At 42.3% G+C, this 72089-nt stretch overlaps 1 protein-coding gene across 2 annotated transcripts; it reads right to left on the bottom strand.

Moving 5' to 3' along the window:
* Nucleotides 1-15812: 15812 nt before the first annotated feature.
* HS3ST1 (heparan sulfate-glucosamine 3-sulfotransferase 1) lies at nt 15813-51948 on the bottom strand. 2 transcript variants are annotated; one of them, XM_032272633.1, is made up of 3 exons: nt 51778-51948; nt 21350-22415; nt 15813-19720 (listed from the first exon to the last, which is right to left on the bottom strand). In XM_032272633.1, the coding sequence occupies exon 2, from the start codon at nt 22305-22307 to the stop codon at nt 21384-21386; it is 924 nt and encodes a 307-aa protein (XP_032128524.1). In that variant the 5' UTR covers nt 22308-22415; nt 51778-51948; the 3' UTR covers nt 15813-19720; nt 21350-21383. The 2 variants fall into 2 exon arrangements, with proteins under 2 accessions (XP_032128524.1, XP_032128518.1); XM_032272627.1 differs by lacking the exon at nt 15813-19720 and having other exon boundaries at nt 20068-22406; nt 51778-51849.
* Between the last annotated feature and the right edge of the window lie 20141 nt (nt 51949-72089).

Below are 72089 nucleotides of genomic sequence, written 5' to 3' on the forward strand. Positions count from 1 at the left end.
GCAATGATAATGAAATGCATCACATGGTATAATTATACATATAGTAAAATGATGCATGTACAGGCACAGAGTCCAGAACAGACCAAAATGGAAAAAAGTCAGTATCGTGCGCACCAAAGAACACTGGCTTTGGTGTGAGACAATCCTGGCCTCAAACCTCAGCCTCCATTTTTTTCTAAGGAATCATTGCTAAGCTTCAAGAAGACAGAATACACCAAAGACATTACTTCTGTCCAAGCAAGGTTACATTGACATTAGTCCAAATGGATAGTGACAATGAGCTCGCCTAGCTTGATGGCAGAGTGTCCTTTCCACTCATCAGCATCTTCCAATTCTTTCTTTCATTTGCAAAAGAAGAATACCATGTGCCTACAATTAGCTCACTCATTGCCCTTGTCCTTTGGCTGTGTTACAACAGCAGCACCCCTAAATCCCAAAGGGTTTACACACAAAAGTGTGTTTCCAGCTTACACAAAATCCTTTGAGAGTCCAGGCAACCTTGGCACAATTATCCCTCATGCCACTTGCCCCTACTGTCTGTGTGTCTGACGAAGTGGGGGGCTGGGATGCAGACACTAGCCCTGACCCATTTGGAGCTGCTTTTTCACTGGACCCCAGAGAAGTCTTTCTCTAGTCAGAACTTCACAACAGCTCTCATGAAATTAGTCTTCATCTTCTCTTTCATTTGTGTTTCCTCCTGTATGTAAATATCAGTAAACAAACTTTCAAAAACCATCTCCAGCTGGGTGTGGTAATGTATGCCTATGGTTCCAGATACTCAGGAGGCTGAAATAGGAGGATTGTTTGATCCCAAGAGTTTGAGGCTGCAGTGATCTACAATCATACTACTGTACTACAACCTGGGTGACAGAGTTAGACACTGTCTTAAAAAATAAAATAAAAACCTATCTATTTCTACAATGATAAGGTATAGTCCAGAGAACACATTTTAAATCAATTTCACCACTTTTTGCCAGGCTCCAGCTCTAGGCCAAGGCAAGGTTAACTCACTGACATAGCAACTCCTACCACCAAAATGACTGGCAAGTGTAGCGTGGAAAATGGAAAATAGGTTCCCATGAGCAAGCCCATCACTGAATTCCTCTATGGCATTTCAAGAAATGAGATTTGTAAATAATGAACAGATAACATGGTGGCTGCAAAAGAGTCCTCAAGTTTCGTCATGTAAGGAGTGTAATAAAATGTCTACAGATTTTTAGAGAATACATTTCTGGCTTCTACCCAGGACAACTTCAAAATTTCAGGGTACTAATTTCATCCAGAGCACGCTGTGACTTACTTAAAATGTTGATATATTAGAGAGAGAGAGAGAGAGGGGAAAATGAAGGAAGGAAGGGAAGAAGGAAGGGAGGGAAGGAAGAAAGGAAGGAAGGAAGGGAGGAAGGAAGGAAGGGAGGAAGGAAGGAGAAGGAAGGAAGGAGAAAAGGAAGGAGGGAGGGAGAGAAGGGAGGGAGGAAAGAAGAAAGAAACAAAACCTCGCCATTTTCTTAAACTTTCCTCTTTCATACCTAGGAGAAATTATGTTTTGAAATTTTCCAGAAATTTCAAGATAATCGAGTTCTATGAGCTTCTTCAGAGAAGGAAATCTGTAGCTCAGGGAGGTGAGGCTCACTGCCACTAATCACAACGTCAGCAATTGAATGGACTAAGCCTTTGTGCAGCACTTTCCACAACCCCTTTTGTGTTGTCTAGCTAAACAACAGTTTGGATGAGAGGAAGACCTTGCTGGGTAAGCATCCCTCCCAGATCCCAGCCAGAGAATGCAGCCTTCTGTTTGTATCAAGGCACTTGGTTTCCGTGTTTCTGTGCTGAGAGAACAGTGCTTGTTTGAGCCCCTGGCCACTGGCCAGAGAAGCCGGGCTCTGGAAGCCGTTCAGCGAGACTGTAGTGAATGGGAGGGAAGCTCCCAGTTGAGAGGAGGCTCTTGGCTATCCACTGAGGAGAGGCTAGTAATCCTTCACAATAAACGATTGAGAAATCCCTACAGGAAAGTAAACAACTTCAAGTGTGCAATTGGTGGCCAAAGATGAAAGACTGATGTGAGCAAAAGGCCAATTAAATGTCCACCTGGTTACTCATTTTTTCTCTTCTCTTCTGCTCCCTTCCTCCCTCCTCCTCCCCTTCCTGCTCCTTCTCCTCCTCCTCCTCCTCCTGCTGCTGCTTCTTCCTTCCTTTTGCCATAAATCACTAAAATGATTTATTTTTTCAGGTATCTAAACCCTAGATGTTTAAAATCGCCAACATCTATTTTAGATGAAGTGTGGGGTGATGCACACAGCCTAGAGAAGCTCCTTATGTAACGGAGGTGTTTGCCAGCCCTTCACTACTTCTCATTACTGGCCTGTAACTCAGCGCTCTTCTGCATGAACACAGTAGGTGAAGTGCAGAGCTGGTGGTCAAATAGACCTGGGTAGAATCCTGACTCTGTTTCCATCTAGCTGTGTGTCCTTGTGGAATTCGTTTGATGTCTCAGAGTCTCACTTTCCACACTAAGAATAGACATAAAGTACAGACCATGCAGAATCATAAGGAGGAAATCTCAGATGCATTCCATTACCCAGTTCTCCGTGTGTTAAAGTGCTTCAAGATTTGCTCCTCTTTTCTTCCCAGGTGACAATTTCTATGTGCCAGGTAAAAATATTATTCATTCACTCGTTTGTTTGTTCACTAAGTGTTGACTTTTTAGGATAGTCACTGTTCTAGTTTCTGAGTTTTCAACAATGAATCAAAAACACAAAGTCCCTACCCTCATGGGGACACGTTCCCAGTAGCGAAGGTCAATAAGTCAACACCAGAAATAAAAGTGAAGGAAATTTTATCTTTTAGTTACTGTTATATTTCCAATCCCATGAATAGTTCCTAGCATATCAAAAATTAAAACAAAGGAGACAACATTTAAAGTAATATTTAATTGTTAAGTATATATTATTACTATATCTAGTAATGATCAGTTCTATGAAGACAAATCAAATACAATGAAAATAGGAAGTTAGCAGAAGTTATAAGGTGGTAGTGGAAGCCTTTATAGTGAGGTGGTATTTGAGTAGAGAGCTAAGTTAAAGTGAGGCAACAACCATAATGAATATTTACTAATCATGTAATCACGGAAGAACAGTTCTTAAGAGTTTTCTGGCCACGCGTGGGGACTCACACCTGTAATCCCAGCACTTTGGAAGGCTGAGGCAGGTGGATCATGAGGTCAGGAGATCAAGACCATCTTGCCAACATGGTGAAACCCTGTCTCTACTAAAAATACAAAAATTAGCCAGGTGTGGCGGTGTGTGCCTGTAGTCCCAGCTACTCAGGAGGCTGAGGCAGAAGAATCACTTGAACCCAGGAGGAAGAGGCCGCAGGGAGCCGAGATCATGCCACTATACTCTAGCCTGGGCGACAGAGCCAGACTCTGTCTCAAAAAAAAAAAAAGAAAAGAGTTTTCCATACATTAGATTATTCTTCCGCCCTCCATAATCCAGCGAGGGATTGCAATTATCATCACCATTCTAACACTGATGGAATGAAGCACTGGGAGTCAAATTACTTGTCCAGGGTCAAACTCTCTTCAGTCTATCTAGAGATATTTCTGCTCTAGATAGACAGAACGGAGGTTGAGATTTGAACCCATCAGCCTGACTGTAGGTTTGTGGGTTCGACCTTTATGTGACACTGCCTTAATTCCATCAGGTTAGGCTACATTCTCAAGCCTTAGACCACTCAGATCCAAATTATAGAATAACGGTTCAATCATCTTGTGTGCTTCAGAATAACCTGTGCTTGAAGTGTTAGTAGCAGATGGAAATGTTTGTAGCCTACATAGACAAACAGTAGCACAGGCTTTAGGATTTTGGAGCAAGCTCTGCTGTCATATGCAGAAAATCCTCTCCTTTTGAAAGATGGCTCTCTGCCAGCTATTAGGCCTCAGTAGAAAATGAATGCTTGACTATGGGCCACTAAGTATCCATGCTATCTGAGCTGCCTATCATGAACTGGGTGTTACCTGACCTATCAAGCCATGAGGTTAGGCATGCAGTACAATACTTTATCACCAAAGGAAGTTCTGTATACTGGTTCAGGCCCAAGAAGGCCCCAAAGGCAAAAATTAATTAGATGAAGATGTGATCCAAATGCCCATGGTCCCTGCTGCTGCTACACTGCCTTCTCTCTTCCAGCCTGCATCTGTGGCTTCATGGGTAGTACCCTATGATCAGTTGACAGAGGAAGAGAACAGTTGAACCTGGTTTCAGACGGTTTTGCATTATATGCAGACACCACCAAATTAGACAGCTGCAGCACCACAGCCTCTTTCCAGGACATCCATGAAGGACAGCAGCAAAGGGAAAACCTCCCAGTGGGCAGCACATTGGGCAGTGCACCTTGTTGTGAACTTTACTTGGAAGGAGAAATGGCTAGACATGCTTTTATGTGTCAATCCATGGGCTGCAGAACCAATGATCTGGCTAGATGCTCAGGGTCCTGGAAGGAAATGTCGTCTCCATTTACATTTATGTCTTTCCCACTGGGTCATGGGCTCCATCAGAACAATGACTGCATCTGAGTCACCTGTCATTTATTGGGACTTCAGGGTGCAGAAAGACTCTAACTTTGAAAAGAGAGCACAGAACAGTATGGTCTGAACAGGGAGAAACCTGGGAAAGATAAGACTGATTTTATTGGCTCCATCTCTCAAACTGCCCCAGGGCTTAGGAGTCAGAACACTTCCCTGAGCTAGAAGAAATTGAATTGTTGAAACCATAAATCACATTCTCAATACCTGTATGTTTGAAAATAGCTATACCTGCTTCCAGAGGTCACTCAGTGCAGTTAAGGGGCTGCCTTGAAGGGAGTCCATTGATCTTCCTTTTATCTGTGTCCTGAACCTGAGGCTCCTCACAGACCTGGAGTCTGTGTCTTCCCCAGCACCCAGTGGGAGGCTGAATAATGTCCCCACAGATGTCCACATTCTGATCCCTAGAACCTGTGAATATGTTGCCTTCCATGGCAGAGTGACTTTGCATGTGTGATGAAGGTAAGAATCATGCAATGGGGAGATAACTTATCTAGGTGAACCCAATGTGATCACAAGAATCCTGAGGGAAGCAGAGGTGATTCAAGAGTATGAAGGAAGGTGATTTGATGTGAGGCCACTAGCCAAGAAATGAGAATGGACTCTAAAATCTAGAAAAGACTGTGTGAAACATTCTCCCCATTGCCTCCAGAAGAAACAGATCCGTGACAACACTTTGATTTTGGCTCACCAAGACCGAGTTTGGACATCCAAGTTTCAGAACGGTAAGATAATAAATTTGTCTTGTGTAAGCCACTAAGTTGCGGTAATGCGTTTCTGTGGCAATAGAAAACTAATACAAGCCATTTGATGGATCTTCTGAGTTGACAGCAGTCCACTTGAAGATGAAGAACCCATCCCTAAGTAAGGCAGACATTGTAGTTCCTTATGGTGATCTAAGTGAGCCAAAGAAGGCCTTTATGTGTTGGCTACTGGGTTGCTTATTTCTTTAGAGAAGGCTGAGACCCCTGAGCTCAAAAGCCCACTGGCTCCAAAGTCAAATATTTTGCATACCCAATTATTTAAAATAGAACCCAAACAAGCCATTTGAAGCCTGCTTGTTTTGCATACTCTGGGAAACTCCACCAGACAATTGTTACCTATTGCTAAGATAGGGCCTTGTAAATACAAAGCCAGAAGAAGCAGCTGCTTCCCTTGGGAGCTTTCTGACCCAGCCTTGCTGTTTAACAACATCACCAGAATGTTGTGAAAACCACTGGATGGTCTCGTGCTCTAAGGACCTTTCCTGATATGCAACCCTGTCCAAATACTGTCCCATAAAGCTTGTTGTATGTTACAGCCTTTCAGGATCATATATCATTTCCTGATCAGCCCCCAAATCCCTTGAACTTCCAATATTTACTGTTCTCTAGTAGGAGAAAGCCCAGTTGCCCAGGACTTATTTTAAATAACTAAACTATTATTGAAGGAATCAAATCAAAGTCTAAGGTGTCAAATTTTCTCTATGTGATGTTAAATGTAGTCAGTATTACTTCCAATTATATAAAATTTTTTCACTTGCAATCTAGCAGGAAATTGGCATTTGAGACAAAGTAATACCTGCTCAATTTAGCCTGTGTGCCTGATGCAGATAAACAAAACAAAAAGAATTTTAAAGTACACTCATTCCTTGTTGATGTATTCTTTTGGTTAATTTTATTACAGCTCAAGTATACTATCTGTTTTTTACTATTAAGGAGCTCATCTATTTAGTACTTACTCCAGTTTGATCAGCTATGTTCAACCCATGATCAGGAATTTTTGTGAAACAGAGCTGAGAGGGCAAGGGGTTAATTTCCACCCTGGAAATTGCTGACTGATGATGCATTCACAGTGAGGTTGTGCTGCTGAACGTTTCACAGGTAGATTGGGAACAACATGATTTAGAGAGGCAATAATATACATCTCAGGATAGGAGAAATTGAAAAATCTGTATGCAGTAGTTTAACTTATAAGTGTAAATGATTTATTTGGTTTAAAGCTAAGTCATAAGTTAGGCACGTAAAAAGTGGGTGTAATTAGGCCTGCTTCACATTAAGTACCATGTTTATTTCCCATCTATGAACTGATAAATAATGCAGCAATTGGAAACTGAAATTGTCATGCAACAGTGATGCATAGATTTACCATTTTTATAGAAGATTTTATGCATATCCTACAAATGAATCAAGAACATAGTTGACTTGCTTGCAATTAAATACAAAGTTCACATAGAACCTAAGATTAATGCTTTCCCCTGTGTTGGGACACACAGAGACACACACACACACACACGCACACTCACATGGTGGTAAAATATGCATAACGTATTTGCCATTTTAACCTCATGTGTATGATTATATGATTCAGAGCCATTAATTGCTTTCAAAATGTTGTGCATCCATCACCATTATTTCTAAAACGTTTTCACAACCTAAACAGAAAATGTATACCTGTTAAGCAATAACACTTCATTGTCCAACCTCCCTCCCCACCTCCCCCTGGCAGCCCCTCGTATCTGCTAATCTACTTTCTAGCTCTGTGGATTTTCCCATTATAGATATTTCATATAAGTGGAATCATACAAGATTTATTCTTTTGTGTTTGGTTTATTTCACTTAGCATAATAGTTTCAAGGCTCACCCTTGCTGCAATGTGTATCAGAACTTCATATATTTTCTTTTTTTTTATTTTTATTTTTTTTTATTTTTATTTATTTATTTTTTTAAAGACAGGGTTTCACCATGTTAGTCAGGCTGGTCTCGAACCCCCGACCTCAGGTGACCCACCAGCCTTGGCCTCCAAAGTAGAACTTCATATATTTTCTTGCCTAAATAATATTCTACTGTGCACTAATGTCACATTTCATTTATTCATTAATCAGTTACGGGACATGGGTTGTTTCTACATTTTGACAATTGTGAATAAGGGTGAGATTGGATTTTAATAAATAGATGGGCAAGGCTGAGATATCTCTTGACCTTTACAATTCTTTGTGCCTTTTTCAATCTTGCCATCCTCTGCCTCTCTAGAAAAAAAAATAATAAGTAGGGCTATTTGCATTGAGAGAGAGAAAAAAAATGAATTTTAAAAGAACTACCTTGGTAAAATGAAAAAATTTGATAGATAACTGAAAATAGTCATTTCACATTCTTGGAAAACAGTTAACAATCATCTTTAGAAAAAGAAGTAAATTTCTCAACTAGTTAGTATAACTTTTTTAAGAAAATTACCTTTCATCTGCATCTGTTTTGTGTAGGAAGAAAGGATGAGAAAATCGTCTGCCCTTTTCTTCTTCATTATTGGAATATTTCAGAAAAACAAAATCATCTTTATAATCCTGATAATTATCTTAAAAATGTTGTTTGTTTGTTGTACAGGATAAAACAAATTGTTTTTCTTTACACTCACTCAACTTCCACATCACTATTCCACATATGGTCATCCAATGTGTGTTTTTCTCTTCCTCACACCAAGATAATTTTAAATTCTTGGCAGACAACAGCTGAGTGTCCTATGATTTAACTCAATTCTGATACTGTCCTGAGATTGTATCAGACCCCATAGGCTAAGGCCTCAGTCCCACAAGACTGCCCCTACTTCAAAAGTCAATAACACGTTCTAAGGTGTCATTAGTGATTCTGACTCGGTAAGTACATATTCAGGGGTTCCAATAACCCCTTTCTCAGGTTTAATAATTTTCCATAATAGCTTATAGAACTCAGCAAAGTGCTTTACATACTGTTACAAGTGTATTACAAAAGATACAACTCAGAAACTGACAAATGGGAGATACTTGCAAGAGTTTGAACGTATCTCAAAAAATTCATATTTTGAAAACTCAATACCCAGTGCTTGTGGTTGGGGCCTAAAAAGAGGTGATTAGCTCATGAAGTCTTTGCCCTCATAATTAGATGAATGTCATTGTCAATGGGGTGAGTTAGTTATCACAGAAGTAAGTTTATTAGAAAAGTGAGTTTGTCCCCCTCATGCTCTCTCACTCCCATCCTCATCTACATGCCTTCTTCCCTGGGATGACGCAGCATGAAGCCTCTCAAATGCTCTTGGACTCCCCAGTCTTCAGAACCATAAGCCAAATAAATTTTTGTTTGTTATAAATTACCCAGTTTGTGGTATTCTGCTATACCAAAATAAAATAGATTCAGACAGAAAATTGGTACTGAACAAGCGGCGTTGTTGCTGTTACAAATACCTGAAAATGGGAAAGCAGCTTTGGACCTGGGGAATGTGCACGGGTTAGAACAATTTAGAAGTGCAGGCTATGAAAAGCCTAGATGGCCATAAACAGAGCACTAAGGGCTGTTGTGGGAAGGACTCAGAAGAGAATAGCTGTAAGAAAAGTCTGAAACTTCTTAAAGGTTACTTAAATGGTCATGATCAAAATGTTGGTAGAAATACAGACAGTAAAAGTCATTCCGATGAAGTCTGAGACAGAAACAAGGAATAATGCATTGGAAATGTAAATGAAGGCTGTCTTTGTTATAGATTGACAAAGGATTTGGTTGAACTGTGTCCTTTCTCAAGGGCTCTGTGGAAGGTGCAATTTAAGTAAGGGTGATGAACTCTTAGATTGGTGCAAACATAATTGCGGTTTTGCCATTATATCCAATAGCAAAAACCACTACTACATCTGCACCAATCTCGTAAGATATCTGGTGGAAGAAGTTTCTAAGCCAAATATTGAAGGACCTGCCTGGCTACTTTTAACTGCTTCTAGTGAAGTGATAGAAGTCAAAAACGATTTAAAGATGAAATTTATCGTTAAAACAGAAGCAGAATAAAAATATTTGGAAAATGCTCAGATTGTCATGTCAGGAATAGAAAAAAATGCTTGAGAGAGAACGCTAATAGAGTGGCTAAGTGACCATTTGCTAAAATGATTAATATGGATAGAAGGAAGCCAGGTTCCATTTAGCAAGATAGTGAGAGAATGTTCTTGGAAGCATTTCAGAGATATTCCAGGCAAGCCAGAAACTTAAGGGCAAGGCTTTCAAAGAAGTGGCCATGGAATGTCAGAATCTGCTGCCCTGTGACATCTAAAATTTAGGAATCCCTGAATTCTGGTCCAGCACCTCCTGACCACCCCAGCTTGGCTCAGGTGAGTCCAGGTGTGAGTTTACCCACTGCTCCAAAAATTACAAGCCATAAACTTTGGAAGAACTCATGTGATTCTAATTCTGCAGACACACAAAATATAAGAGCTATGTGGCCAAGATGGCCTCCTTCTAAATTTCAAAGAATGTGTTGGACAGTCTGGGGGCATAGACTTGTTACAGGAGAAGACACCACAGACAGCACCCACTAGTGCAAAGCCTATTGGTACTGTGAGAGTGGAACAGCCCCTATAATTCCAGAACCGTAAAGCCACCAGAGTGCAGCTCTAGGAACCCTGAAGTTGCAAGTACAATACCTTAAGCCATGACAGCTTCTGGATGTATTGAGCCCAGGAAAGCCATAGGCGTGGGGCTGCCTGAGACTTTGGGGGCCCAATTCCCACCCGCTGTGTGCTCAGGATTCAAGACATGGAGTCAACATAAATTATTCTCCAGATTTAAGATTGAATGTTGTTTTCCATGTTGGGTTTTGGACTTACTTGGGACCAGCTACTCCTTTCCTTTTGTCTATTTCTCCCTTTTAAAGTGGGAATGTCTATTCTGTGCCTGTTTCACTATTGTATTTTGGAACCATGTAATTTGTTAATTTCACAGGCTCACAGATAGAAAATAATTTGCCTCAGATGAATTGTGCCTTTAGTGTCACTTACATTTGATTTAAATGAGACTCTGGACTTTTGATGCTGGAACAAGTTAAGACTTTTGAGACTATTGGGATAGAGTGAATGTATGTTGCATTGTAAGAACACACATTTAGGGGACCAAGAATGGAATGCTATAGTTTGAATATGTCCTTAAATTTATATGTTGAAAACGTAATCTCCAATGCAACACTGTTGAGAGGTGGGACCTCGGAAGAGGTGATTATGTCATGAGGGCTCGGCCTGAAGGAATGGATTGATGTCATTATCGAGGGAGTGGAATAGCTGTCACAAGAGTGGATTTGTTTTAAAAGTGAGTTTCAGCATATTTTACTCGCTTGCTCTCATGTTCCCTTGCCCTTCCACCTTCTGCCACAGGATGATGCAGGATGAAGGAGTGCAGCACTTCCTTGGCCTCTCTGGGCTTGCTGCCCTCCTGGCACCCCGAAACCTTCATCAACGTGGAAACTCTAAACTCTGTCCTTTGGGTTTTTGTGGTCACATCCTTAAGCAGGTATGGCTGATTAAATCATTGACTGCTGGTGATAAACTCAATCTTCAGCCCCTCTTCACCTGCTTCCTGGGGATGCTGTAGCATCTCCATCATTCAAAAATTCAAAAATTAATTTTAGTTCAATGCTTCTAACATATTTCAGTCCCAGTGTGCTTTCAGCTGTATATGGTAGTGGTGGGTACTCATAAAATCATTCTGTTTTTTACTTTCAGTTCAATATTCAATAAATGATCAGAAGTTGGGGAGTGTGGGAGCAAGGGCTGAAAGTTCAGACCTTTTAGTCACATGGCTGGTTTCCCTGGCAACCACTTCCCATCCTGTGGTTATCTAGGAGTTTGACAAAAGTCATCTCATCAATGTTAACTCAGGTGTGGTTGAAAGAGACTTGTTCTGAATAACAAAAGGCTCCTTTCTATGCTTTATTGCTTTTATCCCTTAGGAAATTCCAAGGGTTTTAGAAGCTCTATGTCAAGAACAAGATGAAGACCAACATACAGTTGATTCTCAACTTACAATGATTTGGCTTACTATTTTTTGACTTTTTTGCAGAAGCAATACAAATTTAGTAGAAACCATATTTCAGATTTTGAATTTTGATATCTTCTTGGTCTAGTCATATGCAGCAAGATACTCTCTAGCAAGGCTAAGCAGTGGTAACGAGCAGTAGCTCCCATTCAGCCATGTGCTCCCTGGGGCAAACCGACACTTGGTATTGTCTTGAAGAACACTGTTGCTGCCGATCCATAAACAAGTGTCCTTGTTCCAGTGCCTTCTATCAGCTCTTCTTAAGCTTCACTGGAAGAGAGATAAATTGATGACCCTGTTGCCATAGCACCCCTATCATTCAAAAATTAATTTCAGTTCAATGCTTCAAGCCTATTTCAGGCCCAGTGGGCTTTCAGCTGTATACGCTAGTGGTAGGTATGCATAAAAACGTTCTGTTTTTCACCTTCAGTACAATATTCAGTAAATGACATGAGCTATTCAACATTTCATTCTACAATAGGCTTCATGGTAGATGATTTTGCTTAACTTTGAGTAAGTGTTCTACGCATGTTTAAGTTAGGCTAGGCTTATCTGTGATGTTCAATAGATTAGGTGTATTAAATCCATTTCTGACTTACAATACTTTGAACTTATCAAGATATTTCAATACATCAGACTTATTGGGATATAACTCCACTGTAAGTCATGGAGCATTTGTACATAGTTCATACTTTATCACTAGATCACATTTTCCCATGGCTTGGACTTATGTAAATGGTTACCATTAGAGGCACAATAAAATTTCGTTGATTTTTAGATGTATTGGCTTTGACTTTCATGGTGGTGCAATGATGTCTGAATGGCTGTTTGTTTACCACGAGCGAATTCCTATTTACAGACGCTTTGAATCCACCAACAAAATGTGTATTGGAAGATCAATGAATATGTATGTGTTCAATATCTACTGCATGCCTGACTGTGCTCAAAGCCTTCAAGAGCCACAACAATTCCTGAAACAAAATCATATTCCCATTTACCATATCAGCCAACTGACCCTCTGAAATAGTTAATCAAATTTGCCTGGCATTACCCAGATATTAAGTGATGATGCCAAAATTTGAAACTTAGTTTTCTGACTGAGAGGAAAACAAACAGATAAACAGAGAAGAAAATGTAAATCACAGCCAAATTGGATACTTGAAGTGCAAATCAGAACTAGGTACAGTCTTTAATTGTGTGGAAAATGTAAATTGCTACTAAAGATAGAACTTCCAAATTAAAGAAAGTGAAAATAGAGTGTGCCATATATTGTCTTTTGAGCGCTGTGCACAGCTCTTAATATCCAGTGTTAAATGTCTCAGCAATAGTCTTTTATGTCTGACAAATTGTCTAAGAGTTTTTGCAGGTCTGTCAAGTTTGTGATTTCATATAACGCAAAGTTTTCCAAGCTAACTCCAGCCTGTAATTTGTTCAAGTATATGATTTCTTCACATGGTTTGGTTGAGCCATAGGAAAATTCAGGGGAAGCAACACAGTGTGCACGCCTGTATTCTACTTGCAGAATAAATTGATTTATGCAAAATCACTTAATCACCATCACACAAGATCAAAAAAGGAGTGAACCGGTCACATCCCTTAGGTCAAAGTAGTTGAAATTACATAGCGAGCCCAAGGAATTACAATAATGATAACTTACATTTGTATAATGGATGCTAATATCCTGAAATCTTATATCTATATTAATCTTTCTTTTTAAGTATGACTACATAACCATTAAGCAGGTGTTCTGTCCATTTTATTTTCAAGGAACAACCAGGTATGGAAGCTAGTCTCCACAGAGGGCCCCCCTGTGAACCACGCCTCGTAATATTCTGCCTCTTATGCGGTCCTTTCCCACGCTGAAGTTGGACTGGCCTTGTTGAAACAATAAAAGGTGGGAATGGTTTCACTATGTAACATTTGCAACTTTTGCCTTGGCTTCTTGGAACATTCTAGAGAAAGCCAGCTACCATATAAAAAGTTCCACCAATAACTCTTAAGTCTGCCATACTGTGAGGAAACCCAAGTTGGCCACATCGAGGTGGTGTAGTCATCCCAAATGTGATTAATGAAGCCATCTTGGCCATCCAGATGAGGTTACTGTTTAGATGACTACAGTCTTGGCCACCATCTGAGTACAACCAGGTAACCCCCCAAGCAAAACTTTCCCAGATATTTCCAATTTATCCACAGAACCATAAGTGGTAGTAGATTGTTTCTTTATACACAAAATTTGGGAGTGGTTTGTTATATAGCCTTAAATAACTGCAATACCCAGTCTGTTTAGCTATTACTGTTTTTCCTGTTGCACTAAAAACACTACTAAATGAGGAGCATGACTTAAATCAACTCTCAGCTGGGTATTTGCTTTATAAAGAGAACTGTGTGGCACAGTGGTCTCCACAGAAAGCAGCAGACCTTCACTTGGAGAGCAAGTGATTAGATAACAGAAACACAGTGTGATAGACATTACAAAGTAGTTCTGAGTTCTCCCTTGGATTCTGCCACTACCTACATTATTTACTCCTCCAGGCCTCAAATCCCTCGGTAAAACAAGAAGTTTGGCTAAAAAGACCTGTAAGTTTCCTTTCAACCCTATCAACTGATGGAGCTGCTGTTGTGTATACGTATTTTTTTTATCTCAAGGAATACAAATAAAAATGTTGACAATTTTTATCTCTCAGTTATCTTGCTAAAAGGCTCTGGTTATTATTCAATGGGCACGCATCCCTTGGGCAAGAAAAGTCTATACATTTTCTTTGTTTTCAAGGGAGCGTACAGAAAAGTAAGCATAAGGCAAGATGAATAGATAATAGAGTTATTCTTTAGATTAATTACCTATTACTTAACAAATTGCTACAAACGTAGCAGCTTAAACCAATATACACCTATAATCTCCACTTCCCTGGGCCAGGAGTTCAAGCACATCCTATATCTTCTGTAGCCTTCCCAAGCAGCAATCAAGATTTCAGACAGACAACTTTCTTATCCGGAGTTGGGGCCCTCTTCCAAGCTCACGTGTTGTTGGAAAAATTTAGTCTTTGAAACTGGAGGATTGAGATCTTTGCTTTCTTGGTGGATATTGGCTGGGGACACTCTCAACTACTACTGGTCATTGCAGTCCCTTGCTACATGGCCTTCTGAAAGGCCTCTCATAACATGGCGGGTGATGCCTTCAAAGTCAGTAGAAGAATCTTTCCAGTGTGCTAAGTTGGAGTCTTACATAACACAATGTCATTGTAGCCCATCACCTTTGCCATTTAAAGTACTCTAACCAAGAGAGCAAATTAGTCATCTTATTTATAATTTCTGCTCATATTCAAGGCAAGGGGCTCTATGCAAGGCTTGTATACCAGTGGGTCGAAATCTTGGGGGCCATTCTAGAATTCTGCCTGCCGCAGTTTTTTCACTGATATTTACATTAAGCTCCCAATATCTATTGTTGCCTTTTTTGTTTTCTAACTCTTTCTATGAAGAGACATGTTGGAAAAGATATTCTCTTTTGCATTGAAAGGCATTATAGCCTAGAGGCAAATCATTCTATTTATGAAGAGAATATGCAGGGAACAAATCTGGCTATACCATTTACTAGCCATGTGACCTTGGGCAAATTACTTAATGTCTCTGTGCCTTGGTTCCCTATCCATATATAAAATAAGTAAAATAGTAGCATTTGTCTCATAGGTTGACATGAAGTTTAAATGAGATACTACCTAGATTTTAATAAACACGTGGCTATTAATCCTTTACTTTCTGTAGATGACACCAGCCATGAGAGCTAACTAGGAATTAGAAAGACTTACTTTTACATATTTGGAGAGTTTCTGAAATTGTGATCTTTCGTATTTGTCCATTGTTCATTTTCCATAAAATCCTCATAGAATCTCTGTGAAGAAAGTATTGTTATCCCTATTTTAAAGAAACGTACTGCAGGTTCAGAGAAATTCAGGAAATTTCCCAAGGTCACATAGCAGTGAAAAAGGCTGAGAAATAAACTACTAAACTCAGGACTTCAGAGTCCAAGGTCAGAGCTCTTTTCAGTACGCCAAAAGAAGAGCTTAGAATTAGGGTGATTTGTTCAATTAGCAAGTATTTATAGCTCTTATGTCAAGTATTGTTCCTATTTGATTGTTACTATTCTAATGGTAAACAAACACAGGAAGCTTGTATTGATTATTTCCTCTGGGGTTTGTGAAGATTAAATAAAACAGCATATTGCAAAGTACCTACCAGTGTCTGGGCCAGAGGGTACTTCCAGGAGGCAGGCCAGATCACGAGGTTGGGATGTGGTAGGCGGGGCTTTCGCATAAAACTGACAACTATTCTAGAGTTACCCTTCAATCTACAAACAGGTATTAATACTTCTGACTTACCATGTGCCTGGCACTGTGTTAAGTGCAAGAAGGTTGCAATCAAAGGAAGAGATATCCATGTACTAGTTCTAAGTGGAATATTTATCAAGCAATAGAAATGTAAGACATCGCTACATAAGTTGAAGCAATATATTCATATTTGTTGGGCTCAGAATTGTTTTATAGAAGTGGAGTTTAAGTTTGATATTGATGCATTATACCATGTTGGTAGTCGGGTGGGCCAAAAAAAGAGCATACTACTGGTAACAATTTCATCCATGATTGTATTTAACACTTTGCTATTTGCTGGCCAATAAAATAGTCTCATTCTCTGCTATCTCTCATTTAATTGGAAGAATCCTAATAACCCGTGGGTTGATCATATTATACATTTAAAATACAGAGAGAAGAAAACATACATGCAAGGTTAAGATCTTAGAGTGGATGTTCCAGATGCAAAGCCTGAGGAGGGGATTCCTGTATTCTTGAAAAACACATTTACTGAGAATAGGGTAGCAGAACAAATGGGGAAGGTAATGGGGAAAAGGATGAAGTTTGTGAAGAAATAAGCAAAAGTAGCATTTCAGGGGAAGTCTAGCCTCAGCCTGATCTCACAAGGAGCTCTGAGCATGAGTTGCACCAGAGGTTGTCCTGCCCAGAGGCGATGAGAGTGGACTATTACCCTAATACCCCCATGCTCCATCCCACATTGGTCAGCCAATCATCAGTCATGCCCTAAGCTTAGGAAAGCAGGGGAGTGGGTTGGCAACACTTCCCAGGCATCTTCAGGTGAGGAAACTCCTGCCAACGAAGGGAAATCCTTCAGAAAATAGTACAGGGTGAGCCACCAGAAGCCAACCTTTGTAGCAGCTGGGGCTAAGAGCACTTCCCTGGTAAGTGAGGTCTGGATGGAGTGTGAACAGCAATAGGTGTAGTCACATAGCTGGGAAGTAAGTAAAGGAGGGAAAAAGGCAGTGCATGTCTGTGGAATGGTTCAAAAGCAGTTTTATTCTGTCTCCTAAACTCCCAAAGGTTTTTAAACACTAAGTAACATATGCACTGAGTTTATACTTTTTACCTACTTTATCTCACTGAATTTGAGTTTTCCCCAAAACAGAGTAAAGTACATTCTCTGCCCATTTTTATTGAGAAGGAAATTGAGTTTCTCAGAATCTGAATCTAAGATCCCATGACCAGAGATTGGTAGAGTAAGGATGCACACCCATGTCCTCTGGCTCTCTCTCTCTCCTGTGATCTATCTGGGACATTGGGCAAAATGGAGTAAAGGTCCTGATGTCAGGGAGAACTAAAGCACCAAGGTAATTTCCTACATCAAAACAGTTTAGTGAGACAACTGAATCGGATGATGTCCTTAGCTTTGGCCTTCTTTCCTAGTGTGCTGTTCAGAAAACTCTGCACGTTGCTCTGGCCTTAGCTCAGGTTGAGTCTTCCTCAATCAGCTGCTTCCAGTTAGAAGCATGTTTTATCACGTCTCTGTTACATCAAACCCCAGCCACTGCTTTTCTTGAAGGTGATCTTGGCATCACCCTAACTGTCCCAACCCAAAACCTAGATGCCCATCATTTCCTTTACAGGCTCTGCCTAATAGACAGACACATATGCTTTATGTCTTATGTCTTCCTCCACAAATAGATGGACTGGAAAAAAAGCAGAGTAAAGACATTGGAGACAAAATTTCCTTTGTAAGAAGAATGTCTCTATCAACATGGGCAAGCCCTGTAATTTCTGAGTTTTCTTTTCTTTAAAATTAGTAACCTATTTCCTAACTCTCAGAGTTGTTGTGTTGGTTATAAGCAACATATTTGAAATACCAAGCACACGGCAGGTGTGCAATAAAGGATAGTTATTTTTATGCGACAGATACAGCTGCCAGGAGCCAAAGACACATGGGTGCCTGCTAAGTAAGTGTCCAGCACTCCAGCCTTGGAAAGCAGCAGCCTCTCATCGAGTTTAACACATTTGGCATGCCACTTAGACACATCTCTTGCCTTCCTCTACCTTCTACCCCCGGCCCTTCCCCATGACCACTGTCTTGATGTCTAAAGCTTCCCTTGTTTGGAATGCCCTGCTCTGGTGACACCATTGCCATCCATGCCACAGCTTTATGGAAATCCCACCATGAAGCCTTCCCATAGGAAGGTCAGGGTCCCTGTGGCCCACAAATTAAGTGACCTGCCCTGCTGTGTGACCTCTAGGAAGATTCTCCATCTCTTAGCATTTCTGACAAATGACATTCTGGAGAGAGTCTCTGATATTTTCACCTACTCTTGTGATATGTGTTATCAACATTTCCCATTTCTGGGCTATTTCCCTGGCGTGAGCAAGAATCCTTTCTTCTGAAAAAAATGATTTGAGACCAGGGCCACTTTTAAATCTCGGTTACCTCTTCTCTATAAGGGGGCTAGCTGATTTCTCCCAGGGATGTTGCTGAACTGAATGCCAAACCATGAAACACATCTCCCCACCCACACCATACACAGCCACATGTCTTTTCCCTTGCACTGCAAGACCCTGTGTATTTTTATTAAAACCCAGAACAAATAGTTAGTGACTGCTAGTTCCTGTTATATTTCCTTTTTATATTCTTGAGGGCTTAATACCACGTTGAGCATGTGGTAGTAGCTCAAGAAAGTACAATTTTAATAAATAATGGTGACCTGTGACCCCACCCCTGCAATCAGCAGGCACGCTGGGCATCGGCCTCCCCTGCCTGCAACTCCTTTCAGGTGGGTAAGCCTCCCAGGACAGGAGTAAAGCGCCCTGTGCTCAGAGGCACATTACTTTTCCTAAGCTCGCTAACTTTCAGGCTGTGAGCTGGTAACCAGAGGGTGTCAAAAGGATTTCAACCCTGTCTTATTCCAGGAGGGGCTGTTCTGACTCTGCAATGCCATGCGTGTGAATATGCTGAATCTAATAGCTGAAGTTTGGCTCGGTTGCTCTCAGCTGCCTCTCTGGAAGGACTCACCTATATCAGGCTGGCGCCTGTCTCTGTTAATGGAATTGGTAGGAGGCATGTTTGGGAGGGATCTGTGCCTAGTAGGTGCCCAAGTCACTGCATTTTGGCTCTATCAGGACAGGTCAGGGTCTACTTCAGGGCCTTCTTTGAATTTCACAGTGATTGGTGAGATCTATTAATAAATACCTTGGGTAAGTCTGGAGTGATGGCTTCTTACCTTTTCAAGGACTGGCTGGGGTTGTACCAAAAATGAATAAACAGACATTGCTGCTAGGATCCCCGATTCCTTGCTCATGGTAGACTCATTTGAACATTCCTTTAGTCACGACTCTGCACCCCCAAATAAAAACATATCAAATTTACATCCACTGATCATTTTACGCTGGACTACACCCTCCATTGACGATGCCAGCCCCAGTAGCTAGATTATGTTCCATGTGCTGGTCCTGTCTTCCTCCACTCCTACCCCCAGCTCTTGCACCAACAGGTCATGCTTCAACTAGACCATCCCTGTTAGGGCACAGGACTTACAGGCAGTTTGCAAAGAACATCTTCTTCAGAGTCAGAGACTCTCACTGCACTTTCCTTTCAGTCACCCATATTCCTGAACAGGTTTGGAAACTTGACTTAACCTTTCTGGGCCCTCTTATTTCTTCAGCTCTTCGACAAGTGTGATAAAAGCAAGATCCAATGACGCACTGCAGAGGGAGGCTCTCTGGCTATTGAAAAGTACCATGTCCACCAGAAGCCTGCTGTAAATATTTTTGCTACTTCCTCTGGGGAGATGATGGTTTAATGACAACTTTAATGGATTCTAAAGAGGAGGGCATCCTCTCTGCTCTCTGTGCATGATATAGGGTGGGGCACAGGCCATGCTAAGGTCAGGTCGGACTGGAGCTGCTGAAACATACCAAGGTGACTCACTTCCCTGATAACACTGCTGAGAAAAATGCAGGCTTCTTCTTGCCCTTCCTGTAGCTGGGACATACCTCTTAGGATGGAAGATATTTGGCACCTGGGAAGAAATGTCAAGTCAGGTCAGGAAGCACTGGCTCTGAGTCTGGGCTTTCCTTTTGAGTTCAGAAAAGTTTGGGTAAAAAATAAATACATAAATAACCTGTGCTTTGGCTGTAAGTGGCCTCTAAGCCTGAGCTTATAGTCAGTGTGACCTTGGGCAAGTTTCTCATGTTCTCTGAGCCTATTTCCTCCTCCTTGAAATTTCCTTCATGATAGCTGCATCCTGGGGTTGCTTGGAGAAATTTCAATGAGTTCTTAAGTGTAGGAGATGATTAATTATGTCCATTTCTGTCATTTTCCTTAGGCATAAACTATGTCTGGAAACCAGATTATTTTGGTTGTTTGTATTTTCTAACTATAATGAATGTTTTATTTTTATTAAAATGTCCGATGTGTTTAATTCTGCAAAATCTGAGCTGTGTGAAGATGCATGAAAAAACTGAGCCTTAGAAGGGTCTATGTGACCATCTCCAACAACCTGGCTATTAAAACTGAATACGGGCAGAGGTAAAACTGAACTCCAGCCTCTTCTCTGGGGACAACTGCAGTGGCTCTCTTACATGCTACCCTCAACTCTGCCCTTTTCTCTTTTTAGCTTCAACCCTTGGGAGCTTAAATTTTGTTTCACATTCAGGACTCCAAATTTAGAGTTGACTTTGAAACATACACATATTTATGTCTCAATGCATATGGAATATATGTCTATAATGCCAGTGGATCTTTCGGGAAATAAGCAGACTTTCAGACTAAGCAAAAGATTACTACCCTTCTAGTCAGCTTTTCAAAGAACCTGCAGTAGGAAGACACACATAGATTTTGCAGTTCCTCTTTTCTATTCTAATTGGCTTTCTGGAGGCCAGCTGCCACCTGGGGCAAAGTACCCAGGCCCAAGATCATTCTGAAGGCCAAGGGTTTAATCCTCTTTATCGTAGGTTGCCACCATTGCTGAGATCAGAAGCGCATGCAAATATACTTTGAGGCCAAGGTGGATCCCAGGGGACCTCTAGCCAGTTACTAGCCGCTTCACCATCCTGAATATTGCTTTGTTCACTTGAAGTTTACGTGTGGCTGAAATCCACATTCAGCTACCCGCTGAGTCAGGAATGGGTAAAACTGTGACCTCCAAAAATGACAAGGAATCTCCGAGGAGATAAATCTTACAATCTAAGTAATAATAAATCTGATGATCACAAGGATACATTAAAAATTAAAAAGAGCAATGCAGAAAAGAGAGGGGGGAGAGAGGATTATAACAGCCATGAAAAACATGTTTCTTTTTAAGTAACAAAGAATCTAGATTTTGCAATGAGTGTAACACAGACAGCTATTTTGAGTTGGGGGCAAGTTAATTATATTCAAAAAAAGATAGCGTCTCCAGAAAAATCTTTTTTTTTTTTCAGTGAAATAGTTTAGTTCCTTCATATAGAGACATATTACACAATGTTAACAACCATGAAAAACAATACAAAATGCCCTCCATTTAACAAGTAGAAAAATATAACTAGTATATATGGCAATTGTGAATCTAATACTGTACAGAGTACTTTATGGATTTTTACAAATAAATTATACCTTAAATGCTTTCTTAAAATTCTCCCCCCCCACCCAGATGTACACCAGAACTTACAGTAGGAAAGTTTCTGAGCTTAACTTATTGCAAATCAGTGCCAGTCAAATGTCCTGCCAACAAGCTCGAAGAATTTCTTATTTGGCTCATGAAAATATTCGTGCAGTTTATTGAGTAGTTTGGGATCCACCTGGGGGTGCGCCCGACCTTTGGACTCATGTAAGCAGCGGTCCCGGCCGCTGTCCCGCAGGCAGTAAAAGCCCTTGGTTTTGTTAAAGTAGAAGTTCGAGGCATTGATCTGCGGCGACAGCTTCAGGAACCTCTCGACCTTTTGGATCTCGGGGAAAGGGTCCCTGATGAGGCGGTCGCCGTCCACGATGTGGATGTGGCGCACCGGGAAGAAGCGCAGCCAGTTCTGCATGTGCACGTGGTAGAGGCTGCGGTTGAGGGCCTTGTAGTCCACGTTGAGCCGGCCGTCGCGCACCAGGAACTCCTCAATGGACGGGTAGGGCTTGCGCTTCTGCATGTGGTTGTAGAACACTTGGGTGTAGTCGGAGAGCACGCGCTCTGACGGGTCTCGCAGGATGAGCAGCAGCCGGATGGACGGGTTCATGCTGTGCACTCGCTCAGGCACTTTGGGCGACGTGAAGTACGCGGGGGTCTTTTCCACCGTGAGCTGGTGAGGCCAGGAGAAGGGCATCTGGCTGAGGTACCAGCCCAGGCCGTGGTTGTAATGCTCCTCCCAGTCGAAGAAGTGGACCTCGTTCTCCGCGGCCGCCACGTCGGGGTGCAGGCTGAGCATCTCCAGCAGCGCGCGCGTGCCGCCCTTGCGCACGCCGATGATGATGGTCTGCGGCAGCTGCTGGGCAGAGCCGTTCGGGGCCGTGCCTTCGCGGACGTCATCCTGGAGGGTCCCCGCTTTCCGCAGAAGCTCCTGCTGGCCCAGCTCCGCGGGGCGGGAAGGCACTAGCTGGGGCTGGGCCAGCAGCAGCACCGCGCCCAGGAGCAGCGCGGCCATGCTGGACACCACGGCGGCTTCACTGGGCCGCGCGCCGCTGGGTCATGAAGCGCCGCAGCAGGGAAGCCTCCCAGTCAGTGGCACATTGGTGCCTCAGGCCTTCAATTACTAGGGGACAAAAAGGGAAGATATTAACATATAACAAATGCGGGCTCATTCAACTAGCAACTCTGTAGCCACTCTGCAGCGAGGGCTATATTCACCTCCCCAGGACTCTCAGTTTCTTGTCCTAAACGGGAGCGGAGGGCAAACATTTTCTGCAAAAGGCCAGAGCGACAATACTTTAGGCTTTAAGGGACATGCTTTATGCCAACTCCAACTCCAACCGTGCTATTATAGATGGAATGCAGCCACAGACAACACACAAGGGAATGGGTGTGGCTGTATTCCAAGAACACTCTATTTATGGCCACTGAGTGAATTTCATGTAATTTCCATGTGTCATTAAATATTATTCTCCTTTTTACTATTGTTATTTTTTGCAAGCATTTATATGTTTAGCTGTTTGTCTGTAAAAAGCAGCGGTCCCCGCTGCTGTCCCACAGGCAGTAAAAGCCTTTGGTTTTGTTAAAGTACAAGTTGGAGGCATTGATCTGGGGCAACAGCTTCAGGAACCTCTCAACCTTTTGGATCTTGAGGAAAGGGTCAGGTCTGGCCCACCAGTCAGAGCGTGCTAACCCCTGCTATAAAGGAAAGGATTAGGAAGACCCTTTGGAACTCAGCAAATGTCAATAAAAAATCTGCTACCCAACAGTCCCTGGAAGAGAGCAGGAGATATAGAAGTAGGCTTTGTTTCTGCCCGCTACTCTTCTAGCCAGGGCCTCCTAATCTAACAGAGCATGAGAATTAGCATGAAAGAGTTTATAATTAGTCCCAATTCTTCACCTCGTACCCAACCCTTGAATTGGCCTTGCCACTAGCATGTGAGCAGATGTGACAACTCACCAGTCCCCAATCTGGCCGCAAGAGGCTTTGTGTGTTTTTGCTCACCCTCTTTCACTCTTGCCTGTGCCATGAGAAAACTATGTCCTGGCTAGTCCATGGTCCCAAGGGGAAGATGAGAGACACACATAGCCATCCCAGCTCATGAGCAAAGATGCGTGATTGTGGTTTTAAGCCACTGAGTTTTGAGGTGGTTTGTATTGCAGCGGGAAATTGGCAAAAGTTAATCGTTGCAACATGGCTATAGGCATCAGGGTGATATACGTTATGACTGTAATTTAGGTGGGGTGCTCTGAAGACACATGTTCATTCATTTTGTCTGAAATAATTGGGGATGGTTTCATAGTAGAGGAAACATTTGAAGTAGGCCTAGAGGGATCACCAAGTGAAATTACTCCAAAGAGCAAAAAGCCTTCATGTGTACAAAGCTTTACTATTGATAATGTGGCTTCATACTCAGCTCAGTTGATTGTCACTACAACCTGACATTAAGGTAGGAAGGCAGGGTAGATGTCACCACCATTTTTAAAGGGCAGTTTTGTCTAAGGACACAATTCTATTAGTCTGTTTCAAACTTCAGAGCTCCAAATTCAAAACTCTAAACTTGGTGTTCTTTATCCGCAAACCACCTCTTTTCCACAAAACTTCTCCTCTTTACCTACTTAAGATTTATAACATTTAGGAAGTAAAGTCTCTCAAGGACACAGGAACTGCTGGCCAAACGCTGTGGGGCTCCGCAAGACAGACCAGACAAGGGTTTATGTTTTCAGGGAGCCGATACTCATCAATCTGTGTTTCACACTCTCCCCAAAGGAGGAGGCTGGATGCTCTCACTTAAGTCATTTCTGTTAAAACACATTAAGGGAGGGGTAAGAGACAAGCCTGGCTTGGGGACTGCAGGATTTACAGAGCTAGTAAAAATGTTCTTTATCAAGAGGACTCACCATCTTTTGTATGGTAGTTTCAAAATTTACTTTGTTAGTTTAAAACTTGTCTAGAATGAATAAAGGAAGAACAAATTCCAGGACATCCATTTTTATGATCAACCAGCTGATCTACCTTTCTCAGATATTGTGTTATCTGCTTTAAAAAACATATTAAAGAGCAAGTAATCAAACAGATGGAAGGCTTTAGAGAACCACAATGCACTAGAGAAGGGACCTGAGAGATCAGTGATGTAGCTCTTTAAGAAAAAAATCAAAAATGCTTTAGAAAGGATAGCCAAGTCTGATGAGGTTTCAGGTTGGTTTGACTGAGTGGTGAGCCCAATTTAATGGGCCAGTTGCTTTAGTCAGCTGATGGTTTCAGGGTGTTTCAGTCGAACTTCATTTCCTTCTCAAGTCACCCATATGGTTCGACCAAATGTACCAGCTGTGCTTGGCTTTCACATGTTTGAGATGTCAGTATGTGCGTAATTGTGTGTGCATGCTTGCCTGTGTCTGTGTGTGTGTGCATGCACGTGTGTGCATGCAGATATAACAGGTAGGTCCAGTGAGAGAGGGACTAACTACCACCCTTTAGAGAGCTATACTGTTTGTTGGGCATTGCTATCCCCATCTTACAGTTCCGTGTTCAGACTCAGGGAACAATAGATCCAAATTATTCTATATTTAAGTGTAGAGGCAGAGACCAGATCTGGAATTCATATTATCTGACTGTTTATGCTCCTTCCACTCGAGCCTGAGGCATCCTGGTGAGTGTAGTGTACATCTGAGGTTTCTTTCCTGAAGGGGAATTACCAGAAGACAATAGACAAGAAACAAAATACAGTTTGTCCTTTCTGAAAGAAAACAACAGCACCACACTGGGAAGTTAAGTAGCTTAAAAGCTCCTTGTTTGTACTTTAATACTATCTAAACATATATTTACTTATGTCTAGACATTTCTCATTCAAAAATATTTGAGGATTATAGAGAAATAAATTAGTTAATGTCTTACATACACATATGCATGTATACATGCACACATACACACATGCTGTATATAGCATATACATCATGTTTGTAAATATACACCATGCATATCTTGTATGTGCATATATAAAAATGTGTATAAGTATATATGCGTGTATGTGTATGTAAATGTATGCACACCTATATTCATATCTAAACACAGTATAACCTGTATTATATTACATACACACTGTGGGCATTGGGAGCCAACTACTTCTTGTTGTGGTTTTGTAATTTGGACTTCCCACTGGTACTTGGGAAAGCAAGGCGGGACCTCCATTTGCAGGAAAGGCCTCCTTAATGTTGGCCAGACTGGTCTTGAACTCCTGACCTCAAGTGACCTGCCTGCCTCGGTCTCCCAGTGCTTGGATTACAGGCAAGAGCCACCATACTTGGCCTAATCACTATATAAAAAATTTCTAGTTGTTTTTGTAACACTCACAGAAACAAAGAGATTCCAAAGCTCAGGTGAACCTGTAAGCTATTCTTCTGGGCCACCTTGATCTTGACAATGAAATCACAAACATCAAGGATGAAGGAGTCACTTAGTCCCTGCCTTTCACACCCCAAGATGACTTGCCCAATGTCACATAGTAATTCTGTTCCTAGGACTTTTGGCTCCTGAATTCCAGTTCCATAGTCTAGTTGCTATTATTACTGTCTTTTGAGTAAGTGGTTATAATGCAAAATAATGACAATGTTTTTGGGATTCCAAAGAAGAAAAACCCAACAAAATATACCCAGCAATATAACTCCCTGGCCACCAACTTCCAGTGTCAGCTGACACCCAGGATATGTACCATACAGGGTCAAATTTGCTTATTTGTTCTGTTCAGTAGAAGGCCCAAATGAATTACACAGGCTCTGAGTTAGGATTCCTGTCTCTAGTTTGGACCTTAGTCAAAGTGACTTAACGTATCTAAGCTTCAGTTTCCTCATCTGTAAAATGGTAATAATTCTACCTGCTTCAAATGGTTACTTTGAGACTGAAATGAAATAATGTGTGTCAGGACTGTCTGATACAAATAGAATATGAATCACATATGCATTCAGACATTTCCCAAGAGTCACATTTTAAAAAATGTATTTTACATAACCCAATACATCTACAATGTTATCAGTCTAACATATAATTACTGTACAATTTTGTTTTTGAGACAGAGTCTTGATCTGTTGCCCAGGCTGGAGTGCAGTGCTGTAATCTCAGCTCAGTGCAAAGTGCAATCTCCACCTTCTGGGTTCAAGTGATTCTTGTGCCTCAGCTTCTCAAGTACTGGGACCACAGACGTGTGCCACCACACCTGCCTAATTTTTTGTATTATATTCTTAGAAGAGCTAGGGTTTCGCCATGTTGGTCAGACTGGTCTTGTACTCCTGACCTCAAGTGATCCGCCTGCCTCGGCCTCCCGAAATGCTTAAGCATAAGCCACCATACCTGGACTAATCACTATGTAAAATTAATGAGATAGCTTGCATTTTTTCTACCCAGTCTTCTAATCCCAAGTGTGTATATATTTACCTTTGTAGCACATCTCAAGGACACATATGGCTGGTGACAATTGAGTTAGACTGCACAGAGATAGCCAGCACTGGTCACATTTGCAATTCTTAATCTGAAAACTCTTTAAGTGTGGAAAGCACTCTCCTGAAAGCAAGATTCCTACCCACTCACAGATTAGGAGCTTCCTGAACAGGAAAAGAACCAGGAAGGCAGGTTTGAACTTGCAGCCAGCGCAAGAGGCAAATTCGTTCTTTTCCCTCAAGAAACAAACCCAATAAAAGTAAACAAATGGGACCTTTTGACAGTTGAAGCACTTGGCTGACATGGGCATGGATACAGAATTCTCCTTAGCACCTGTAGTGGAGGCCACACCCCTTGGCAAAAGCAATGATCGCAGCTCCCATCTGCAGCAATTGCTACTGAGCCAGCACTAGGCTGGCAACTTTCCAAGCAGGGCTTGCTGCAATCTTCACTGCAAGTCCTCAAGGTAAATGATGTTATTATTTTAAAAGTGAGGTTCAGGGAAAGGAAGTTGTGTGTCTAGAAAGTTAGAGGCAGTGAATTCAAACTCAGCCTAAACAGACAAAGCCAGGAATTTCACTGTCACTTTCACTTTTCTTGGCAATGTCTGGTGTTAGGGTGCATGTTGTTAATAAACTTGGCTTGGCTTCTCTGTTCCTGTTGAATATTTGTGCCTTGCACCAATTCTGTAATGAAGGACAGAATTTCTATGAAGGCTCAGACTTGCTAAGATGGGCAAAATGAACCTCTACTTCCCTTTTATAGATGGGTTAATAGGTTCCAAAGGGACACCCAGTTATCTCTCCTTTTACTTCTATCAGAGAGGCTGTTTTCTAGGTGCTACAGTGAAAAAACCGGCCTGAGTTTCATGAACTCAAAAGAGTAAAGTCCTTTCTATCAGCAACAGCAAGCTCCCTCGAGTTCCACTGTGAAGACAGTAGCCACATGCCAAGCACAGGAAACCCAAGGGAGGTTCCACAGAATCTTCCAGATGGAGGCTTCCCTTGCACTTAGAATTAAATCCAAACTCCTTTCCAAGGAGGCCCTTCCTGCAAATGGAGGTCCTGCCTTGCTGTATTGTATCCCCTAGGGCCTGGTGTGATTTCTGGTACAGAGCGCATTCTAGACATTTTGTTTGCCGAATGAACTTGTCAAATGCAGTAGACAGACAAATGGCTGGAAGGTACTGGGAACATATTTTAACACAGTAGGAAGAGAAACTTTAAGGGCTTGAAACTTCTGTCTCTAGAGAGTCAAGCAGAAAACAGATGTTGAAATGAGGGACTCAACATTTCTAATGATGATTGGGTGAGATCACCTGAGAGCCCAGAAAACACTTTGATTAAAAAAGGAGGGGAAGCTATGAAATAACCCTTCAAAAATATTTAAATTTTCTCCTTAAGTCTCCTTATTACATAATTCACATCATGACCTAGATTTCAAATGTAATTAACTATAATATATTCTCTCAGTCCCACTACTGGAACATATTCGTGGATGCAATGAAATAACTAGGATATTTCACAAGAGGTACAGTTAGTGACTCTGGAACAGTGATGCCTGCCATCCATCTGCCTGCAGGACACTGTCACAGGCCCTCAACAAGAGATGGTGACATACTGTCACAGGCAAAAGTCTCCTCTAGGGGAGCAGGGATGATCAAAACATACAACCACAAGTCATTTACTGGATTTAACAAAAGGGTTAGAAGGGAGGAGATTACCTGCTGAGCACTCACTGTGTGCCAGGTGGTAAGCACTTGAGAATAAATTATTTTTCTTAATACTTGTGACAATATGAGAGGTGGTTGTTCTCCTTTTATTTTATATTTTTAAGCAATAAAAAGGTGGCTGAGAGAAGCAAATGAGCAACGAGTTTTTGCAATCAGGTAGATCCAGGCTAAAATTCTTATTGGTGACTGACCTCAGTAAAGTTCTAACCTCTCTGGGGCTCCACAGTCCCCTCTGAAAATATGAGCTTAAATCTACTTGATAGGGGCTTCATCATAATTAAATAAGATGACCCATGCCACGTACGTGACACTGTGTCTGGCACACAATCATTAAACTAATGTTATGGCCTGCCTTTCATATTCACATCTGCCATGACAGATATAGAAGTATACTGTTAAGGTTAAAGGACCTCCTCAAGGTCACAGAACCAGGAAATATCAAAACTAAAATATTCCACTGGCCATCCTCAAAGCCCATGGTGTGCTTTTGTTCCCTGTAAAAGGTGATGCTTCCCCCTGGGCAGTGGGGAGTACATTCCATTCGAGGAAGAGCTTACTTAAAACCACAATGAGATAGAAGGAGGATGAGATTTATTATCCTGTTATGCAAGAACCGCTTCCTTCCAAGAATCCCATGGTGTGGAGTGATTTAATTTTCTGGAACGTACTGAAACATGAGAAAGACAGGTTGAACCACAGAATTGTCATTTTTTAAAAAGTCTACCAAACTTCTGGGCAATCAAAAGTATAAGATTATTTTTTCATTGTTAAGAACCAAAAATGTCTTTACTTTCATCTTTGAACAACGATAGAAGAGCACCTCGCATGGTGTCAGATTTTCATCCTTGGCAGGTCATTTTAGAAACAGTGAAATTGGAAATAGATTTAGTTTGTGCCTGTCAGTCTATGAAAGGACAGTGATATTTCAAGACCTACATAAATATTTATTTTCTTGAAATTGCCTATACATGTCAATCTTCAACAAATGTTGACATTCATTCACTTTTATTTGAATTTCCTTATGGTAATTGCTGTGAGGTGGGATGGCGTGAAGAGTTTAGGGTAGAAAGGACCATAAGTCAGGTCACATAATTTTTTTTTTTTTTTTTTGACGGAGTTTTACTCTTGTTGCCCAGGCTGGAGTGCAATGGCCTGATCTCAGCTCACTGCAACCTCCAACTCCTGGGTTCAAGTGATTCTCCTGCCTCAGCCTCCCAAGTAGCTGGAATTGCAGGCAAGCGCCACTACACCTGGCCTGAGCCCACGTGATGTTAATAAGCTTCCTTGGACCACATTTACTTTCTAGCAGGGAATAAGGTAAAGTAATTGTCCCTATTTTCCCCTTGAAAAAGAGGAGGACTCTGAGTATTTCCTCCTCTAGCCTTCTATACTTCCTTGAATCCTTTCCATGTCTGTCAGGTGCCATATTTACAAAAGGCTAACTGGATAATAAATTGAATTCTCTGAAATTGAAGGAAGGAGATGCCTTGGCAAGCCAAGGACGGCAGCATGGTGTGGCCACCAGGATATGGATTCTAATCTTAGTGTCATTTCTGAGTCTCTAAGTGCTCCTTGATAAAATGAGAATGATAAATGCAACCTGTCCCACAGGTAGTCTGAAGTCAACCCACACAACATTATTCTCCCAAACAGGTGAAGGATTAGGGCCCAAGGATCTGGATAAAAAATTCGTGTGAGTGGTAACTAAAGCTTCTCTTCTGGGCGGAACTTGTGGCTACAAGTTACAATAATCAGGCGGAGTGCTTTCCAAACACACAAATGCAGGCAAATCACTTGGAAAACCAGTTAGAAATGCAGATTCTAATGCAAGAGGCCTGAGGAGAGGCCTGGGATTCTGTATTCCTCATAAATTCCCGGAGAAGCTGGTGTAACCCTCGGTAGTCGTTGGAATGATTAGAACGTTGTTGAGCTTACAATATTGGTGCCCATCGAGATTCTGATCCTCCTGGCTTGGGGCAGAGACAGGTAATGCCTTTTGTTTTTTATTTGTCAGTTTCCTACTGTTGTCGGGGTAGTATATTTTTAGTTGCAGGACCGAAAACAACTGTGGTAGACAAAATAGACAGGGATTATTTTGGCTGCTGAGTTTGTATTTTGGGAGGCGGGAGATAGAGGGAAGATGCTGAGAATTAACAGAGGACTTAGAGCCAGAAACCCAGTCGCAAGTCTTACCTCTGTAACTTAAAATCTGCAAGACAGCCCCTGAAACTCAGAGTTTGAGATTGAATGCATTGGCCCTACATCTTTACTGTGTGGATTAAATAAAATAGTACATGTGGCATGCTTAGGGTATTGCCATACTGTCTGGCCTGTGGTAAGCCCTGAAATCATGGTAGTTATTTTTGTACCTAAAAAAAAAAAAAAAATGCTGGGTGGTATAAATGGGATTCTGGGATGATAATTAGTCAAACACATTTGTTCATGATGCAAAGTACTGCAGTGACTCAACCAGACAGTGGCTCAAAGAAGAAAGGACAGTGACACATAGAAATAATCCAGCTCTCTGTGGAAGGGCACACAGTGGGTCCTCCCTAAAGGACCCCTTAATGAATGATGAGCAGCTAGGTGTGTGAAGTGGTGAGGCAGGCCCCAGTGAAGGAAGAGGAGGAGTTACTTCTCAACATGTTTAATCTGCATTGCTGTGCACAGAAGGCAGCAGTGACCTAAATAAATCCTTCATTAGAAGCAGAAACACACTGGCTCAGGCACTGCTCAGCAGAGCTCTATGACAGGAGGGTGGACAAACGGGGCTTCTCTTATTACTCAGTGAGTTCAAGAGGGGCCCCATAGCAGACAGGAGACCGGAGCTGGGGTGCCTCGAGCCCACTGTGGAGTGCATGGCTTCAGCCCATGCTCCAGGTGTGACTGAGCCTCTGAAAGGTGCCGTCTTAGCTGAAGAAGCCCTTCCTGGCTGGGCTGGACAGTCATCTATCACCCTGCAGATGGTGAGTACCCACGAATCTTTTGTGTTAACCCAGAAATGGCCAGGAAAGACACGCAAGGCATCAGAGGCAAAACAACTATGTTCCATCATCTTGTTCTGTCTTATCATTTTGCAGAGAGAGAAACTGAGGTAAGCAGAGAACAAGAACCCCAAGGTCAGGCCTGGACAGCCATCTATCACCCTGCAGATGGTGAGTACCCACAAATCTTTTGTGTTAACACAGAAATGGCCGGGAAAGACACACAAGGCATCAGAGTCAAAATAGCCATGTTCCATCATCTTGTTCTGTCTCATCATTTTGCAGACAGAGAAACTGAGAACAAGAACCCCAAGGTCAGACCTGCAGGGACTGAACTGATTCAGACACATAGGTCTCCCATTTTGCATCCCACTAACCTCTAGACACATGGAAATCTGTCCTTTTTTTGTTGGGGTAAGGAAGATTGGAATAATTCACAGCTGAAAATAAATCTGTACAAACCGAAGTAAATTGTTCCCCTGAAATGAGCAAATAGGGAGAGATGATTTGTCTCTCATTGCTTGAGCCAGGCTATTATGGACTGAATGTTTCTGTCCTCCCCAAATCCAGAGTTTGCGACCCTAACCCTCAGAGTGATGATATTTGAAGGTGGGGGCTTTAAATGATTAGGTTTAGATAAGGTTGTAAGGCGGGCTCTATCCTGATAAGATTGGTGTCCTTATAAGAAGAGGAAGATAAAACAGAGCTCATCCTGGCTCTCTCATTCTCTCTACTATGTGAAGGCACTGCCAAAAGGTGGCCCTCTACAAGTCAGGGACAGGGCTTCATGAAGAACCACTTCCACTGACACCTTGATCTTGGACTTCCAGCCTCCAGAGCTGTGAGAAATAAATGTCTATTGTTTAAGCCATCCATTGCATGGTATTTGATGATAAGAGACCTAGCTGACTAGTACAGGGATCTCAGAATGAATAGTAAAGCAAAAACAGTTTGGTTTGGATCTCCACCACTGTAGTCTTTCCAGGGGCAGCACTCAGATGCTTCCAGGTTTAGGCAGGTGACATCTATGCACGAAGCCAGCTGGCTGGTGGGAGATGGTGGCAAGCAGCTGTGTGTGTGCTTTGGCTGAAGAAGCAGGGGCTGCCAACTCTGGCAGATATTATCAGAGACCAAGGGCCAGAGTGGTCTGATATTCATATTTTTCAAAATTCAACTATGAATATTTATGTGAAAAGTCTTGATTTTTAGGAATCTCACAAATGGATAGAAGTTGCCAAGTAGTGTGAGGAAAAGGAAAAATGTAAAATAAAAAAAGACTGAATGGCAAGTCTGCAGAGAGCCAGGCCTAAGGCCTATGCTGTGGCTGCAGGTGATTACTTGAACTCTTACAAGGCATTTAGGATGTTTCCAAAATTGTACTGAGTTCCTGGTGACAGTGAAATAATCCCAGCCCTGTCCTCAAGGAGCACCTTATAATGCCGGAAGATGCATGTGGAAGGAATAAATCAGTAGACTTTGGAGTAGACACAGATCCAGCCATGGAAACTCAAGAGCCCAGAGGAGAGAGATGGGAGCTGGCAGAGGGCCAGGGAGGGCCTGGCAGGACCTCACAGCAAAGGTAATGTTTGAACACAATCTTGGCGAAAACTATGCATGAAGCCATTGCTCAGAAGAAAGTCCCATGGGAGCATTCATCCAGGGAAGCTGGAGACAAGGTTGGATGGGGCACAAGGAAAACCTCAGCCCGTGCTGGGATTTGCCTTGGGGAGCACAGGCCATGGCAGGTGCTGGTAGGGATGAGGCTCCAGGACCCACTGCTTGAGAGGCTTCAGTGCCCTGCCTAGACATTCAGAAAGAAAGTAGAGGAAAAATAGCCCTGGTATTGGGGCGAAGCATACAGTCCTGAACTTAAATCACAGCAATGCCACTTCACCCTGTACAGCCTCTGACTTGAGAAAAGTTCACGGCATAACTTGGAAACCTTTGCTCAGCTTTGGCCCAGGCGCTTTTTATTATCTTTCTTTTTTAGATATGTGTGCTCTTGGTTTATCATGGTCATTTAAAAACAAACATTTAAGAGAGTGCTTAGTATTGTCAGGCACCATGAAACACACCAGGGGTAGAGCAAGGACAAAGTGCCCTCCATGCTTGCATAGAGCTCCAGGGGAGCTGGCACACAAATAATACAAGTATGATACCCTAGTGGGTTTCGATTGTATGTTGACCACATTTTTTTCTTCTTTGAAAAAACTGTTGCAGTTCACATGATAGCACTGAATAAAGCAATAGTACATGGTTCCTTCCTCTGCCCACATACATATACACACCAGTGTGATTTCCATTTGTCCCCTGCTTGAATATTTTTAAAAGTGTCATTCAAGTTGAATACTTCATTATTCTGATGCTTCAAGTTCTACAAATAAATTATATCTATCTCATTTGCCTCTGACTCAAGCTTTAAACAGTAGATGCCTGTTGTATCATCTTGGTAATCTTGAAATATTTAAATGCCATGTAATCTATCCAGAGAAACAGCACCTACATCGTGCACTCCACACAACTCTCTCTGTAATCTCTTGTTATCTCTTATTATAATTACAGTATCTTCAGATTAAATGCGATGGTGCATGTCAAGTTAATCCATCAGTGGCCTGGTCATTTGTTCTTTCGGAATATTGATGCAAAATAATTTACATTTTATACATTTTATATGCAAAATAGTAATAATTTATAGTAAAATGTTATTTACTATTACTTAAATAAAACAATTTCTGAAGGAGAAGTTCAGGAATCAAGATGAATTACAGGAGCTCAGAGTGGGGAGGCTGATGATTAAGAACCTGGCTTTGAATCCTAGCTGTACCCATACTGACTCCATGTGATCAAGAGCAAGCCATGTGACCTCTACGTGCATTTTCCCATTTGAAATGTGGGGATGGTAACAGCACCAATTTCATGGAATTGCTGTGGGGATTAAAGGAGATGTGACCGCATGAAGTGCTGAAGAGTTGGGCTGGCATAGAAAACTCCCACCAAATTTCAGTTTTTGTCACTGTCAGACTTCCTATCTCACTGGGATAGCTGATAAAGCTTCTATTCGGGTAATCAATAATCAGGCATGTAAGATGCATATCCACGAAATCTTCTTTGTTTGAAAGGGCCAAAGCACCAGGGTCAACAAGGTGCTGAACACTGGGATAGCTGATAAAGCTTCTATTCGGATAATCAATAATCAGGCACATAAGATGCATATCCACGAAATCTTTGTTTAAGGGCCAAAGCACCAGGGTCAACAAGGTGCTGAACTGGGAGATAGGAGCTAGGGTCTAGTCCCTGTTTCTGTCTTGACTTCCATGTGATAGTGAGCGAGACACAGTGATATTCTAAGCCTTGTTTACAAAGTGAAACAAATGGGTCATAAATTCTAAGATCTTTTAAGATCAATCTAAAACATGAATCTTTAGAGAATTAAGAAACATATGGGTTGATTATGGCAAGAGAGCCATAATCTTGGAATCCGAAATTTCAAGATATTTTTCCAAAAGCTATGGAATCCGACATTCCTAGCCCGGTGATTACTGTTAAAAGTTAACCACAAAGTTTTGTCACCAGTGTGGCCATCAGTCTAACATTTTATAGGTTAAAGGTAGCACCATATATCAAACTTCTAAGTTGCTGAGGCCTTCTTGATGGGGAGGGGAAATAATACGACCTTTAGTGGACAAGAGACTGTTTCCTTGGGTAGGGCTTCTCAGGCTGCACTTGCTGTTCTGATTCTGCTCAGATCATATTTAGCACTCATTCAATGAATATTCATTGAAGCTAGGACCTGAATGAGAGGTAGATCGGTTAGACTGAGAAAGAATCTATGAAGAATGCTTAACTGTTACTAGAATAAAGCAAGGCAAAGAAGAAAGCATTGTATTACTATGGACTGAGTATTTGTGTTCTCACACAATTAATATGTTAAAATCAAATCCTTATCATGATGGTATTGGAGGTGGGGTCCTTGGGAGGTAATTAGGTCATGAGGATGAGGACGTCATGAGTGGGATTAGTGCCCTTATAAGAAGAGGCCAGAAATCTGACTTATTTTCTTTCTGTCATGTGAGAATACAAGGAGAATTTAGCAGGGGCTGCAACCCAGAAGAGGGCTCTCACCAGAACCCAAGCATGCTGGCATCCTGGCCTCAAAATCCCAGCCTGCAGAACTGTGAGAAATCAGTTTCTGTTGTTCATAAGCCATCCAGCCTATGGTGCTTGGTCATAGTAGCCCTAATTAACTAAGTTAAGTATTATATAAAAAGTTTCTCAACGACAATAAAATATACCATTAGAAGAGAAGCTTTTCAGCCTGGGGCACGTGGTGGGATAAGATTTCCCTTATCCCCACACCAAATGGGCAGCTTAATCACCTTTTAGGCTGGAGGAAGGCAGTTTCCTCTAAGGATGAGGCTGAGGGTCGTATGTGGCACAGACCAGGAAACTAGACCCGTACGGCAGCTCTCAGTCCTTAGCTCTTGTCTTAAGCAACTGTACTCACTCCCAATTGTCCATACTTCACTTAAGCAAGCATAAACCTTAGAGGAAACTGCCTGAGAGAAGCAACCTTTGTAAAATATCAGGCTGTGAGAGTATCCACAATTCAGAGTCAAGACTTAAATAAATGTATGGTGCATCAGGCACTAAGAAGTTAGACACACAGTTGACACCCACCCTGTCTCTTCCTTCGAACACCTTGGGACCATGCAGGGTATAAGGTATGGAGAGGGAACAATAGAGAGAGAAGGTACAAAACAAAACAAAAGCAGCTGTGATCACATTAGGGTCAGGGGTGTGAGACGGCTAAGGACAAGATGCCTGTGGGAAGAGCACAGAAACTCATAGATAATGGACTACGGGATCTACATGAAAACCATTTTGGTCTTGTTAATGTGTTATGAGATAAGAGAACTATAGCAGAGCTACAATTAGAAATGGATTGTTTTATAAATTGTTGTATTATAAAGACACATGCACACGTATGTTCATTGCAGCACTGTTTACAATAGCGGAGACCTGGAACCAACCCAAATGCCCATCAATGATAGACGGGACAAGGAAAATGTGGCACATATACACCATGGAATACTATGAAGCCACAAAAAATGATGAATTCGTTTCCTTTGTAGGGACATGGATGAATCTGGAAACCATCATTCTCAGGAAACTGACACAAGAACAGAAAATCAAACACCACATGTTCTCACTCATAGGCATGTGTTGAACAATGAGAATATGTGGACGCAGAGAGGGAAGTGTCACATACTGAGTCTGTTGGCAGTGGGGGAGGTGCTAGGGGAAGGACAGCAGGTGTTAGGGAGGTTGGGGTGGGATCACGTGGGGAGAAATGCCAAATACAGGTGATGGGGGAATGGAAGCAGCAAACCACTTTGCCATGTGTGTGCCTATGCAACAATCCTGCATGATCTGCACATGTATCCCATAACCTAAAGTACAATTTAAAAAAGATAAACCATTAAAATAAAAATATACATACAGAAAACAAAGAGAAATAGATTTGTTTTAAAAAATAAATAAATAAAAAAACCAGGGTGGTATAGCTGCAGGCAAGAGAGCCTTTGCTATGTTGCTCTCTATTCTATCATGTCCATTAGATTTGATGGGACCTTAGCAAGGTTGACTCATCAATTCCTCTGTCCATCTCCTTTCAAGAGGGGCCTATGAAATAAAATTGCTGTGTGTATGTGAGTGTGTGTGTGTGCATGTACGCATATGCACGGGTGTGTAATTGTTCCAATGATGAACTAAGTTTTCAAGATTTCCTGCTTCTCACAACCTTCTCAAGGCCATCAGCACATTAATGAAGGAAGCACATGAATAGAGGTCCTGAAATGTTTTAGCCCATAGCATACTTCCGTAAAGATGAATTTTCAGGGGTTTCTAAAGAATAAAACTGGCTGGGGCTGCCTTGGTCTAATCAGTCCCATTTCTTTGCTATTTTAACAACCATGTTTACTTCCCCCACTAGCGAGTGTGAACACTCAGGCTTGGCTTTGTATTCCAGATTGATACCAAATCTAAACCAACAGATTCATTAGTGTCCAACATGCTGAGGAAATGAGTAGGCTTGACCAAAGAACACCACTGCAAATTAAATAAAGCTTTGGAAATTGTGTTGAGATTTCTGGATTGGGTTTTCACAGTTTTTCTCCAAACACTTAGATTCAGAGAGAGAGAGAGAGAGAGAGAGAGAGAGAATTTTAATACTGTGAGTCACTAAGTGGGAATCCAGGATTTCTTTTTACAATTATTATCCCTTTTCCTCACTCCCATAATGTAAGATTAGCAAATTCAGACACTGCCGAGGGTTAGATGTCGCTTGCTCAGGTCCTAGGTAACCAAGTCTCGTATGTGCAGGCTCTATCAGGCATTGCCCAGGAATATAGGAAGAAAACAGAGTCCCATCCCAAGGAATCCACTGTGTAAGGGGAAAGATGGCTGTGGAAACAAACATTACCAATCCAATGAAATGAAGGAAACTGTGGAATAGACGCTATTTTATCAATGTTAAGGAGGTCGGGATGAGGAAATTTGGAACATGCTTCATGGAGAAGTCTCATGAGAAAAGTTCAGGGGTCTGGTGAGGACAAAAACAAAGCTCAACATTTTGAATGAATGTCCGTGCTAAACTGTGTAAGTAGAGAAATAGAGAAATAAACGGATGGTGCAGAAACATCAAAGCAATCATGTTTAAATTATGTTGGGTTTATATTCTGGGGTAATTACATGCCCTTGAGAAAGCTATTTTTCGCTCTGGGTCTAATTTCCCTATCTTGAAGAAAGGGACCACTGCCCGTTTTCTTAGGTGGAATTAAGTAAAATATTACAGAAAAAAATTTTTTTAGCCCACCTGACATGTGATAGACTCACAATAAATAATTGCTCAATAGTATTCATTCAGTAGCAGATTGATGACATCAGCCTGAAGAGAAAAGCGAAAGAAAAATATTAGTAATAATTTAGGTTTAACAACTATTTTTGTCCATTTAAATAGTTGTCATAAGAAAGAAATGACCACATTCTGAGAATTGAAGATTCAGAAAGAAACGTTCTTCAGTGAAAGCACAAAAATGTTGCTCTATTGATAGCGATGCAGCGACAGATGACAAAGAAAAAGCAGAATAAAAAGCATAAAGTGGCTCTTAATCTAGTGTTTTTAAAGGACAACTATTATAAGATAATTAGCCTTTGTGTTGCCTTTAGCAGAGAGCCTTAAGAACTAAAGTAAGAAAAAATAGCAAGTGATGACAATCTTAAACAAAACACATGGGTTTGCCTAAATGAATAGGGCCTGGTGGCCTGTGTCACCAATGGCCCGCTGACAATGCAGAGTCCTTCTGCTGCTTCTGTGGAAATGCGTGCAGCGAAGGAGACTCGTCTGGGGTGAGGAGCCGGCAGGAGCAGGCTGCTCCAGGGGGACTGAATGTGTAAAAACATTCCTAGAAAGACGCCTTCCTGGTTGGGAAAGGGCTGATGGGAATAAGAGCTCCCAAGAGAGTTCAGGAAAGGACAGAGTGTGGGTGGCATTGACCCTACCCAGGGGACACTGTCTCAGGTCACTTTAATTCCTTCATGAGATGACAAAGGACAGCTGCCAATCTGAACTCAGGCAATCTGAACAAAAAGATCTGCCTCCCCTTAAAGACCAATAATGTCGTTTATCATAATGGTACGTTCACTTTCTAACAACCATGAACAAAGGCCTCTCCTTTCATCCCCTCTCATTACACAAATCCATATTTTGCTCAGGGATTGAGGACTTACACGCTGGACTAGGCATGAGAGGTGTGAACGGGCATGAGCAGGGTTTTGTCCTGCCCTCTGGGAGCTGTCTCCTAAGGGATGCAGCCAAGTCAATGAGCAATAGCAATGCCACCTGCACAATATGGAGAGCTCCAGGAGGACTTGAGAGCTGGTGCCTCATTCAGGGCACACCAAGTTAGGCGGAGCTCAACACCCACCTCTTAGTCCCTCCACCCTTTGGCTGTTTGTCCCATGAGGGTTGGTGGCAGGACACTGCTCATTCGAGTCTCTTAGAGACGCAGACAGACAGAACAGCTACTCTCCTGAGTAGTGCCAGTCACCAGGCTGGCAGGGAGGAGATCATGCACAAAGCATGGGCTGGCTCTTAAAGCTTCAGGTAAGGCGACCACACATCATCATGGCCCTGTTAAACTCCAACTAGGAAGGAAAGCATGTCCCATTAAGTGTCTGGAAGAGAGAGAGCCAAGGCAAAAGGCACACATGCAGTGATTTACTATGGACAAGGAGCAGTGCATTGGGACTGAGCTAGACAAGCCCTTCAAGAATGATACAGTCTGAACCTGATAAGAAAACGGAGAACATAGAAGAGTTCCAGGCAGAGGGAACAGCATGTGCAGGGGTGTGAATGCCCACATTCCTGATTTATCTGGGAACAAAGGGTGGTCCTGAGCTCAGATGACGAGGTATGTGTACGGAATGCAGAATGGCTAACGATGAAGCTTAATAAATTAGAATGTGAGAGCAATCCTGCAGAACTTGAATTTCAGCTCTACTTTTATTATTTAAAAAAAAAAAAAACTAAAAGGAGAGCCAACAGGCACCAACTATGTATATTAAACATTCTAAGTTAATCAAAGGCATTATAATGAAAATAATCAGTACATGCATTATCATCTTTAATCCTGGCTACTCTATGAAATGGAGGGCATTAGGTCCCATGGTTTTTCACTCAACAATTGTTTCTTGGGTGACCACTGTCTGCCAGGCATTGGTTCAGCAGACAGATTGAGGGGGGGAGGAGGTTCTAGACAAAGTCCCCATCCTCCTACAATTTAATCTATTAGAACAAATTAAATGTTAATAAATGAGTGTGTGAAAAACACATAATTTAAAATCATGGAAGAATACCTGAAGTTCAGAGAGAGTATTAACCTGCCCAAGGTGATGCTGCAATAAAGCGATATGGCTGGGACTTGACCTTTTCTTGCATCTAAACGTCCTGCACTTAAACATTAATATTATGAATAATGGAAATCCATGGCACATTCTGCATCAAGGGGCTGGGAAATAATGTTATTATATTTGTGTTTTACAAAGATTTCTCAGGTTAGCAAGAGCAGTTAACATAGAGAAATATGGCAGATTGCAAATGTCTGTAAAAGTGACAGCGCTGGGAAGGAAAAAAACAGAAGCCAGAAAGATATGAGATTTGTATTTTAGCTGAAGATGGCAATAAAAGAGAAGTGATGAAGCTGAGCAGGATCAATCTCCAATTGTAATATACAAACAGAAGTGTAACTGTTGCCCAAAGGCAAGAGGGATCAATTCAGAGTTACCATGTTCGATTCATTTTCCTCTTTCATTGTTTCAAATGTCTTTGTGCCTCAGTTTCCTATGCTGTAATTATTTTACCTGTGAGCACGTGACCTAGTTTTTGGCCAAGGGGACAAAAGGTGGGAAAATATTCTGGCGTTTGGGAAAGATTTCCCTCTGTAAATTAAAAGAGAGTCCCCCTCCTCCTAGGCCCCTGCACCTTGCTCTCCTCCTATTTCAGAGCAGAGTGATGAGATCAGCTGCTTTGGGACACTGTGGCTCTTTAGCCACCTGGAGGGGAGGATCAGCCAGAAGGCAGAGGTGGGCTGGAAGGCAATAAGCAGCTAGATCTATGATGACATTTGCAATCTGCTTTTCAATCAAAATCAGGCTTACCAGCAAGAAAATTAATCATTACTATTAAGTGCTACATTATAGACACTTAACCACGTACCAGGCTCTCTAATGGGTGCTTTGCATACATTATGAAATGTGATTCTCACAACAAAAGTCCATAAGGAAATATAATTCCATTTTTCAGATAAGACGACCACGATTCAATGATGCAAAATCATTTCCCCAACACCAAATACTTCAAATAATACACTCCCCTTTGGATCAGGGAACATTCTCTTGTGCCCAGAGCTGCCATGAATGTCAAACTGCTTGGTGAATGGAGCTCTGGTCCCAAGAACTATCCTCCATCACAGAACGACTGGTGGCGATGCACCTATCAGCCCAGAAAAGATCCGTTCCCATGGTGCAGGCAGGTAGGGCTTAGGGACACAAGGAAGGCCAGGACACATCATGCAAATCATTAAAACCAAACCAAGCCCCCACACAGTGAGAGGACCACCACAGGCACCATGGCCTGTCCCTCCACAAAACGGCACTCGGGTCCCTTGTCTTCAGTATTCATCTGTGATGTTTGGCTGTTACAGAAACAGACTGGGGAGAAGGCACGTGGCTCACTGTTCCTATCATGCCCACATGCTTTCTCCTTGGAACACTACAGTTTTACATCGTCCTTCAAGGTCATGAGGCATTGTGTTGGGTCCTGAGAAGCTGGGAGGCAGGGAGAAGGAGTGGCACGTACCACTCTCAGTGGGCTGCCTGCACTGGGATTAACTCAGGGCTGCTGAAGACCACCCTGTCACAAAACATCAGTGGACTTCCATGCTCTTCAAATCCTTTTTTCTGCTTCTCATGATTTTTCTGTTCTTTTGCCTTGTGTTCTCTTCCCTTCTCTTACCGACTGTCCATCTCATCTTATCTCGCTGTTTCTCTTCCTCTCCCTTTACTTTGTCTGCATCTTCCCCTCACTGTTCCTTCCATATTTTGCTACATTGCTGCATCTCATTTGTTGGCCTAGAAAATGAATAATAGTGCTTACTTGAACTATATAAATTAAGATGAAAGAAACAAAGGGCAAAAGACTGAGACACTTTCCCATGAATATGATGCATAAAATTTAGTGGCCTGGTGCAGTGGCTAACGCCTGTAATCCTGGTATTTGGGAGGCCAAGGCAGGCGGATCATGATGTTGGGAGTTTGAAACCAGTTTGGCCAACACAGTGAAACCCCATCTCTACTAAAAAAACAAAACAAAACAAAAAAACCCAAGAAATTAGCCACGTGTGGTGGTGTGTGCTGGTAATCCCAGTTACTCAGGAGGCTGAGGCAGGAGAATCACGTGAACTCAGGAGGTGGAGGTTGCAGTGAGCTGAGATTGTGCCATTGCACTCCAGCCTGGAAGACAGTGCAAGACTCTGTCTCAAGCAAAAAAAAAAAAATTAGTTTGTGACACCACATGTTCTCACTCATAACTGGTAGTTAAACAATGAGAACAAGTGGACACAAGGAGGGGAACAACACACACACCAGGGCCAGCCAGGGGTGGGGGAAGAGGGGAGGAGTGCATTAGGACAGATAGCTAACGCATTCGGGGCTTGAAACCTAGAAGATGGGCTGATAGGTGCAGCAAACCACCATAGGACACATTTGCCTACATAGTAAACCTACACATTCTGCTCTTGCATCCCTGAACTAAAAGTAAAATAAAATACAATAAAATTCTTTTAAAAAGAAAAAATAGGGGCCTTCTAGTAAGAGAACATTTATGGTAGGGGCACATTTAATCCATTAAAAATATAATTTGGAAAAACACCTGTAGTTTGTGGTCTTTGTGAGGTGACACTGAGTTTGCAATCCAGAGGCCTTCCTCATGTTCCCTCATCATTAATGGCATCTTTAAAAAAAAAAAAAGTGGTGACTGTGAGCCAGACCCTGTATAAGTGCATGACATAACTTATTAATTGAATGCACATGAAATAAAATCTGTGCTGTAATTTTAATCCAGCCCATTTTGCAGATGTGGAGCCTGAGACGTCGAGCTGTGAGGTAGCTCACATCTTATGTCATGGCTGAAAAGTAACATAGCAGATTCTAACCAGATTTCTCCAGCTAGTTAAGCCTTCACACTAATCATAATGCTGTTATACCTTCTTTCTGGCCCACACTTCATGCAGACACCCTGCCAGTAAGCAGCTCAGGTTAAATGAAGGGTCACTGATATTACACACAACAGAAACCGGTTATTTTGGCATGAGCAATACCTCACTACTGAAGAAAGCATGAAACGGCATTGGAAAGTCCACATGCAACAAAATTCTTGTTAATTTAGTTTCCTATCAGTCTGTCCCCTGAAATGGAAACCCAACATTTTCATAGCCCTCCTCAGAATGACATGCTCCAGCAGCCGCAGGGGAGATCTGGGGCTCAATTTATTTATAATCTGTGTTCATCGGCTTGCGGGGAGCAGGTCTGAAAGGTTCTCTTAACAGTTTTATTAGCTTCTATTGCAGGAGCAATTTCAGGTGTGAGTTTCCAAAGCACAAAGTATCCCTTCAGTGTACTCAGTGGAACCCTGTGTGAGCCTAGCCTTTCTAATTCCAGCCCTACACTAATGAGCTTGGAGCAATATTTGTATTTCATAAGGTTCTGCCTTAGAAGACTGAACACTACCCTGGTGCCTCACAGGGTTGAAATACCTTCTTCCCGAAAGGTGTTAAGAATAATCTGGCTTATGCTTTGGTGACATAGGAAAGAATCGGGCTCACTTCTTCAATACTCAGAGTTCTGTTTTGGTCTATGCTTCCTTTGCTCCTTTTAAGCAAAGAAACAAGCTTGCCTTGATTTGATTGTTCTGTTGCTTAGCTCACCAAGGAATACAGCCCTTCTCTTTTGCCTTGGACCATACCCGCTGAACAAATCATTTCACCTTCAAGACTACACTGCTTTATCTTCCTATGGCACAAGAACTTTCAGAAAAGAATCTTTCAGAATTGCTACCAGAAATATAGGGATGCTAATAAAATACAGGATGTCCAGTTAAATTGAAATGTTATATAAACATGACATATTTCTTACTATTTAGTATCTAAGACATACCTATACTAAAACATTATTTGTTGTTTGTCTGAAATTCAAATCGAATTAGGTGTTCTGTATTTTTATTTGCTAAATCTGACAACTCTACACAAGAGAAAACATACTGAGCATCGTGCTAGGTGCTACATATTGGCCATCTCCCTCAATCCTCATTAGAGTGTGGAAAAAACTAAGGCCCAGAAAAATTGTCTATTGCTCAGAGTGACATACCAGTAAGAGCCAGGCCAGAAATTCAAACATATATGACTTCCAGAGTCATGTTCTTTCAACCACAAAAAATAGCTCCAAAATCTAATCTCAGAAATCTGTAACCAACACCCTCCCCTCCTTCCCAGCCAGGACACGGGGAAAGATCTGGTTTTAGAAGTAATTCAAATTAAGTGAAAGCCAGTTTTCCAGAGGAGGCTCCCAGCCCACTCTCATTCCCTGCCACACAAGTATGTATTTTTCAGAGCACAGCTAGGCAAGCATGCCTTTTCATTTCAGCTGCATCTGTAATCACCTTTCTCTCACTGTATTTTAACTGCTGATACAGAACTTTGATTTACCCTCCTAAACTAAAGAGTGAAGACATTTACATAAAACAACCTACTGCAGGGTGTACACGTACCTCATCTAAAGGAAATTCGACAAGACATAAAATGCTGAAATAGAAGTTCTTGAGGGATGAAAGGAGATGTGAATGTTGTACATCTAAATGTCTTTCTTTGCTTACGGAAAATATGGGCTACTCAATTCTCCAGGGATTTAAGAAATCTCCACCTTGAGCCATCTGTTCACAGAAGGTAGAGAATCATGCCCCTGGGTCCAGAGTCTGCCACCTTTACTCTGGGCATCTCTAAGAAAAGTTTCCTCATTTCTGGACCTCAGTTTCCTTAAATATCAAATGAACATGGCAAGAGCTCCCCTGCGGCTCTCACAGGACTGGGCACGAGAGACAGAGGAGGCAGTGGGTATCGTCACATTATGTGAGAGTAAGGAATTATCTACTACATTCTTTTCATGCCGGAATGCTTTTGCACGAGCAGACCAGGATCTATTCAGCAAGGAGCTTGTATTAATATGCCAGTTATTCAGCTGGACTGACCACATTGGGAATCCCCAAAATAGACAAATGAGTTTTCAACAACGGTTTGAGGGCTATGCAATTTGCACTATGTTTTCTCATTCTTCTTCGGCTGTTCTCCCCATGTCTCTCTCTTTTCTTAAATATTTCTTTCACCGTGAAGCTTTTCCTAACTCCCCCAGACAGAAATGCTGCCTGTTTCTTCTTTTCTGAGCAATATACTGTTCTAGAAGCTGGAGCAAACATACATGTCCAGGCCCCTGAGTGTGATAAAGTAAGCAAATAAGCCCATCAGGTAACAAGGTGACTCCAGGTAAACATACTTGCTACACAATTATGTTACTGAAGAAATTATTGCCACGAAAAAAAGAAATAGCGTGATGAAAGGGAAATATTCTTGGGATGGTCCATCTCATGAGACAGGCAGAGACTTGCTAATTTATCTGACTCCCATACTAAACTGTAAATTCATCAAGGACAAGAACTATTTCTTCATCTCCTGCACAACTGTCTTGTGAACAACAATCAATATCAAAGGTGGGGGCAGATTTGGGAGAAGGTGTACCAGAGTCTCCACGGGCACAGTACACTTTACACTTGAAACGCTTTAAAAAATATATACTTTTCATAATGAAAAATGAAATTTTATAATAAAAATGTCATTGCTAGATAAATTAAAGCCTCAAAAGTATTTCATGGATGATGGATGCAGACTTAAAGTAAGTTAATAAGCACAAATGTAGACTGTTCCTGGCACATAATAAATGACCAATTATTATGATGCAGCAGAATCCCTTGAACCCAGAAGGCAGAAGTTACAGTGAGCTGAGATCTTGCCACTGCACTCAAACCTGGGCAAAAAGAGTGAGACTCTGTCTCAAAACAGAAAACAAACAAACAAACAAACAAAAAACAGGTGGTGAACGTCAGAGTTCTGAGTATCAAAACTCAACAGTTAAGGCATCCCGACCACACTCCTCAATCACTTCAGTTGCCTAATCATTTAATCATTTGAGATCGTGTTTAATGTATTTCATGCTGCTCTATAATTTCCTTGCAGAGTAGTCCTTGGTTAGTTTTGTTCATCAATGTATTCTAGCACCTAATGCAATGTCAGGTACATGGCATACAATAAATGTGCTCAATAGTCAATTTTATTAAAATTGAAAGTATAGCCCAATATCAAATACTACCCCACAGATGATAGTCCCAGAATACAATCAAACTCCCACATAGAAAATATTTTATGTTGGACAATGAAACTTAACTTTGGGTTATGATGAGCCAGAGACTGAACTGCAGACTCCCTGGCCATTAGCCTAAGATTCCTCCCCAGTATGCTGATGTTTCCTAAAACCTTCCCCTAATTTTTATTTATTTTTTAGCACATCAGTATCTAACTAGGAGAGATTCTGCTTATCTGTCTTGCTTTTTGTCTGTCTCCTCCGCTGGAAGATAAGCACAAGGGCGAGGACTTCCATCTGCTTTGTTCCCTACTATGTCACCAGTGAACAGAACAATGTGCAGTACATGGCCGGAACTCAATAAACATGTGTTAAAGGAGTAAACGTGATTGCTGTAACCGTTTACAGAGATAGGAAGAAGCAGCATCCCGAACAGAGATTCGCTCTGTAAAGGTAAACGGTAACTAACTAGAGCACTGTCTGCACTCTGTGCCCCCTGCACTCTCGCCTTGACATTCTCAGTAAAGTACTCTCCTGAATCTCACATTCCAATCAAATTTCCCTTATGTCCCGGGTCACCGGAGGCCATACATTGGAGGCCTGTGTGACAGATATAAGGCTTACACATGGAAGTCTTTGGTTTGGCCCACATGATGTAATTTAGGAATGTGGAATTAGCTACTGGCACTTGAAAGTGGGTACATTCCACATAAAACTGTAAACTGACAGTCTACCTTGGGAAAAAATACAAAAACAAAAACAAAAAAAACATAACCAGATCTGGCAAGACCAGACCTGAAGTCCCACCTGAAGCCCCAAATCCTGTTCCCCTCAAGCTGTTACTTGCCTGGCTGCTGAAGTCATTAGAGTTTGCGACCCCTGCTGGAAAACTACCAAAAAGCATGTATTAGAGAAAAAGAAAGATGCCCACTGGGATCTATTTCTGTTATGTTCAGGCTATTGCTTGGAAGAATAATGTATTCATTTTTCTAGACCTCTTGTAGTAGCACATAACTATTGACAAACTACAGCCCAGTAGATATTATTCTAACGATCTGAAAAAGCTATAGACTTCATCCCCCATGGGTAGAGGAAGCTAAGGATGCTTCAGGCTGGAGACAGGACTGAAGATGAATGGGGAGAGGCTGTATATCAGCTGGTTGCAATTCTGGCTAAGCCAGAGAGAAAGGGAATTCGCTTGAAGTCTATGGATTGCCTCTAGGAATTGCTGAGAAGCTGAAAAGTCAGGATTGGAAAATGAGAAGGAATGAAAGAAACCTGGGCACCAGGGGCAGGTCAAGATGGTGTTGCAGAAGAGGCACCTCTGGGACCACACCTTGGGACATGCATGCTGCTGTGGATGCCTCTTGATCCATGAACCAAGGTGGTAAATAAACCCTCCAGTGTCCCTGTGTCCTTTAGCTAGTCTTTCAAGATTCCAGGCCCCAGATGGGATCATTCAACTAAGCCCTAGTTCAGGGCTGGGAGAGAGGGATAAGGAAAAAGAGGCCCATCTCCCACAACAACAACAAAAAATCCTTCTATGAAGGGAAGGTTTTGCTCCCTAAATAGGATATTTGGTTCCAACTGCTCAGAAGGGTTTTAAGTGATTCTGAAGAGAGAGGGCACTACAAGCACGAATGCAGAGTGAAATAAGAACATGCAGTCCTGAATTCTAGTCTGGAATCCTTTGTACCTTTAGAAAATTAATTAAGTTTTTCGATCTGCAGATTCCAAATCCTTAAATTAGAAATGATGCCATCTGCTCTCCAGGGTTGCTGTGAAGATTCAGTCCAATCATTCATTCAATTATTCCAAACATATTTATTGAATGTCTACGTGCCAGGCAGACACTGAGTGAGGTTCTGGAGACGTGTTTGGGACACCTAAAATGCAGTTGGGAGCCAGTGCATTATGCTGATGAAAGATTTGGACAAGGGAGGCCCAGGTCATCTCATGACACTGCTCATGTTTTACTTTTCCCCAATGGAGTCACTCCCCATTTATGACTTTTCTTTGTTTTTTTTTTTTTTTTTTTTTTTATTAATCAACATCAGGGCCCTCTCTTCAGCCAGATTTTCTTAAGACATATACGGTGTAATCTGTTAAAAAGAAAAAAACCCCTAAAAATTGACTGCGATCCTGAAAACAAGAAACAAGTCATTCTGAGAAGCAGTGAGGCCCAGTGCTTGCAGCATTCAGGTGAAGTGATCATAAGAAGGCACTAGCCAATTAGATGACATCTCCCCCACTTAATGTTTAGCATATGTAATTTACTCAGACATATGCAAACTACAATTAAAATGAATATTAAAATAGGTCTATGATAAAAACTTAATTTTTTTGACTTTTTTACCCTTTACAACTGCACAAGTGTTTTATAATCAGCAAGATGCTTTTCGTATAGTTTCTCACTTTCTCATAATAACCCTTTCATCGCTATTTTCCAGAGGAAGAAACATAGGCTCAGGGAAGGACAAATTGTTTGCCCGAGGTCATGGGGCAAGAAGTTGGCTTTAAATCCATCTTGCACTCTCTTGCCTTCTGCCTTAAGAAAAGAGCAGCCTCAATGAAAGCACTAGATCACGTAGCGAGGTTGAACAGAAAAAATGGGGAATAGCTCTGATCTTTTCCAACACCAGCCGGAAAGTTACTGCATTTCCCTGGAAGCAGTTAAGAAGTTACTACCCTCCTGCAACAACCGTCTCTAACACAGCCTCTCAGGCTTAGAGTCAGGCCTGGAAACCTGGTGCCTGAGCACCCACCTAGGGCACAGGCTCAGTTTCATCAGGACGTCCAATACATCTTACTGTGCCTTCCTCCAAACCTTAGTCCCCATAGACAGACATGATTTAGCAACCATGGTGGGGACATGCCATCGTGGGTAGATGCCATGGTCTAGGAAAGGCAGTGTGCATGGATTGAGCAATTTGTACCACCCAGTACATCTTTCTAAGCTCCTTCCTAGTCAACATCAAGTTTCAATTCAAGGCAAGAAAAACTTCCATGTAGCTTTTCCCTTCAGAGGGCCCCCAGGACTTTTCCAGTAAAATAATTTCTTATTTTAATGAGAAAAGTATATGCTCCAACTTTTGGAGGGAGCCAGGGAGGGCCTGAGGCTTCATCCTAGGCATATTGACAGGAGAGTAAAGAGCCCCTCCTCAGATGCAGTATCAATGTACCACTTTCTCACCAGCTTCTCAGAACAAGAATCTTCCATCTTATAACTACAGAGCACTGTATACCCTGCGGCTTCACAGGGGATCTAGAAGCACAGCTGACTAAGCCTTACTAAGGAATCTTCATCTATGCTGCTGTTGTCATTAACTGCTTCCACTTAAGACTGCTTAGTCATGAATTTGTCCATCCCTGTCAAACTCGGCTGAAAGAGTTAGATGGGCTAACCCAAACCTGGAAAGACTCTTTTAGAAATTATTCTTTCTCTGCTTAGCTCTGGAGGAAACCTTATGTAACACAGTGGTCCATTTCAATGTTATTTCTGCAATCCTGTGGGGGAAAATCTAAGCTCTGGATATACAAAGGGAAGGGTAAGGCAAGGATTTGCAGCCAAGCGCGCGGCTCCTGGAATTTCAGTAGGTAACGCTTATTCTAATTGCACCCAATGTTACCCAATATTACCAGAAATGCAGAAAGCAAGAAAACAATCCAAACGCCATAGGATGTGCTTTGCTTTAGAAATCCAGGGAGGAAGAAGTTAGGTTATTTCTCCCTTCTTTTTTTTTTTTTTTTTTTTTTTTTTTAAGATGGAATTCCTGGAATTAACCCTTGAGTGGAAGGATTTCAACAAAATTAAATGAGATTTGCCTCCAAAACAATAACTTACAGGTGGGAATAAAGGAACCTGCCGGTGCCAGACTGCTGCCACAGCAGTCGCCGAGCACCCAGAGCCTGAGAGCCAGAGCGTGGGGACTCATCTGGGGACCCTCTTCCTGGGCTAGTTGTGGGAGGCTCAGCGGAGCCAGTGGTGGCGGGGTTTGCTACCCGGGCTAGGGCTGAGGGAGAAGAGGGAGGACTGGCTCTTTGGCTTCTAGGCCACTCTCCCCGCCATGCCTTGAGGCTGCTCCATGCTAGCAGGAGACTGCTTCTGGGAGCGCAGCGCAAAACAGTGGATTTGGAGTGGCCTCCCTAGAATCCTCCCAAAAACATCTTGGCACAAGTTGTAGATAAAAATAGCTCTGGATAACCTTGTGGGAAAGGAAGGAGCGAGACTCTCGCCAGGCGAGGCACGGGTACCACTGGCTCTGCAAAGGGGAGGTGGAGGGAGGGATGCAACCCTTGGCGGATGAGAGCTCCCTGAGTGTGTGAAGAATCGCTGGCTCTCAGGGGAGGGGATGAGATGGAGGACCTATAGCTCCAGCAAATAACTGTAGCGCCCAGCACACCCCATCCCGTGCCGGCACCTTGGCTCCAGCTTCTTCATCACATCATCCGCCTACGTTCTGGGTCTGCTCTCGGCTTTCCGGGACAGGCTGAGGCCAGAAGGAGGAGCAGCGCGAGGTCCGCTGCTTGGCTGGAAGAGCGCACCTAGCGAGGTTAGGCTCCCGAATAAGACCCTTCTTAGGAGCAGGGGGCAAGGGGCTCCAACCGCGCTCGTTCGCATCCCGCCATCCCTCACCTCCATCCGCTGCCACTACCCAAGAGCCCGGAAACAGAAACCGACAAGGAGATAAAAAAATCAGTGAAAAGTAACAAGAAAAAATCAAGAGCCCCATGTAATTGGCATTGGGGAAGAGCGGCTTACTTATTGTCAGGGCAGTCGCCTCAATCGCTCTCCTTGGGAGATGCCTGTCTCCAACCAAATGCAAAGGCAAATCCGACCAAGGCTTCAACACCCCAAAGGTTCCCTCGGCCGAGTTACTTTTGCAGACTGTGTCTCCGCCCCAGTTTCTGGCCCCAGGTGACACCCAGGCTCCGTAAAGCGCTGCACTCTCGCTGCCCCACAGGGTCCTAAGGTGAAGCTGCAGTCGCTGAACGGCCAGCAAGAGCTAACCTCCCGACTCTGCTGGAGGGAAAAACATTCAACCCATAAGAGTCAGAAATCTGGGTCCCAGTCCTTACAGATCAACTTGTCCAGAGCAGGGGTGCTAGGGTAGGAGGTGAGGAGGATGGGAAAATTCCCAGTCTCTTCTTCCTGGTTCCCTCTGCATCCACTCCACCTGCTCCAGCCCCGATTCTTCTTGGATTCTGCACTTGCCCGAAGTCCCGAAAGCCAGCCGAAAGAGCCTCGGAGGCCCCCACACCTACGTCCTGCCACTCTCCAGCCTGGCGGCCCCCACCCCGCGCGCGCAGCACTCACCTGAGCGGCGCCACCGTCCCGTCCGTCGGGCGCCCTAAATAGGCTCCTAGGTTGGGCCATGGGCAGCACTGCCTAGCACCCGCGGCGGGTGGAGCAAGTTTCGGGACGGCCCGGGTCAGGCGGGCGGCGAGAGGGCGCAGGCACCCACTGAGACCCAGCGGTGGTGGCAGCGGCTCCTAGCTGCCAGCGCGCCGAGGACCTCGCAGGCGGGCGTTTTGGTGCTCAATCCCGAAGAGGGGAGGAGCGGGAGGAGGAGCAGGAGCAGAAGGAGGGGACGGAGGAGGCCGGGCCCGGAGGGAGAGCGCGTAGGGCAGAGGAGGATCGCGAGCGCCCACTGCTGCCCGACGCACTCGGGTGCGGCCCCGAGTCCGGCCCGATGGGTGCCGGGGGCTCCTCTCTGCGCTCAATGGCTCGGCGCAGCCCGGCCTGGCACGCAGCTCCAGGGGCCTGTCAGGGAGTAGTCGGTCCCGCCCACTCGGTGCGGCGGCCCCTTGGGTTTCAGTCCGAGGGGAGGGACCAGCGCCCCGGGAGGGTGAGGCGGCTGGGTTGGGTGACTCCGCTGTCACTGGTCACTGCCAACCTGGGACGTCCCGTCTACTCCCTCATGCCTGCTTGGTCTGAGCCCGAGCCTACCTCTTCTTCCCTAAGTCGCCAGCTCCGCACTTGTACGCGGGACCTGTGCTCCTCCCACGTGCGTCTGCACCACGCGTGTTCCCTTCCTGGCAGGTGACCCACCTTAGGAGTTGGCGCTCCTCCTGCCTCCCTGGAAGCAGGCGGTGCCATCCTCTCCAGTTCGCTGTGCAGCCGGGCTGGGACCTGAGCGGCGGCCTGGGCCGGAATCCGCTCGAGGAGCCGGCTTCAGAGAGCGCCCTGTAGCCATTGAACACGCCTTCTCCTTGGGTTTTGCGTCGGAGAGAAATTTGCCAGGAGAGCGCGGATAATTCAGCTTTTTTTTTTTTTTTTTTTTTTTTTTTGGCTACTGCACTAGGATTGTAGGATTGCACACGTCAACTCTGAAATAAAAAGCAGGGTCTCCCTGCCCCGCCCCCCGTTCCGGAAGCTGGGAGGTTCTGTGGGAGACACCTGCACCCAATAATTCAATTTAAGATTTAAGGTTTGAGAGGCGTGGGGTTGGAATCGCCTTGGAGAAACCGGCTTGCCTGCTAACCTGAGCCAAAGCAAGTTTCCCTCAAGGGCAGGTCAGCAGTCATAACCCCCAAAATGCAAATGCACAACAAAGTAACTTCCTTTAAATGAGATTTCAATAGTTTCCATGTCTTCCATATTAGTAAATAAATATTTGGAAGAGTTCGAATTTGTGATTTATGCTTAAATATATTTTACCAACATTGTTCAATTTAAAAATCTTTTCCCATCTAAGAGAATGTTCCTGTAGGAAATTGGCTCCTTAAGTCATACACAGATTACACTCGCACTTTGACAAAGCAAAGCAGTGTCTTTTTGATAAAGCCAGAAGCATCCTGGAAGCTGAGACCTAACTGTGCTTTTGGAAAATAAGCTTTTAGGAGTTGAATGACCTTGTCTACTTCTTTGAGTTGGAATAATATTGGCATGTCTATTTTAGTTAAAAAATAAAATAAAAATTCTAAAAAGTGACTTTAAAGCTTCACTTTGAAAGCCTTAGCATTTAAGCTAACATTCGATTTAAAAGAAGTGCTTTTCTCCCCCATTCTATGAAGCTGTGTAAAATCATGTATGAGGTTGTGTGGGTCAAATGGAAGTCTAAGATAAAGCTCTGCCAATTACTGGTGTCTTTAAGCTTCCACCAGCAGCCAAGCACAGTGCAGATCATGAGTTCTTCAAAATACGGAGTGGTTTTGATGCTCTAAGTTGGTACGATTACTTTTTCTAAAGAGTTCAAAGTGCTTTGGTGCCATAGTATGAATTTCATTACCCATTGTGAGACACAAAGGGGTTTAGCAATGATTCTGTTTGCACCCTGTAAGCGAAAGGCAGGTTACTGACCTACTTAGTTCCCTACCACAAGACCTTGAAAGAAACTGGAACCCCAGGTCTCCAGCCCTGAGCCTTTGTTAGAAGCTTCCATTTGCAGGAAATGATTGCAGGCACATGTGGCAAGCTATAGGAATTTGAGGACCAGCATTCTAGTTTTCCTCATTTCTTTCTAAATCTGAGCAATCCTTCATTGATGAATAATCAATGTTCTTACATTCAGATAAATAAAACTATCAGCTGATGAGTTTGTTTTTGAATTTTGTTCTGACTTAGCTTTATATGTGTGTCAGGCACTTGTCATTTCTCCTAAATAGCTCTTCCTGAAGTCTTCCTGTCATGAGTTAGATTTCCTATCCTGAAGCTCGTACAGTACCAGGGCTTAGCTCTCTTGTAACAACACAAGCACTGTATTGAAACATCTATTTAGGGATCTGTCTTCCCGGGTAGATTGTAAATATCTTGAACTTGGGTATCATGATTTAATGGTGAATAGTGCATGGTCTCTGAATCCCAGAATCCTGCATGGTATCTGAAACACGCTATGCTCTCCAAAAATAAAAATAAAAATAAAAATAAAAAATGTAAATGGGACTTCCCTCAAGGAGTCTGGGTTTAAGTCAATCAAGTTTCCCTTTCAAAGCAGTGGGCATGACGATAGAGGCTTGTAGGAGACACAGTAGTAGTTGACTGGAGAAGTGGCTGTCGGTCATAGATGTGTGGCCCAAGACTCTTTTTCTCAGTGCCAACAACTGAAAAATCAGAGGGTTTTAGTGGAAGATCTCTGTACTGTTAATATTCTAAGATCTCAAAGTCTTTATTGAGCATGTAGTATGTATTTAACACTATGCCAGTTACTAAGGAAAAGGTGAAAAATTAAGACATCTCCATTGCCTAGAGGGAGCATAAAATCTCAGCTCAAGGGAAAACAAGGCTAACACCCATAGGCTACCTTTACAGAAACTCACAGACATCAGTTAACACAGATGTAAACTGTCCTGACGAAGGTAAAGACTCAAGGAGTGAAAAGGGGTGAAATAGAAACAAAGGCAACTGACCTATGCGTGTGGACAATCATCAGTAATAATGCCAGCTAAAATGTATCTAAGGTGTATAGTGCCAGGTACTATGCAAAATGAGTCATATTAGCTGCACCTTTTGTTCACGTTGCAAATGGGGAAAGGGAGGTTTAGAAGAGTTTAGTGACTTGTTCAAGGTAACATACTAACAAGTGGTAGGGCTGATATTCACATAGGTCTCCACAGTGTGTCTTCTCAATCAATCTTAGACATCATTAGCCTAGACCTCCCTATTTTATGCTTGAGGTAGTTTATCAGGGCATTAAAGGAGAAAGCTACCCTTCCAGTAAAAACTAGACTCCTAGTCCGGGGCTCTATATAATTGAATAATTTGTTTGTGTTTGCTATTTAGGGGATTTTCCTCTTTTCCCCAAAAGATATGATATGAGAGGGAGGTCAGGAAAAGGGGAGAGAGAGAAAAAGAGAGAACTTCCTTCTTCTGAAGATATTCAGAATCCACAGTAGTCTACCTGCCCAGACTCAATGGGGTTTTATTTGTAACCCCAGTCAATTGGGCTGCACTATATAGCTTCTCTTCCCATAATGGCTGTTTGAATCTTTCAGGTTAATAGCATGAATATTAAAGACTCCAATGGGATTCTTTGTCAGCAAAGGAAATTGGGATCAGGTTAAAAATCCAATTTTAACAAACTTTCCAAGTCCTGATTTAGATGATGCACTAATGGCTCTTAATGCTGAATCATCTTAAAAGTCAAATGTATTTTTAAAAGGGAAGCTTGCTGGGTATTGTTTAATTGCACATTGTACATTCCTGTCTTAGTAGAAAAAGATCATCTGTAAAACTGACGAGAACCGATAGCAAATCCCACTATCCACAGAGCCAGTTGGGTGGAGGGAAGGATTTTGGGTTTGAAAGATAATTTTCACTCGTTTGACCAAAACAAAGAGAGCGTGATTGCACTGTGTGAAAATGATATCCTCAAATAACTCCACTAATTTGATTGCGCTGAGGTCCAGAATTGTTTCTATTTCTTTTGATTTGCTAATTAGCTAGAGCAGTCTGCTAGTGAGCGGGGAAGTGAGGGTCATAGCCATAAAACATGGAGGATCCTGGTTGCTTCCAACTCAATTCACCCATCTTGTGCCTCCCCCACCAGCCTATCCCAACTCCCAATTTGTCTCTGTGTATGTAACAACAATCCATCAATCTACAACAAATGGACTGTTTTTTTGTTGTTGTTGTTTTTCTGAAAACAGGATTTTCAAGATTATTTACTTTAGGATGCCAAATTTGGCACATCTTGGCATATGTGGTTACAAGGTCCAGTTATGACTTTTATGATGTTTTCCTTTATGAATCCCCCTCCCTGCCTTGCCAAGTTAAAATTATATTTTATGACTACATTAGTATAAAGATGGATATATTTTCTTCTTTACTTAAATGTCTTCTTTAACCTAAAAGCTTATTTTATTTTCTGATTTTTAAAAGAAATTAAATCATTTTTGGGAAGCCCTCAAAGCACCATAAGCCCTGGGCAGAGTGCCTGAAACTTCTAATGGAGAGTTTGGCCCTGCGAAGATGATATTGCAGAGGAGGAATGCTTATTTAATTTAGGTAAAGTATACACGTTAAATGCAATTTCATAAAAAAGCTTGTAGTCTATTTGTTGTGTCGGATAAACAACTATAGACAAATAAAATATTGCTTTTATTTGTTATCCCGTGTTAAACTGTGGCTCAAATTACACATATCAGTGCTACAAAAATTGCAGTATTGCAGACTTGAAGTGGTACCATTGTTCAAATTACTAGGCCCCGCTGAGGGCTGGAATACCTTCAGGGCAATGGAAAATTGTGGCACTCTCTTTGATTTTAGGTTTTGGAACCAAAGCTGGTTGATTTTTCGATGAGCAGGTCTTGATGATTTTCTCTTTTAGGGCTTATTCAAGGATACTGGGAAGCTCACACTCTTCAGGAAAAAAATAAAAAGTTTTCTCTCCTGGCAGGCCCATCAGTTCAGTTGAATCAATATTTATTAGATATCTCCCATATAACAGCCTTTGTGCTAGGTACGTGGGTAGAGATTTATGAAGAAGAATGAAATTCAATCCCTTACTTAAAGGAGCTGATAGATGTGCATGAACAGAAAAATTACAATTCAATCTAATAATTCTCATGAGCCCCTAGTTCTGCCTGTAATAGGAAGGTCCAAGGAGCATTTGAACTGTGACTCTCAGACCCTTACTTCCTAATCTCAGCTTCAATCAGCACATGCTGTTTCTAGCATTCTCTCTTCTGCCTTGGAGTTCCCACTGAAGTCCTCTAGAGTATGTCCCTATTGTCCCTGAAAACTGATAGTGCTGGCTTTTTCTTTCAAAGTCTGGTTTTCATTCTAGATTTGAAGTAGCTCTAGTGCTGCAAGAAGTCTCTTAGACAATGATATAGTTCTCTTTCCATAGACTTTGGAACACTGTTCTTTTGAAAATGTTTACAACGACACTTATAAAAGCTGGCTATATATAGTAACCTGCTTTGTGGTGGCAATATGTATTCTGTAGAATGCTTTGAAGCTTAGGCAATTAGTTACTTTTTAAAAATTTAATTTAATATACTTTTTTAAGTTCCAGGATACATATATAGGACATGACATGAAGGTTTGTCACATAGGTAAATATGTGCCATGTGGTTTGCTGCACCTATTGATCCATCACCATGGTATTAAGCCCCACATGGATCAGCTATTTATCCTGAGGGTCTCCCTCCCTCCACCCTCTTGACAGGTCACATTGTGTGTTGTTCTCCTCCCCATGACCATGTGTTCTCATTGTTCAGCTCCCACTTAGAACTGAGAACATGTGGCATTTGGCTTTCTATTCCTGCGGTAGTTTGCTGAGGATAATGGCTTCCAGCTCCAACCACATCCCTGCAAAGAAGATGACCTTGCTCCTTTTTATGGCTGCATAGTATTCCACGGTATATGTACCAGCAATTAGTTCTTAATGAAAAAACAAAAAACAAAACAAAAACAAAACAAAAAAAACCCTTTCACATTTAAAATAATCAAGTTAGGATTTCTCAATATATGCACCATAATAATTATTATAAAGCAAGTTCTGTAAATTAATGAAAATAACTGTTTTGTGTAAACTTATAAAAATCTATTAGATGGAATGGGAAACAAGAAAGAGAAATGAAGAAGCAAATAAAAACATGGCATTTATTGAGTAGCTGTATGCTGGGAGATCTGAATATTTTCCGTTCCCCTAGTTTTATTTACAAAGAAGTAACTTCTTAAAGGTTGTATGTTCCAGCTTGTGACTAGCAGTGAAGATTTTGAAACAGGTCAAAGTCAAGTTCTATGCTTTCTTCCTGTCTCATGATAGAATTCTCCCCTCCATACTCTACCTGCAAGTATATACTTCATAAAACTAGAAAGAGGACTCCAGTATTTTTTATGTTATTTCTTCAAAAAGAGATCTGAGTTCTTCATGCTTTCAACATATACTGACATTCCAGGAATTTAACTATCCATAAGGTATTTAAATCCTATATTCATAGTATTATTATAATTGCACTGAGTCAACTAACTGACAAAGGAAAATGCTGTGCTTAAAAGCTCAGTTCGCCAGACATGGTGGCTCATGCCTGTAATCCCAGCACTTTGGGAATCAGAGGTGGGCAGATCACAGGTCAAGAGATCAAGACCATCCTGGCTAACATGGTGAAACCCTGTCTCTACGAAAAATACAAAAAATTAGCTGGGGGTGGTGGCACGTAGCTGTAGCCCCAGCTACTCAGGAGGCTGAGGCAGCAGGATCACTAGAACCAGGAGGCAGAAGCTGCAGTGAGCCAAGATTGCACCACTGCACTCCTGGCAACAGAGTGAGGCTGTATCAAAAAAAAAAAAAAAAAAGAAAAAAAGCTCTGTTCTCAGTGTAATTATTTTTCTCTCCCCACATATAATCATCCTTTAAATATAAAAGCTGTTATAGAGATGCAGTTTCCAGCAAACTTTATCTCACATTGAGGCTCTTGATTTTATGTGGTGTTTCAGATGAGATTTTTTGTCAAGGGTCACCCATTCATTCCAGCATCACCTAATTCTTTCGCTCTTAGTCTCTGTCCAGCATTAGGCTAGAACCTGGAGATGCACAAGCAAGCTAGAGACAGTACCCTTGTTCTCAAGGAGCTAAATATCAGAGAGGCATTGGTGTATTCTTTGGAGGATATAATGCCCTTCCTAGCTTTGGAATTTACCTGTCTTTACAGATTCACCTCTTCCTGGAAGCCACTTTGAGTTGGCAGAAACACTCTGCCTGCCTCAGGAGATAGAGGAACTTATTTATTGATAAACTGGGGGGGAATGGCTGTAAATGCTCCCATCAGCTCTGTCCTTCCTCTTGGGAACGAGATGCTTGCAGGGAGCATTTAGCTTGCAATGCTTCTCTGCTGCTCTTCTGGATGCTTCCCTGTAGAAGAGAGGTCTACCTGGGTCTGTGGCCTCTTCCTCCCCAGGTGAGTTTGCCTAGTTCTGGGGTTCAGCTAGCAGGGCTCTTGACTCTATCATGGTTATACCCTCCGTCATGGCCTCTATTGGTATTAAAGGAGATACTGAGCTTTCATCTGTCTTAGTCTTTGTTGCATGAGCAGGGAAGAGGAGTGTCGTTCATCGTGGCAGAGTTAAAGCTACAAAACTGATGAGCTCCCTGGATCCTTTTCTTCCCTAGTTCCTAATTCACTTATCCTTTTCCCATAATTAGAACTCAGTATGTACTTTCCTGTTCTTTCATTGTTACCAAGGCTATGGCTTGTTCTTGATGTTATTGTGAGTCTGTTGTGCTTACAGCCTATGCCTTTTAGGCCCTACTTATAAGTAGAGAGAGAACAGGAAGTGAGCTCCCCCAAAACAAACATGCAGTCGATACCACAAACCCCAAGAGGGCAGGTTCTGGAACGAGCAGATCCCAGCTCTGCAGTATTAGCTCTATAACTTCACCCACATCACTTAACCTTAGTTTCTTCCTCTGGAAAATGGGGGAAATAATGACACCGTTTTCATTATTACACATGAAGTTCCTAACACAGAGTACACACTGAATGCATGTATGTTGTATTATAAAAAAAGGAGTTAAATCAGATGGATTTACCTTCCTTAGAAAAAAATTAATACAAAAAAAAAAAAAAAAAAGAAAGCTTCTCAACTCTCTTAAGCGCTCTGAATGACCTCTGTATTGCAGACTCTCTCAGGCAGCAGTCCCCAACCTTTTTAGCACCAGAGACTTGTATCGTGGAAGACAATTTTTCCACAGACCTGGGTGGGCTGGAGGATGGTTTTGGGATGATTCAGGCACATTGCATTTACCATTATATTCTCATAAAGGAGCTCACAACCTAGATCATTCGCATGCACACCTCACAGGTGGGTTCTGGCTCCTGTGAGAATCTAATGCCACTGCTGATCTGACAGGAAGCGGAGCTCAGGCAGCCAATGCTGGCTTGCTTTACCTCCTGCTGTTCCTCCCAGGTCCTAACAGGCCAGTAGTGGTCCACAGCCCTGGGGATGGGGACACCTGCTTTAAGGGAACAGTTTATGAGAACAAACAACATCTACACCAGAGGTCATTGATGCTTGGAAATCACAGTGAAAGAAGAATGTTCTCAAAGAACAAGACTTGGGGTCAGATATTGCTGTGTTTGAACATGTTTCCAGCAAATCCATTTACATATCCTCTCTGAACCTCATTTTTAAAATAAAATAATACAATGATATTTACATATAAATCAATATTTTCAGATTTAGCTTAAATGGTACAGTTGGAAGTCACTAATAATACATGGAATATTGTACATCAATATATATTGAATGACTGAACCCAGGGAATATTCATTCCACCACTGGTTTCAAATATTGCCATTACCCAGAGCTGTGGATATTTCCTGAGTTGACTTGTATTTACCTGCAAAGCAAGTGACCTTGAGAGGAAGCAGCCCTCCATGAAAAACCAAACAACGGGTCCATTTTTGTTTGAATAATCAAGTCTGGAAGGTGCTCCTTATTCAGTGTACATTATTTTATTTCTGTGTTTGATAGCTGTACCCCATTTACAGGGGTGGCATGCCATTCATACTGCATGTTACCCCTGTGAAATGGAAATTCCCCATTGTTTCTCTTTCATCATTCACTTTTGATGTTGGCAGAATAATGGCCCCCACAAAGACATACACATTCTGATCCCCATAATATATGAATATGTTACTTTACGCAGTTTTATGAATCAGCCTATATGCTGCCAAAATGAATATGTCGAATGGTGACCCACAGTACCACAAAAGGTGACTAAATTTGGAGATATGTGTTTTCAGAGGTAATGAAGTTAAGATGAGGTTATTAGGATAGATTAATCCAATATAACTTGTGTTCTCATAAACAGGAAAAATTTGGACATAGCGATAAGGACAAAGGAAAGATGACGTCAAGACATGGGCAGAAGTCAGCTATCTACAAGCCAAAGGGAGAGACATGAAGCAGACTCACCCTCACAGCCGTCAGATGGAACCAACCTGCTGACACTTTGCTCTTGGACTTCTAGCCTCCAGAACTGAGAGACGATATCTTTCTGTGACTCAAGTCAACCAGTCTGTGATACTGTGTTTATGGTAGTCATAGCAAACTAATACAGTCCCATGAAGATTTGGTTGCTGCTTTGCAAGAGAATATATAATTCCTGGCTATTGGTACAAATAAGGGCATTGACTTTATGGTACAGCTGAAAGTCACTGATAGCTTATGGCATCTTGTACATGGCAATAGTACATGACATTGACTTAAATGGCGCAGTTGAAAGTCACTAGTAGTACAGTATTCTATTTCTGGCTTTCGTTTGCTTTCTTATATGCTACCTTTTCATTCCAAGGTCAAATCTTAGTGCATCCTAAACAATGTTTAAAAGAGTAATTATACTCACCATATGTACGTCAAATAATACTACTTTCTCAACGGAAGTAATGGTAGCATGAGTGAGTGTAGTAGTTAACGTCTTCTGAATAACAGATTACCTCCAAAGCTCATGCCTTTAAGCAAGACATATTTATTATTTCACAGCTTCTTTGGCTCAGGAGGCTTGACATGGCTTAGCTGAGTCCTCTGGCTCCTGATGTCCCAGGCCATAATCGACGCAGTGGCCAGGATTGCAGTCATGCTGGGGCTCACCAGGGGAGGGTCTGCCTACAAGCTCACTAGTGTGGATTTTGGCAGAATTAATTTCTTTGCAGGTTGTTGGACTCAGTTTCTTGCTGGCTGTTCCAGAGGCTCCCTTAGCACCTTGTCGTGTGACCTCTTTATAGGTCAATTCATATTGGCTTCATCAAAGTAAGCAGGTAAGATAATAAAAGAGAATGTCCAAGATAGAAGCCACAGTCTTTTTGTAATCTAATCCTATAAGTGACCACCTGTTATATTTGCTATATTCTGTTTGTTAGAAACAAGTTTCTAGGGCCAGATGTGGTGGCTTACGTCTGTAATACCAGCACTTTGGGATGCTGAGGCAGGCAGATCACCTGAGGTCAGGAGTTGGAGACCAGCCTGGCCAACATGGTGAAACCTGTCTCTCCTAAAAATACAAAATTAGCTGAGTGTGGTGGCACAGGCCTGTAGTCAGCTACTTGGGAGGCTGAGGCAGGAGAAGCACTTGAACCTGTAAGGCGGAAGTTTCAGTGAGCCAAGAGCGTGCCATTGCACTCCAGTCTGGGCGACAGAATTAGACTATGTCTCAAAAAAAAAAAAAAAAAAAAAAGGCAAGTTATTAGGTTCAGCCCATACTCGAGGGGAGGAGGTTACTCAAGAGCATAAATACCAGGAGGTTGGGATCACTGGAGGCCAGTTTACAGTCTGCCTACCAGTAGGAGCAAGGCCATCAGTATCAGGCAATGACATCAACATCATGTTGACCGCTTGGCCAACAATAATGCTAAAACACCATCCGCTCTGAGATAATCTCTATTTCATAAATATTAAAATGTAAAAAAAAGTAAAGAAAACATGTTATTTTTTAACATTTGAAACAGTACCCTGAAGTCATATTTTAGAACATTTTCTCATCATGTTTTATGTGACTTTTACATTATCTTTTATATTCTCTATTATAACAGAGAATAAAGAAAGTAAAACAACTCCAAATCAAATTTTGAGGCACTTACCAATTAGTAAGTTATTTAAATAGTCGGGAAATTGGCCGGGCGCGGTGGCTCAAGCCTGTAATCCCAGCACTTTGGGAGGCCAAGGCAGGTGGATCACGAGGTCAGTAGATAGAGACCATCCTGGTCAACATGGTGAAACCCCATCTCTACTAAAAAAAAAAATACAAAACATTAGCTGGGCATGGTGGCACATGCCTGTAATCCCAGCTACCGAGGAGGTTGAGGCAGGAGAATTGCCTGAACCAGGGAGGCGGAGGTTGCGGTGAGCCGAGATTGTCCCTTTACACCCCACCCTGGGAAAAAAGCGAGAGTGCAACGCCGTCTCAAAAAAAAAAAAAAAAATAGTCGGGAAATGAATACTACTGTGTTCTAGAAATGGGCACCAACTCTCAAAATGTTTGACATACTCAGAAATAACACGGCTTTAATAGGAGGGCTTAAGGGAGTTCAGCTTATGCCTGACTGATCAGAAAAGGGGAAGCCGCAGAGAGGAAGTGGGATCTGAGCATGCATCCAGATAGCACAGGTTTAGTTTCAATGGAGGGGTTTCAAATAGCAAAATTCTCCATGGAACTTGCAGGGGAGAAAGAAGTATTTGCAGGCCCAGGTGATATCCGAGAGAGGACTGTGCATTGCTTTTAAACCTCCAAGTGCCTGTACTCAAGGGTTAAGCTGAATTTTTAAATTTACTTTTGCATTTGTTTCATTTTAAATTACTACTTGTTCACTATAGCTATTTGGGAAACTTACAAAAGTTAGAAATAATAATATTCATCTTTCCCCAAAGCCACCACTATACTGAATTTTAAAACGAGAGCTTACTTTTGCAATCTTTGGCACTACCATCATACAGCATCCTTCTGTGTCTCAGTCCTTTCTTTGATGTTGTTATGAAAGTCATCCATGCTGCTGCATGCAGCTAAGGCTCATTTTTATTGCTGAATAATGTCATATTGTATGAATATACTAAATATTCTTAGTGATCCTTCTGTTGAGAGTAGTTTTGCTGTTTTCAGTTAGGACTTTCCAAATCATGCTTCCATGAACACTTTTTCTGTTGGGTTTCTGGATGTGTCTGTGAGGGTGTTGTCAGAGGAGATTGACATTTGAGGCGGTGGACTGGGAGAGAAAGACGTCACGTTCCTCAATGTAGTTGGGAAGCATCCAATCCACTGCCAGCAGTCCTCTCTCAGATGAAAACAAAGCAGGTGAAAGAAGGTGTGGTAAGTTGGCCTGCTGAGTCTTTCGGCTTTGGTCTTTCTCCTGTGCTGAAAGCTTTTTACCATTGGCAATCAGACTTCAGGTTCTTCAGCCTTTAGACTCTTGGACTTACACCAGTGGTTTTGAGGGAGCTTTCGGGGTGTTGGCCACAGACTGAAAGCTGCACTGTCGGCTTCTTTGGTTTTGAGGCTTTTGGACACGGACTGAGTCATTACTGTTTTCCTCTCCAGCTTACAGAAGTCATATCGTGGACTTTGCCTTGTGATGGTGTGAGCCAAATCTTCTTAATAAACTCGCTTTCATATATGCATGTATCCTATTAGTTCTGTTCCCCCAGAGAACTCTGACTAATATACTCACGTATATGCTTTTTGGCACACAATTTCAAGCATATGTTTGGTGCAAACCTAGGAGTGAGATTGTCGCATGACAGGACTTTCAAATGCCCAACTTGAGTGGTTAATGATGAACTGATTTCCAAAGAAGTGGGCTCAACTCATACCCTACCAGTCATGTTTCTCTGCTTTGTTTTCTCAAAGAATTTGGAGGTATCGGTCTTTGCAATATTAGCCATTTTGTTGAGTAGGTAGTAGTGTGTCATTTTGGTTTTCACTTGGATTTTGTGATGGCAAATAAAGTTGAACACTTTTACTTAGCTATACTTTTAGTTTAGTTTACTTAGTTTACTTTTAATTAGCTATAGTGTTTAACAACTATTTGGATCTCTTCTTTTATGAAGTGCCTATTCTTGTCTTTTGCCCGTTGTTTCCTATTGGCTGGTTTGTACTTTTGTTACTGATTTCTAAAAAGCCCCTATATATTTGGGCTAAGTGGTTGTGCCTCAGTGTTTTAATGTGTAAAATGGAAATAATAATGCTTCCCACACATGATGTTGTTACGAGGAGTGTATGCTTTAGTACAAGTAAAAACTCAAAGCCATGTGTGGCACTGAGTCGGTGCTCAGCATTATTACGATTATCCGAACGTACACTGCCAGCACCTGTGGACACCGAACTCCAAAGAGGTCTTCTGACGTCCATTCAACACATTTTTGCCTTGCACAGCTTCACCAGTTCAGAAGTACTGAAACTCACCAGACTCACCCCAATTGTGCCCCAGTACTAGCTTTAGTGGGAAATACTGTGGTAATTTTGTTACAGTCCCAACACTATTTTTACAAATTGTGTATTTCCCTGGAGAAGAAGAAGGCAGTTTTCAAGCTGAAAATTACTAGAGGAGCACTTCTTGTCACAGGCACAGACCGCATGGTGCAGTTGGCATTTAGCATGTGCATTGCAAAAGTTTCAAAAGAATAATTTTGCACCGAGTAAAAGGCAAACAATAACAACAACAAAACAAAGTAAAAACTATTCCCTGAATGCAGAAATAAAATATATTAAAAATTAAAGAGTGTGCAATGTGAGCGATAGTGTTTAAGGCCAAATGCCGTTCTTGCTTCATCCAAATTCCCTTGGTTCACTTGCTACACTTAAGAAAAAAGGGGCATTTTTTTTTGTCTTCTACCCTAGTGGAAATTACTTTGCTCCCAGTAGCGAGACAGTCGAAATTTCCCATAAACCAATAAACAAACTTTAATCAGCGTGGTTATTCACCGTCTATCTGTGAAATTTTCACAAAGATTTTGGAGAGGATGGAAAAAATAATTTAGGCCTTTGAAACCAAAATATGACAGAAAAAATCTTTCATTTATTATTCCTTGTGGACAACAGCTCTTAATATCTTCCTTCTAGGTTTCTTAATTAAATTCAGCTTCTTATGTTTTTATCTTGATTCACTCACTTTCATTGTCAGATTAACCTAGATCTACAGTTATAATTTCTCAACTGTTAGATTTCATTTACCTCATTTGAATTTCTGTAGATTTCTGTCCCCAAGTGGAAAGTTTGATTGTTCAGTCTTTCATCTTTCTCCCAGGCAATAAAACTATGCTCCTTAGACCAGTGCTAACTGATTTAAAAACATTCACATTAAAATGTACTATTCTGTATAATGCATGTATGTGTGAATATAGAGTGACTTTAGAAAGTGACAGTCATAGTCCTAGCCTGTGAAGATTGACCACCATCTTCAAAGATCCTTCTGGAGAGTTATGTCTTCCACACAATCTCTGATTTCTTCTGGGGGAAAGGACTAGTTTTCTCTTTCAACTCCCACAGCAAGTCACCAAGGGCAATATAGTCAATTATTTCATTTTTCCGGATTATTTGATACCTGTGTCTCCACAGAGGATTAGACATTCCTGTCTCTTGCTGTATGACTTTCAGTGGCTCCCTGTGCTTTTCTGTCATTGGTGCCAGGCTTGGTCAAGTGACATTCTTTGTCAATGGAAGCTAAGCAGATTAGCCCCTTCTGAGAGGGAGTTTTCAAAGACATTACAAGTTTTCACCAGCTTCATTGCTCTTTTCCTTTGCCAATTTCCTTGAGCTTGGTCCTCAGAAGGAGAAGTCACATGGAGCCATAGGACCTGAGTTGTGGCCTCCAATATGTGACACGAGCAAGAAAGAAATATCTGAGGTTTGGGGGTTGTTGGTTATTTCACCACTTAGCATTTTCAGTCTTTTATTGAAATTGTTTGTTTGCTTGTCTTATTCAAGGTGCATTCAGGAAACACATCTTCATTGGGTGTCTGCATACTTGGGAGCTTGGCAGTTAGTGGGAGCTAATAATGTTTGTGGAGCAAGTGAATGACTCAATGAAGACCTCCAATGAAAAGCATCTATTATCTGCTATGGCAATCGTGCTTATTGGAGAATGTTTCTTACCCTGAGCAGAAATGGAATCTTCCTGTACTTCCATGATGGGTTTTACTTATAACCCATAGCTCACATAAAACCACCTAATTCCTCACCCATGTGACAGCCCTCTGGTGCCTGATAATAGTGCTACTATTTACCTTAGGATTTTGTCTTTGCAGATTGGGTATTCTCAGTCCTTATATATTTTGTTATCGCCCATGGTTTTAACATCCTTGGTTTCCTGAGGGTTCTCCTTTGCAGGTGCTCTTGATGCATGCCTCTCTTAGCGCATAGGATCTGCAATTAGCGCCCGTCTCCTTGTGTGGTCAGAGTAGCATAGAGTGAGGAAGAAGTGTCTCCTCCCTCCATCTAGACCAGTTAATACTGAGTCTAATACAACCTCCAGCTGCCTTCAGTGGTCTTGGCAGCCTCACCATGCTGCTGACACATACTGACTCAACCAAATCCCTTAAGTCTTTTCCACAAGTCTTTATTACCAAGCTCTGCCTCAACTAGTACAGTAGGTTTAGGGGACCCAAATGTAGATCTTTACACTTTTCCCTGTTTACTCACTCCCCTCATTTCATCTAGTTAGTGATTTCTGTCTACAGTATTTGGGGAGATGAAGGCTTTGATTTCTGGGAAAGGAAATGCAGCAGGTAATGCACAAAAAGGAAAAACCACCTTATCTCAATAACCCTGATAGGACTAGAGAGCTCCATTTTCAGATTCAGCAACCTATACTTCACTATGTGAGTAGCTCATTTCTAATACTGTGCTGTCTTTGCTTGGCTTCTCAAGCAGAAGAGCAGCATCAATAGTACATCCCAACAACAAGCTCCATGTGTGACAGACAGACAGACTGTAAGGTACTCCCTATGACCCCTGCCTCCTGGTAATCATGTTCTTGGATAATCCCCTTGACTTGAGTGTGGCCATGTCCTGTAACTTGTTTCTAACCAATGGAATATGGCAAAGCTGATGGAATATATGTGATTGCATGTACATGATTATATTTCACATCATTGCAACTTTATCTTCTTAAGAGACTCTTTCTTGCTGGCTGGGAGGGAGCAAGCTTCCAGGCTGTGAGCTGTCCCCAGGAGGAGGCCACATGGCCAGAAACTGAGGGAAACTTCTACCTCACAGCCAGCAAGAAGCTGAGGCCCTCAACCTGACACCTTGCCAAAAACAGGATGCCATCAACAACCACATGCGCCTGGAAAACGATGCTACCTCAGTCCAGCCTTGAAGTGAGGCTGCAGCACTGGCTAATGCCTTGATTGCAGCTTCCAGATGAGACTCTGAGGCAGAGGATTCAGCAAAGCCAGCCCGACTCCTGATCCATGGAAATGGCGATATAATAAATGCTTAGTGTTTTATGCTGCTAACTTTGTTGTAAATTATTTCTCAGCAATATGCAATTAATACACCATGCAATTAAGTGGTAGAAACCAAATTCAATTGGAAGCCTATTACATCATGCAGTCAAAATCAACAAAATGCCCACTGCCTTGCTCTCTCTCTCTCTCTCTCTCTCTCTCTAATACTTTAAGTCCTGGGGTACAAGTGCAGAACATGTAGGTTTGTTACATAGTGGACACAAGAAGGGGAACATCACACACCAGGGCCTGTCACAGGGTGGGGGACTAGGGCAGGGATAGCATTAGGAAAAATACCTACTGCTTTCTCTTTTTGAAGGGTTGCGTTGACTTATAAAACCCCTGATAATTCCCATGGCTTACGCCACCAGAGTATTAAAAGGCCACATAGCAGTAGTAGCAGCAGTAGAGCTGTTTTCTAGTATTTTCCCAGAGTAACTTTCGGCCCACCCTTCTCCAATGTCCCAATTCTCCTCTGTGCCTTCCTTTTGGACTTCTTGGTTCTATGCCCAGCTGTGAATATTTGCTTCCTGCCCTCCAGGGCTTCTGAATTTGATTCATCACTGGAGCAGGATTCCCCCGTTTTGATCACTTCCGTACTCTGACTGGGAAGTGTTTCCATCTAGCTTCTGTTTCATCTATATTTTATAGGCCTAGCTCTCTCAAACTTCCTGTTAAAGAAGAATCTAATGCTCTATGCTCCTTTAATGATGAAAAACCTGAATCGAGTAGTGTGAACGTCAGCAAAATAATAGATACGGGGGACATCAATGAAGACACCTGAAGCCATTTTGTCATTCCCATTGAGGTTCTTTTCATCTTTGAGCATTATCATCACCATCATATTGAAGCCCTGTGCACATATTATGTATAAAAAGGAATTTGTAAGTGCTATGGTTTGTAGATCCTGGGAAATCGCTTGATGCCATAAGGCTAATTTGAATCCGGCTTGTCATTTCTGATGCTGCAGACACTGGACATGGAGGCCTGAGAGAGAAGCTGATGACTCACTTTTTCTGTTTGTACCAGTATGCTATTTTTGCATGCAGCTAAGTTTGCCAGAGATAGAAAGGTCTTCTGGAGTCCCTCAGTCCTAATGTACTTTAAATACTATACATAGAGAGGTAAAGAATCCAAGAGCTCAGTTCCCACACACCTGGGCTTGCTCTCTAAAAGCAGAGGGGTGTTTGAGTTTAGGTACGTGAGCCCTCCTCTCAGACTTGAGCTTTTAGATTCAGGCTATTTCGTTTAAGGTACTACTGCTGAGGCAAAACATTTACTATGAACAATTTGAGTCATACCCATGGATGTCCCTAGAATTATAGACAGATCAGAAACAGGACTGAGTGAAACTCTAACACAAACCTTTAATTTTACCTACAGAAATATAGAAGCTTGCAAAGGTTAAATGCCTAGACAGAATTTATGCAGTATTAATTAATGACAACCTCCAGCCTGGACTTCAGAGAGCCACGGTGTTCTTTGAAAGGCCATAAAGAAATTGAAGCGCAGAAAGCAAAGTCAGTCTCTCTCAGTTACTTGGAGGAGAGGTGAGTTCTAACTCAGGAGGCTGGACCTGGGAGAGCAGACACTAGATCCAAGGAGAATGATTCTCCTTCTCCTTGTCTAGACTTTTAGGAGTCTCGATGATAGACGAAAATGAAAACATAGTACCTGTCAAGTCAAGGGATATTAGGACATAGGAAGAGAAGGAGTCAGGAATAATTCGCTTTCCTTAGGGGACCCATGTGGATAAAACAGGCCTCTTAGATGAAGTTTTGATTTTATAGGGCTGTTTATTTCCTTGTTTCTGCTCTTCAGCATTTAGTAAAGGGCCTATTGATTTTCATTATGTTTCATTTCAGCCTTGCCTTAGCCTCAGCTGGACAATGGGGAGTTAATGGAAAGGGTTTTGTTGTTGTTGTTGTTGTTGTTTTTCTGTCTGGGCCAGAATGTTTGAAGATTAGAAGATGACTACCCTCTGAGGCCAGCAGAATGGTGATAGTGGAACCAGAGAAGGATGCAAAGCAAGAGAGGATCTGAAAACAAGGTCGGTGCTCCAGAATCAGGTGCTTCTCTCTCCAGGATATTCTCTTCCCAGTGCCAGACTCAAAGAGATTAATTTTTATTTTTGATCAAAGCCGTTTAGGCCCAAGGTCAAAGGCCTCCTTTCTCACCCAGTCTCCACAATTTGCCATCTACCCCTTCAATGCTGCCTTCTGTCTCCCATAACCCATAACTGGACAGTCACTCCTGTGCTTGTGGCTTGGCTTGCATTCAAATTAGTCGTGCATAGTTCTGTCCATCTCACGAGACTCTAATTCTTCTCATGGCAGGGAAAGCATCTTTTTTTACTTTATACCATCCTCCTCCTCTAGCCCTGGCTCCAATAAACACCCGATATACCCTATTACCCACCGGTAACTGGTAAATAATTGTAGAGTAGTGTTCTCCACACTTTTATGATGATGATAATTATGTGGTAGAACTTGTAAAGAAGATTCTCAGATCCCACCCTGACCCTCCGTATCAGAATCTTCAGGGGCAAAACCTGGGAGACTAATATTTTTTTTTTTTAAATTCTGTCGCCCAGGATAGAGTACAGTGGCATGATCTCTGCTCACTGCAACCTCTGCCTCCCAGGTTCAAGCAATTCTCTGTCTCAGCCTCTCAAGTAGCTGAAATTACAGATGCCCACCATCACATCCAGCTGATTTTTAGTAGAGATGGGGTTGCACCATTTTGGCCAGGTTGGTCTTGAATTCCTGATCTCATGATCCACCTGCCTCAGCCTCCCAAAGTGCTGGGATTACAGGAACCAGCCACCACTTTCAGCCGGGAAGCTAAATTTTTAACCAGAGTTGCAAGTGAGTCTTATCAGCACAGTTTAGAAAACTCTCTTCTAGAAGGTGAGAAGGAGAGATGGCTCTATGCTGGGGTGGCCTTTTTGTTTCGAATATATTGGAGATGACTATTACGGGGTCAGGGGCTGTCAGAAGGACAAATTATTACCAACTGTTCATTCTTTTTATTCCCCTGAAGTGAACTACATGAAGCTCTGCAAAATCAATCAGGACCTGCCTAAAATGTCTCTCCTGGCATCCTCATTTGCCCTTGCCATTGCTTCCAGACACATACAGTTTTTACAGTTTCGCAGTCCTTGTCTTCACTACATGGTCCCCCAGGTCTGAGTGTGATGCTAAAGTGAGAACATCCTTGAACGTTCTTGATCTCAATCCGTTGGCCACTCTCAGAAGCCTTCTGTCTGCTTCCCATGTTTCCAAGCAATTCCCCGTGTGTGGCCTCTGGTTCTTCCCATTTCTCTCTCTCTCTCTCTCCTTCTTTTTCCTAACTTTCCTCATCCTCCATGTCTCTGTTTTCCCCCTGGGCAGTGAGTCCTGTGCAGAAAGAGTTTTCACTAGTGCAGTGGTTTCTCATTCTCTAAAGGCCAAATGTCTACATGAGGCCCGGTTCTGCCTACCTGACTCAGACAGAGGCTTCTTTACAAGAAACAAAGATGGACTCAGTGAAACGGAGGCTTGTTGGGAGGGTTCTTAGGGATCTATAGAAGAAACAAGAAGCAGGAGAACCAGACTTAGGAATGGGTACTCACCAGGGGAGCTAATCAGCAGAGATTGCAGCAGGGGTCCCAAAAGCAGCATGAGCTGGATGCTGAGGCCTCCGTTATTATTGAGCTACTCTCTCAAGACACAAAACACAGAATTATTGACAACTGGATGAGC

The sequence above is a fragment of the Sapajus apella genome, unplaced genomic scaffold, assembly GCF_009761245.1.
Source record: "Sapajus apella isolate SASKATOON/1434 unplaced genomic scaffold, GSC_monkey_1.0 scaffold5, whole genome shotgun sequence".
In the NCBI taxonomy this organism is placed as follows: Eukaryota; Metazoa; Chordata; class Mammalia; order Primates; family Cebidae; genus Sapajus; species Sapajus apella.

Coding starts and splice junctions, on each gene's coding strand:
- HS3ST1 (XM_032272633.1), bottom strand. CDS start 22,307: ATGGCCGCGCTGCTCCTGGGCGCGGTGCTGCTGCTGGCCCAGCCCCAG.